The following is a 72,089-nucleotide window of genomic DNA, read 5'->3' on the forward strand; positions in this document are numbered from 1 at the left end:
ATTTCTGCCCGACCCAGCGATATGCGGTCCTCCAGCAATGGTTATTACATCCTCCCCATTGAATGAGGGAGGTCGCTCATCCTCCCTTGCGCGTGGGGCCGTATTCTGTTGGGTAGGCTGTGTAGGAGCTGCCCTCTGTCCAGCCAAAGATTAGGTCAGATTCCTGTTTCTAACATACTGCCCAAAGTATCCTCTCGAGATCAAACCTTCGATCTCTTCCTTCAGTTGTCTGCATTCATCGGTGGTATGACCGATTTCCCTATGGAATCTGCAAAATTTATTGGTATCCCTTTTAGACTTTTGATTTCGCATCCGATTAGGTCGTCTGAACGGGACCTGGTTCTCATTTGCGATAAAAAATTTCTCCCGAGTATTTGTAAGCTCGGTATAAAATGTGTAAATGGAGAAGTATTTATCTCCTTTTTTCTTTTTACCCTAATCTACCTCCAAGTTATTCCCTTCATTTTTCTTCCACTTTGAAGGGTTTTCTTCCGAAGGCCACGACGTTGAGGGTGCAGCCGGTCGAGGCTGAGTTGACGTTCGTCGTTGTAGTTATAGTGGGATGAGGAGTCAGTTTTAATACTGACCCTACCTCCTCTACATTAACGAATCTCCGAGCCTGGATATAGAACTTGGTTATTGTCCTCATGGGTTTCCTTTGCATGTTGTCCCAAAGGGGACTCCCTAGCAATACTCCAGCTCGTACTTCCATGAGATGACCACTGTCATCGACATTTCGAGCTCGTGCCACCCCTATGTTGAATCTCACCAGGTAGCTTTTTAATGACTCTCCCGGCTACTGTCTAACATTAGTCAACGCTAAGGCCTCGGGCTTGATACCCACCATGAACTTGAATTTCTTCTTGAATTCTTTAGACAGTTGTTCCCAAGACGAGATCGAGTGCCTTCAGAACTTGTCAAACTCGTTTTTCGCTGGTCCCATGAGTGTGGTTGGAAGGAGCATGCACCGAAGCTCGTTTCCAAAGTTGCTGGCATGCATTATTGTGTTAAACGTACCTAGGTGGCTATATGGGTCTGAAGTCCCATCAAAGGGTGCCACATGGGGTATCTTAAATCCCTAAGGAAATGGAGTGTTTGATATGTGTGGATCAAAAGGCTCGAGCTCCTCATCGGAGTCATAAACCTTGTCCTTATTTCTTTCTTCTTGAAGGAGCCTGAATTCTCTTTCAAGTTGGTTGATTCTTTCTTGGACCAAGTACACTAGAGGTTGAGCTTGCATTTGAGGTATTTAGTTATTGTTTGTGAAAACTTCAGTTCCTTGCCCCAGTACAAGGTTATACTGACTCCCCGTGTACTGGCTGTGTAGGCTCTTTTCGGTTATTTAAATGCATTCGTAAATCCGAGTTTGACGAGTTAGTCTGCCCCTGGTTTTGATTCAAATGATCTCTAAGATTAGGGTAATCATTCTCATAATTCCCAATATTCTTGGGCTCGGTGTTGTAAACACTCACCGACCAGCTGAGGTCCAAACTTCCACTTAGGAAGCTGACATTCCTCTCTGGTTGTTATTGTGTGGCTTGATTGTTATGAGGTGGGATTTTTGCTTGCCCCCTCGCCCAGTTGTTTGTGACCTTGACATATGACTTCTCGTTGGTTGGGATGCCTTATGCCCTTGGTGAGCCTCTCATGGGGCCTCTCGTTCACCCCTTTGTCCAGGTCGAGCCCTATGGCTTTTATCTTGACTCCCACTTCGAGAGGGTCTCTGGGGTGCCCGCTCCCCTGTCCGGTTCCCATTGGGAGCTGTCTGGGGTGCCTCTCGAGCTGGAGAGGGGTGTCTTATCGGTGAGGGTGGATGTCTTATTGGTAATGGAAGTGGCCTTCTGTTATTGGGTTTGGAAGGTCCGGAATTGGCTCGGACAGGCTCTGGGTTGTTCTTGACAGGTTCGGGGTTATCATTCTGAGCTATGGAAGGAGCTCGGTTACACTTACCATAAGATTTCCCCTAGCAGCATTTTGAGTATTTCCCCAGGACGACCATTGCCGATATTTTTCCTGGGCCTCGGTTGGGCTTGTTGGGTCCTTTGCTCAGCCATTCTAGTGACCGTACTCCCTCAGGGCCATCCTTTGATCCTTCGAGGCGGTGTCGGTACTTTAGCGGCTTGCCTAGCCAACTCCTCGTTTCGTTGTGTAGCTTCGGTCAACTGTTCGCGCAATCTGCGATTCTCCAATTCCGCAATTGGTATGTACTTTTCAAGGTTATAATACAGATCCTCGCCTGTAACGTCCCAAACTTCCTAATAAGGCTTAGGGCCTTGATTAGGGGGCCAGGATGGAAAATTATGGAATTATGTGATTATGTGATATTTATGTGCATCATTATGTGATTATGTGAGTTATATTATAATATGACTTGATATGCATGTTTAGGTGTATTAAATATGCATGTGGGCCCATTTCTGTTTAATTGGGCAATTTTCATAATTTGGCCCGTTTTGGGAATATTTGGCATATATGTGATATATGTATGCGTGAGACCATATTATTATGTGGGTACGTTTGGGTTACTCGACACAAGACGATCCTAGGAAGCAAGCTAGTGGTAAAGTCACAACGGGACCCATACTTGACTCGGAGTGAGTCAAGGGGTATTTTGGGTATTTAGCACATTACCAGGATATTGGGTAATGGGAATGATTATTTGATGATAAATTGGGAGTTAGTGAGATCAAGAGGGAATTTTGACTATATTACCCCGGGGGCGTTTTTGGGACCTAGAGCATTATGATTTGCTTGAGGTTACTTAAGCTTGAAGTAACCTATCCGAAATAAAAAGAACGTTCTCTCTCTCTCTCTCTCTCTCTCTCTCTCTTTCATGTTCCCTTTTTGACATCGTTCACATTTTTGAAGGAAACTCGAGTTTTAGGACTCGGATTCAAGTACAAGCTTATTAGCTGGAGGATTTAGTTGGGAAATGACTCAATTAGAGGTAATCCAAGCTTTAAGTTTTAAGTTTATGAGTTTTTAAGCCTTGATTGGATTTTTATGTTTTGATGAGTTTTTGGATGATTTGAGATTTGGGTTTACATGGTTTTGGGAAATTGGGATGTTTGGGAACTTTGATTTTGAGATTTGGATATGATTGGATAGGTTTTTGGAGGATTTTAAATGAGAAAAAACGAAGAAAATGGTTGGGTTCATGGTCAAGTCGCGACCTTGTTCTAGGAAGTTGTGACCTGAGTGAACCCAGAACCAGGAGGAGTCTGCCTGGGGGGCGCACTGCGACTCAAGAGGGCCAAGTCGTGGCCCGCACCTTGAAGCCCAGGCAGAGGGCTCTTTGTCAGGGAGGCAAGTCGTGACTCGCTTGTGTAGTTTTGCCCATATTTGGTTTTTAATCATGGGAACTTAACTCTAAGGGCTCAAGATCGATCCTACTACCCATTTTGGTAGGATTTGACGTCCCAGAGACTAGGACTTGGTTCAGAAGTATTTATTTACTTGTTTTTTATGAGATTTTATATTATGGTTGTGACTAGGTTGTCGTTAGGGGCCTGGAACAAGATCGTGCTTTAGGGTCGTTTATTGGTAACCTGTACTTGGACCAAAGGTAAGAAAACTACATCCAGTATGTGATGCATATGATACATGTGGTTATGGCATGGCATGAGTGTTGAGTATGGAATTGATCAGAGCTTGAGTCTCTGTAATTATGCATGATTATGATTATGCTTGTGATTATTGGTTAAGCATGCTGAATGCCTTATATCTGGATGTTTGAATGTGCATGATTATAATTATGCTGGTGATTGTTGATGAGGCATGTTGAGTGCTATATATATGGATATTGATTGCATTGCAAATGCTTGGCAGCATGACTTACTTGTGAATGGCACTGACTTATTAGTAAAAAACGACAATGGTGTTTAGTACTGGTCGTGAAGCCCTGACTTATCAATCATGATCGGCAATAGTACTGAGTGCTGGTCGTATGGAATTGACTTATGAGTCAAGAGCGACATTAGCGTTCTGACCGCAGGCCGAAATGATTAGATCTAATCAACATGAGCATGAAATGCTTGACCGACCTATTGGTCGAAGAAAACTAAGCGCTTGGCTAGCCTAAGGCTAGTTACTCAGAGTTAGGGCTAAAAGGCTCAGGTGACTGGAAAGTCACATGGCTTAGGGCGCAGGTCCCCAAAGAGACTTATTAGTCATCTATTTAGGGCGCAGGTCCCCAGATAGACTTATCAGTCATCTATTCAGGGTGCAGGTTCCCAGAGAGACTTATTAGTCATCTGTTCAGGGCGCAAGACACCAGAGAGACTTATTAGTCATCTGTTTAGGGCACAAGACACCAGAGAGACTTATTAGTCATCTATTCAAGGCGCAGGACCCCAGAGAGACTTATTAGTCATCTGTTCAGGGCGCATGACCCCAGAGAGACTTATTAGGGGTGCAAGACCCCAAATTGACTTGATAGTCTTCTACTCAGAGTGCAGGGCCCCATAATCATTTATTGGTACTTGTCTGCATGCATAAATAAGGTTATTACTGCTAGGAATGCTTATTATGATTTGGTGACATGTTATTATCAGCTTATGAACATGTGTTTGAGTTTTCTTACTGAGCCTCGGCTCACAGGTGCTATGTGGTGCAGGTAAAGGCAAAAGAAAGCTAGACCATCCTTGAGTTGGAGAGCTTAGGTGACGATGTGTACATATGCGGCTGCTTGACCACCACGGTTGGGGGTTTAAAGAGGAACTAGGATTAAATTCTATTTTGTCGCTTAGGTCGACTGGTTGTAAATCTTTTATTGTAATTAACCTTTAAAATGTATTTTGGGATCCCAATGTATACAGTCAACGTTTTAGTGAAACGTTGTATCTTTGACCAAAATTGTTAACCCTAACCCGTTAATCACACTTAGTTACACAATTATGGCCAAATGACTCGTTTAGCGAGTTTAGCATTATTTTAAAAAGTACACAGCGTAACGGTCTCTCGGTAGTAAGGCGTTACATCACCGAGTTTGAGTTTGAGCAGGTTGCCCCCTGGAGGCCGATGATGCACTCCCCTCATCAGGGCTCTGATCTACCATGGGATGCTTCCCAGGCCTCCGTGGGTAGTTCTTAGCCTGAGGAGTTTGCTCCTCGGGGGTTTGTGGCAATGGTAGCCCACCAGTTCCGGGGTTATTCGCGGCGACCATTGATGATATGTAGGAGGTTTTTGATTAAACAATACACTGATTTGCTTAATGTCTCAACGAAAGCACCAAACCGTTGACATCGTTTTTCATCAACTTAAATATGAAGAGCACTAAACAAGAATATATAAAAAGTAGAAGGATTCAAAGGTTTTTTACGTGGTTCATTAGTTAAAATCTGCCTAGTCCACGAGTCACTATATTATCACTACTCTCACAAGGCTTTGGATGAAAGCAATTTGGCAGAGTATTCTCTAGTACAATTTGTGCGTGAATACAATTGAAATACTCCAAGCTATTTATAGACCTGGTTGTGAGAATATATTCCTCTAATTTAAGGATGTTACAATCAATCAAATAAATTTGAAATAAATACTATAAATGCGTTAATTACATAGTATCTCATGACAATAAGGATTTAATATATGATAATAACAAATCCCTATGAAATAGGGATTTCCTAATAGTATTTCCGCGTGGCAAACGCGTCACTGAGCTCGATCGTTGTGCTATAACGTGCTTTCGAGACTGGCTAAGCTTCGAGCTCATCGTTCCAGTTATAACCTCTTCCTCATCTAATAATTTGGTCGATTACGTTCCTCGGAGAAGGTTGGTGCCTACGAGCCTGCAACTCAGGCTCGAATAACGTGACTCATGCTTGAATGCTAATAACAGATCTGGAACCACTTGACAATTCGTATAAGTGTATTGCTAACATTTGTAGATACGAGCTTAACTTTTTCGAGCCTACATTTCAAGGCTATTTATTTTATTCTCGAAATTTGGGTATAACAATGTTAATGCTTCCTAAATGTTGAGTTTATCATAGAAATATAGAAAATTCTCACTTAGGTTGAATTTTATAATCCGTAACTTAATTATAAGATATTTTTGACAACTTGCTATCTCAATATGGAGAAGAATTGTTAATCTTGCATTAGTGAATGGTAGCGTGGAAAGTTGATGAGATTGAAGTCCCTAATTTTTTTTTATTCTTGATTTAATTCTTGTGTTTATTTTTTATTTTTTTACTCTTGCATTTTACATTTGTTTATGTTTTTACTTTTAGATTTTACAAACCAGAAATTTCATTAGCCAAATAGAAACTAAAGATTAATTGTTTGGTAATCGATAATTCAGTCTTCCGTGGGATGATAATTAGATTTGCTGAATTTTATTATATATGAGATTACGTATACTTGAGTAGGTTAAAAATTCGTAACATCTATCTTCACAAACAAAGGTTCCGTAGGTAGAGATAGCCATGGACAACAATCCCAAAATCTACTGAAGTCAGAAACTCAAAACAAACCAAAAACAAAAACACATTCAAACCCAAAAACATTGAATACAATAAAATAATAAAAAAATAGAACCCAAAAAAACCTAGCTCAAGATTTGGAGTCGTGACCCAGCCAGATGTGCTCGAACTAGAGTCATCCCCAAGTCTTCGTCAATTTGTAGCCCTTGTTGCTAGAAACTCGACCCACCATTGATGACGACTTCAACGTTGATCTCCTTCGAATGACAACTTCAATACAAATTTTGACTATGGCGTGGAGTGAATGACAAAGAGGGGGTAAGGGTCACGGTGAAGGAGCAAGAGTGATGCCTCGCACCGGACCTCGTCAGCAAACCAAAGACCATTGCCGTCGTTGTCATTGTCCCCACCCGCCTAAGTTCCTACTCGCAACCGCAATCCAAATTCGAAGGCTGAAGCTCCATGCCGTTGTTGTCCAGATCTAACGCCTGAGTTCCTTCGCTAATTGAAGCTCCCCACCCACCCTATGATCCGATTAGATGAAGAAGAAGAAGAAGAAGAGAGAGAAGAACTAGATCTCAACTATAATTTGTTTTGTTTTAATTTCTTTTTGGGAATGTTTTGATATATTTTTCATTATTTAATTTAATCATTAATTTATAAAATCTACAAAGTATTTTGTTCATATTGAAAAATATTTGACCAAAATTCAACTCATAATATTATTTGTTTTATTATTTTATAAAAAACAAAGCATGAAGTGTGATTTAACAAAATAGAGAATCCCATTTTTATCTTTTGCATAAGAAAAAGATATGCAAAATGTTATTATTTACCCGTAAATTGATTTGGTGGCGCCGCCTAGACCTAGCTTTCCTACTAATGATATCGAACGGTTTTTTTCACTCGCTCACTTCAAAGTTCGAGTGGATAAAAGATCGAATGGAGAATCACTGTCTCCAAGCCATAGCCCATACTTCATAGCCACGCCTACTACTCAATGGCCATACAAGCCCTCTCCCATCATCTTTCTCGTCTCTCTTTCGCGCCATTTCTCTTTCCCTCCGCTCGGCTTGCGCTCAACCCTCCTCCTTATCATCACGTCGTTTTCTTTCGCCGGAATCTTCATCAGACTCGCCCCTTCTTGCGCTCCAATGGCTCCCGGAGTTTCACCGTTTTAGCTTCCAGCTCTCGAGGTATGAGTATGTATTTTTGATTCTTGCTTTGTAATCTCTGTGTGAGTTTTTTCGATCAAGTTGTGTGCGTTGTCCATTTGGGGAGCGTTTATTTGCTAACGGTATTGTTTCAAGAAACGAGCGTAAAGTGTATCTTGGAGCTCTTTCGTTGTGGTTTGGCATCTTCAAGGTGGTTTGGCTCTTTCGTTCTGCATTATGTTAATTATTGTTTTCCATTGAGAAATGGTAATGTGAAGGGTTGAATTTCAACTTACATTCTTTGAGTAACTGTTATATCATGTTGGGTATATTCGAGGTCATCTCAAGTTTTTTAATTGTGCACTTGTTTGTATTAGAAAAGTTAATCTAAATCGAAATGAATGGGGGTTTTAGATTTTCAAGTTGGGACTCTTAGGTTTTAGTTTAAAGACCATTTAAGATAAAATTTAAGAGTGCTTTCATGTATGTTTTTTTCTTATGAAACATAAAGATGAAATTTTTATTTGCATTGATAACCTTTTCGTTGCTGTAGTTAAGTAACATATTCCGAAAACCATGGTTGTTTTATCTTCTGTATTTGATGAACGTTTGTCATTGATAAGAAAGAATAAAATAAAAAGTCAGCATTTATTTTTGCGATGATGAGCCAAAAGCTCTGATTTAGTGCTAGCCTTATATTGGTAGGAAATTGTGCAGCTCTTTTGCAAGATTCCTTCTTTCTCGAATCCCTTCCGAGTTTATGAGTTCTATAAATTCATAGACTATATACATATCAGTGTCACATTTGTATGTTATTTTTTAATTTTTAAATATATTGTAGACTTCAGTGACAAGACGCATGATGAGAAATATGATGTTATTGTGGTTGGAGGAGGACATGCTGGTTGCGAAGCTGCCCTTGCATCTGCTCGTATGGGTGCAAAAACCCTTCTTCTCACATTAAACATTGATCGAATTGCATGGCAGGTTAGTAATATCTTTTTCATGTCTTCTAAGGGTCTAGTTTCCCATAATTAAGATATCATCTTACTGAGAACATTTCAATACAGCCTTGCAATCCAGCAGTAGGTGGACCTGCTAAATCGCAGCTTGTGCATGAAGTGGATGCGCTTGGTGGTGAGATTGGGAAGATTGCTGACAGGTAAAAAGATAAAGACCCCCTACGTGGTTATTCCTAAATTGCACAAGTCTCAAGGACATGTAATATTGTTGTTTCTTGTTATTCTTCTATTTTTGTCTAAGAAAGAGAATAGATTAGTAGAATGTGCTTATATGTGGAATTGTGAGGTTACTTTAGCTCCCATCGTGGGTTATGGAGTTGAAAGCATCATCCTTACTCTTTAGAACTGTATGAAAAATCAACAGGCGGCCTGTCAATGCACTTATATATTTTTTTCTTTTTATTTGCAATAGAGTTCAATGTTTGTTACATGTCATCGTGTGATGAAATGATCATCACCGAATTATTTAAAAAAACAGCTATTTTTTAGTTTCAGAAATATGAAGACTCAATCAGCTATTTCAGCTGCAATCTAGCTGACGTCGTAGAGTGAAAAGCCAAATATCATATTCTGTCAAGAGAGCAGACTAAATGATATAGGTGGTGTGGATATGGAAATTGTATAACCAAATGGCATAATTTCATCAAATGTTTTGGGAACCATTGAATCTAAGGATGGTAGAAGTTATGCTCTAATTTTTTTTTATCGTTTTTCCATAAATGGCCAGATCCTGCTTGAGTTCATGAAGGAAATAGATGGTCATCTAAATTCTTTCGCAGGGGGAGATCTGATGGCTGTCTGTGATTATAAATCTTAATTAGCCTTCATGCTTTGTGCTCTATTCTGCCTTAGGCTTCATTAAATATCATCCCAGTTATTGTGTCATTCAACTTTGGACCTATGACTACAAGTTTCTTTTGAATGCTGAATGCTAAATTCATTACATGTAAATTGCTGCATTATTAGTTTATACTATTTTTCTGTTGATGAGAAAGGAATTACTTGCATTTATCAAGATTTATTATTTTATTTGAACCTTGTTATTTGATTGGCGGAGAACATTTGATTTTCGTCTCTTTTTTGCACTAAATGTATAGTAATATTGCAATTATGTCTTAAACCATTATCATGTTTAGGTGCTATTTACAAAAGCGTGTTCTCAATGTCTCAAGAGGCCCTGCTGTTCGTGCTTTGCGTGCACAAACCGATAAACGAGAATATGCTATTGAAATGAAAAACATTGTGGACAGGCAAGTTTTTTACCTTTGTGCATAATATTTTTTGGTGCCATATTCTTGCTGAAGATGGCTTTTATGCTATGATTGTACACATGATTTTTCTTTATAGCAGTGAACAATCAGCTTCATGATAGTGGCTAATATGTCTCTAGTCACTAAGGGGTCATTTAGTACGAGGCTTTTACAATTTTCATATTATTAGGAAAGTTCAAAAAGGGTAATATGATAGTTTGGAAACTTGTATCATTGTGTTTGGTTTTGCTCGAGAATCTTATTTCTGATTCTTAAAAATACACTTTCTATGTTTGATTTCATACAGGAATATGTTAATTTTTAATATTTTCCTAAATTAATATAATTATTGTTGAAATATCATCAAAATAGGACTAATTATTAGGCAGAAATATTGTAATAAATTCGATATCATCACAGCTAAAGGATCTGAATTAATATCTTTTATTTTATTCGTATATTGCTTGATTCTATGACTAATTAGTTGACCTAGGTTGCTGTCAGATTTATTCTGATTTGTACAGCTTAAAAGCTGATTGTATAGATCAGTGTGGGTGTATAGATCGAAAGGTTTTGAGGGAGTTTATTTTTTGGACTTGTGTAGGGAGTGGGCGTTTTTGTGGTCGTAATTTCTTTTTGTTGTTACCACGGTATTCCTCCGCCATAAGTGAGGGTTCTTAAGGGTATTGAGTAGAGGTCTCTTTTGACCTCTGTCTCTTTTTCAGAAAAAAAAAAGATCGTATCTTTCATCCTATATATAGGATATTGTTTGTAAAGGAAAATATCGATATACATTTTTCTCCATGGTATCAGTGCATCTTTTCTGAGACCTCTCCTTTTCTCAGTTGTCTTCTTCCTGTCTATTGAAAATCGACCATGGCCACCTCAACTGATCCCAAGACCACTGACGACAATTCTGCTATCTCTGAAATTTCCAAAAACTCATCTGAACCTATTTCCCATCAATATGAACAACCTAATCTTCAAATCACGATTCATAAATTGAATGGTCAAAACTTCCTCCAATGGTCTCGATCTGTGCCCTTGTATCTCACTGGTCGTGGCCTTTTGGGCCATCTTACAGGTGACGTGTCTGCACCAGCCTCCACTGATCCCTCCACCAAATGGACCTCCGAAAATTCCCTAATCATCTCTTGGCTTGTCAACTCCATGGAAGCTGACATAGGCCGAACCTATTTGTTTCTCTCTACTGCGAAAGAAGTGTGGGTTTCTGTCAAAGAAACTTTTTCTGACCTTGAAAATTCGGCTCAAGTGTTTGAACTCAAATCCAAACTTCGGGACCAAAAACAACAAGCTCTTTCTGTAACTCAATATTATAGCATTTTGTATAATCTTTGGCAAGAAATTAACCTGTTTTAAGTTCCAGAGTGGAAGATGCATCTTTCTACAAGAAAATGCTTGATCGAGAGAGACTATTTGATTTTTTGCATGGCTTGAACCGGGACCTAGATGACGTTCGTGGTCGTCTCCTTGGAAATTCTCCTCTTCCCTCGGTTGGTGAAGCCTTTGCTAAGGTCCGTCGTGAGGAAAGGCGCAAAAGGGTAATGATGGGACCCCTTCAAACCACTGAAATAGATCATTTCGCCCTTGCTGCCCGACGACCCAATCCCAATACTGATTCTCATGGGCCACAACGTGATCGTCCCTGGTGTGATCATTGCAGTAAGACAGGCCATACAAAGGCAACTTGTTGGAAAATCCATGGTAAACCTGCGGATTGGAAGCCCCGAAACAGAAATAATGCTGCTGGAAACAATTCTGATGGGCGTGTTCTTACTGCTGCACAACCCTCGTCATTTCCTTTCACACCTGTCTAGATTGCTCAACTCCATCAGCTCCTTAACACTGCTTCCGCATCTAATCTAAAGGCTTCCTCTGCCCCAGGTACTTCCGCTGCACTTATTGTTCAAACCACCCCTTGGATTATTGACTCTGGCGTATCTGATCGTATGATTGGGCAATCACTTCAGTTTACCACTTACAATCCTTGCCCAAGTAACATTAAGATAAAAACAGCAGATGGTTCTGTTTCCACTGTGGCCGGTAAATGATTTGTTTTTCTTTCTCCTACTCTTACACTTAAAAATGTTCTCCATCAGTTTACCACTTACAATCCTTGCCCAGGTAACATTAAGATAAAAACAACAGATGGTTCTATTTCCACTGTGGCCTTGAAGGATCTGTTTTTCTTTCTCCTACTCTTACACTTAAAAATGTTCTCCATGTGCCAAATTTGTCTTACAATCTCCTTTCCATTAGCAAACTTACCCTTGATCATGGCTGTCTTGCTAAATTTTCACCCATGTGTTGTGATTTTCAGGGAATGTCCTCGGGGAAGACGATTGGGAGTGCGAGGGAATGTAGCGGGCTGTATTACTTTGAAGTTGATCCGCCACTTGCTCAAATTAATAAAAGTTTGCATTTTGGTTGTACTGTTTCTAGTGATTTTGATATTATAAGATGGCATTATCATCTAGGACATCCTAGTTTTCCCTATCTAAGACATTTGTTTTCTAGTATGTTTCGAAATAAAAATTTGAACATGTTTAAATGTGAAGTGTGTCAATTTGCAAAGCATACTCGTACTGTGTTTCGCTCTCGCCCTTATAAAGCATCTCAACCATTTACTCTTATTCATAGTGACATGTGGGGCCATCCCGTGTTACCAATCTTTCAAATACTCGTTGGTTCATCTCTTTCATATATGATCATACACGCTTAACTTGGGTATTTCTTTTAAAAGAAAAATCTGATGCTGCTGCCAATTTTAAAAATTTTCACTCCACGATTAAAAATCAATTTCAAGCTAATCTTCAAATCTTCCGCACAGATAATGACATTGAATATTTTAATTCCATCTTAAAAGATTATTTTCTCTCTAACGGCATAATCCACAAAAGTTCATGTGTCAGCACTCAGCAAAATGGGATAGCTGAGCGGAAATATTGACATTTATTAGAGATTGCTAGGGCTCTCATGTTTGCTACTTCAGTCCCCAAACATTTTTGGGGGGAAGCTGTTTTAACAGCGACTTATTTAATTAATAGAATGCCGTCTCGTGTCTTACAACATCAAACTCCAATCTCACTGCTTCTCAAAGCTTATCCTCAAACTCACTTAATATCTGAAATTTCAATCAAAACGTTTGGTTGTACCTCCTATGTTCATGTTGTAGGTCCGAATCATACCAAGCTTGATCCTCGTTCTCATGAGTGTTTCTTGGTTATTCTTCCACAAAATAAGGTTACAAATGTTATAATCCTATCACACGACGCATGCATGTCTCTTTAGATGTTACATTTCATGAAGAACACTCATTTTATTCCAACACTTCGCTTCAGGGAGGGACTGATAGGGATGCTCAATGTTAATAGTTGCGAATAAGAATAGTTTTTGTTTTTTAATATTTCATTTATTTAGTATTCTAATCGTTTCAGTTTTTTTTTAGGGCGATTAATTGTATTTTCCTTATATATACTCTCTATTTTAGGTTGTAATACACAGAAATAAAAAGTACATACTTTTCTCTCCCATTTTATAGAATAGAATAACACTTGAAAATGATTTTTTAGGGTTGAACCTCAAGAATACCATACCCTACATTTTTAGGGGAGGGCTGAAGAAAAATTGAAAAATAAATCCCAATTTCGAGCTTCTATTGCTCTAATACCATAAAGAAAATGGTTTGAGAGAAATTATTTTTTTATTTCTGTATTCTCTATCTTTTGCAACATAGAATTAGGCTATATATTAAAAAATAAATACAATAAATACGAATTCCTATAGACTAGGAAGCTGAAACAACAATTGGAAACATAAATTCCTTGATGTCAACTAATAACTAGCTTTATTTCCTACACCATTATCTGTGTGCAACACTTGAAGATTAGCATTGAACTGAATTTTGATCATAGAATGGAAGTTTCTAAATGTCACGACAGCATCAGATTTCTATTTAAGAAGAAAAATCCAGCTAACACGTGTGTGGTCCTCAATGAAAGTGATGAACTATCTAGTATGTGGCATTGGTTATTCTAGATGGTCCCCATATATCACTATGAATAAGAGTAAAGGATTGGGTTGATTTGGTACAGAACGAAAAACAGTGATAGACCCGAGGTCTGTTTCACTTATGCTAGGAGAGGTAAACGGGTCAATGGGCAAGCTTAAGTTGTTTGGCTATTTTGTATGTGAGGGTGGGTAGTATGGTCATTTCTGGATTGGTTAGAGGTGAGCTAATAGTGCCATAGGAGGAGAGAGAAGGCATGCTAGAATTGTGTTTCCTTTCTTGCATCAGGAGAGACCTAGGCTCTCGAATACCTGTGGAGCTTATACTGGTGTTTGGGTTCTTTGGTGAATTGAATAACAACTCCCTCATTCTCCAATTGTCTGTGTATTTTTTATTGTTCCATTGCTTCTAACCACTTGCAGGTAGTCGGGTCTTATCAAATAGCACGTGTATGTTTAGCAAACTGACAAATGTCACACTTAAAGGAGCTCACATTTTTATTTTGAAACAACTTAGGAAATAGATATTTTAAATAGGAAAAACTAGGGTGTCCTAGCCTATAATGCCACTGCATAATATCATTATTACGAGAAGCAATACAAGCATAAACAAAAATTTATTTACTTGAGCATTGAGGAATCAGATCAATGTAATACAACCCACTACATGTCTTTGCACTCCCATTCGTCTTCCCCAAGGACATCCCGAAAAGTACAACAGATTGGTGAGAAAGAGGCAAAACATTGCTAATCTCGAGTGACTATACTGACAGAGAGCATGTTACACGTTAGATTTAGGACATGAAGGACATCATAAAGAGTAAGAGGGGGATAAATATATAGACCCTTTACTAGCCACATAGGAGAGGGAACTATCAGCCATCTTAATTTTGAGTAACTGGACAAGGAGTGTGTGGTAAACTGATGGTACTGACCAGTCATGTGATCCGTGGCCCCTAAATCCACAATCTAGGCAGAGTTTTGAACATAGAAGGCAATGGGGGTACCTGGATGTTAAGAGGATGATGGAGTAGATGCAGTAGCATTCTTGGAGGTATTAAGCAACTGATGGAGTTGGGTGATCTGAGCTGGAGTGAATGGGAAAGGCTCAGATGGAGCGGTAATGGAGGGCTGGCCTTCCGAAGGGGCACGGGCAAAGGAGTAAGACTTCCAATTAGAAGAGTTTTTCGTGAGAGTGGCCATAAGGAAAGAGATGAGGCTAATAGAAAAAAAGGAGGCTTCGAAGTTTCTAGTTTAGAGGGAAATCTCTAATACCATGTGGAAAATTAGCCTTCGATAGTCTTTATTGATAAAGAATAAGGCCTTTAAATAGGCATTGGACAGTTATAAACAAATCTGGTATTTAGTACCAAATATTCTAGATTGATTACAGACATTCTAGAGTAAATCAATTAACCTAAAACTAAATAATATACGTATAGTAACTTTCTAAACTTTCTAATAGTTTCCTTATTGGAAAGATATTGAGTAAATGCTTAATATACAATATTTTCTACAATGTTGTACAACCTATATAATCTAGCCCTAGGTTGTAAACTATTATAAGAAAACTATCACAGAAATAAATTACAATTATTTCTACACATTTTTTATATGGTATCAAAGCTATAAGGCTCGGTCACGACCACCCTCTATTTTTTTTTCTCCATTTTTTCCGACTGTCAATCCTCAACTCTCATGCAACGTTCAAGGTGTTCCAGGTGAAGTCGTCTTCTAGTCGCACGTCCTGAACTAGCGGACCAGGTCCAATTGCGAACCAGTCCGGTGACGCTCTAGGCACTCTAGCGAACCAGTTCGACGATGTTCGAGGCACTCCGGCGAAGCTGTTTGGCACCTGCTCCAGACCAAAAATTCGTCCAAGCAAAGCTTCGTCTCACTTTCTTCGGTGTCTTCTCCTACCGCACCAGTTCGACCCCCGTCACTCCACTCTGGCGTCGTCTCCAGTCGCTTAGCCCCCGAAAGTTCTAAGAAGCTCTCGGCCTCCTCAAGTCTTGACTGCGCACTCTGTCAAGTCTCCTCAAGTCCCGAAGCTTTAAGATGACAAGTGAAGTGTCTTCTCAAAATAGTGGGCCTGCCCAAATCCAAGCTCAAACTCAGGCCCATCAGCCCATCATTGCTTCTATCAAATCTAGGCCCACAATCCCTAATCATCTTCCTTGAAAACTAAGTTTGTTCCTGACTCTTATAGTACCTCAACTGCACACTGGTAATTTTTCTTCTACTTTCCAAACCGATTCCGGCGCAATTGATTACATGATAGGTTTACCTCACTTATTTGATTCTTATTATCTGTGTTCCCCCAAATCTAGAGTCAAAATCATAGATGACTTACTCTCCTATTGTAGGAATTGACACCGTTACATTATCTGCTGATTTACATCTTAAAACAGGTCTTTATGTACCTTCCTTGAAATGATTTAATCTCTGTCCATAAGTTTACTGTTGATAATCGCTGCCTTGCTAAATATGTGTCAAATTCTTGTCACTTTCAGGATCTATCATTGGGAAGGACGATTGGCAGTGCTAAGATTCGCGACGAACTTTATTTCTTTGATAGACAGTTTCAAAGAAGAGAGCAACTTTCTCAACTTTGTTTGGATTCAAGTTCTATTTCTAATTCCTATGTTTCAAAATCTGATTCTGATTTAACTTCCTGTACAATTATGTTATGGCACTGTCGACTTGGGCATCCAAGTTTTCCATATTTAAAACAATTATTTCCATCTTAGTTTATTTATAAAAAAGTTGCTGATTTTCAATGTGACATCTGTCAATTTGCCAAACACATGCGGGTCTTCTTTCCTCCAAAAATGTATGCACCTTTCCGTCCTTTCTTTCTTATTCATAGTGACATTTGGGGTCCTTCAAAAGTTACTACTTCTCATGGTAAGCGTTGGTTCATTATATTCAATGATGATCACACACGGATCACTTGGGGTTTATCTGCTTAAACATAAGTCTGAAGCTAGTCAATTTTTTCAAAACTTTCATCATATGATCCAAACGCAGTTTCAAACTTCTATTCAAACACTTGGTACTGACGATGGTACTGAATATTTCAATACTACTCTTAGTCCCTTTCTTCATCATGGGATTATTTATCAAAGCTCCTGTTGATACACCACAACAAAATGGGGTGACTGAGCGGAAAAATCGTCACCTATTAGAAGTTGCCCGTGCTCTCATGTTTACCATGCATGTTCCAAAATATCTTTGGGGCGATGCTATACTCACTACTACATATCTAATCATTTGCCTTCCCAGTAGGTCTCTTCAGTTCAAGACACCATACTCTATTCTTTAGTCTCTCTATCCTCACATTTCCACAAATACTCTGCCAGTCAGTCTTTGAATGCGCCACCGTTGTCCACGTGCACTCCCAACACCGGAGTAAACTTGATCCTAGAGCCATAAAAACAATTTTCCTAGGATATTCTCCTGCACAGAAAGACTATCGTTGTTACTGTCCCTCACCAAGAAATTCTACATCTCCAGTGATGTCACCTTTTTTGAAAATTCTCCATACTTCATTCCCACCTCGCTTCAGGCGGAGCACTTCCATCACAAGCAAGAAGCTCAGTGGTCATTGGGTTTAGAATTGCCCCTAGACATGTCCTTTCCTCCAGATCCAAAGCACATTCCTGAACCAGAAAATCATCCATCCTCTCCTCCACCTTCTCTTCCTCAAGATCAAAATATGCATAAAGAAATTCGGGTGTATACCAAAAGAGAAGGAAATAAACAAGTAACGAATTCTCATCACAGTCAAGAGGCCGATTTAGTGATAGAACCACCTCTCCCAAAAGATTTAGGTACTCTACCCTCTAAACCTCCATCTGATTTAGATATTCATTCAGATCTAGATATTCCTTTTGCATTGAACAAGATCTTGCACTCTACACCCTATTTCACAATTTGTTTCCTATTCAAAATTGTCGTCACCATTTAAAACTTTTACCTCTAGTCTGTCAGATATTGTGATCCCCAAGAATATTGATGAAGCACTTGGTACTCAATGGAAAACAACAGTCGAAGAGATGAGAGCACTTGAACAGAATGAAACTTGGGAATTAGTGAAATTGCCTCCAGGAAGGAAGGTGATTGGGTGCAAATGGATTTTTATTGTCAAATACAATGCTAACGGATCTATTGAAAGGTACAAAGCTCGATTAGTTGCCAAGGGTTTTTCTCAAACCTACAAAATTGATTACACAGAAACTTTCGCCTTAGTTGCCAAACTCAACACTGTCAGAGATTTACTTTTGCTTGCGGTGAAACTTGATTGGGAGTTGCATCAGCTTGATGTGAAGAATGCATTCTTGAATGGTGATTTAGAAGAAGTGTATATGAGTTAGCACTGGGTTTTAAAAATCCTCCTGATACAACTAAAGTCTGCAAACTAAACAAATCTCTGTATGACTTGAAACAATCTCCTCAAGCATGGTTCAACCGTTTTTTGAAAGTAGTCAAGAAACTTGGGTATACGCAAGGTCAGACTGATCATACTATGTTTATTAAATACTCCGGGAAGGGAAAAATGTCGGTGTTAATTGTGTATGTTGATGACATAATTTTCACTGGTAACAACACCGAAGAAATGAATTCGATCAAAAAAATGTTGACAATAGAGTTCGAAGTCAAGAATATGTTAGGAACCCAAGAGTCAGCAAATAGACATTAAACATTAATAAGGTAGTGGGGATGGTGGGTTATCTTTTGTAATTAAGAATAATAAAGGGGTAAGTGGTTTGGGAAGTGTAAGAGCCCATATTGAGTATATTTAAATAGGGTTGTGGAGATGGAGAGTACATCCATTGTATGAATCTGAGATTAGGAGTAGTAACTCTTTGGGGAGAGTGGTGGTCTCTCGAATACAACTGGATTTATTAGCTATACTATGCTATTTATCTGGTCATTGTTCTTGTAGTGTTGTGTGTGAATCTATTTGGGACCTAACAGTGGTATCAGAGCATCGATCTTGGCCATGGCAGAACAAGTTTTGGAAGCTCGCAGTGGACAGCCAAAGACAAAGGAGGAATCATTTCAGACATGGAGCCAACAACTTGATAAAATCAATCTGAATATGACTCGAATTCCTGTTATATTGGATATGCTAGATTCTATTCATTCTAAACTCGATGGACTAGGTGTATCAAGACTTTTAGCGATGACGATGGGTAAAGCTCCTCACTGCAATAGTGGAGATGTTGAGATATTTCAGAACCAGCCCACTTTCAAAGAATGTGTCTCTGAATTTAACAAAAGTGGTGGTGGTGATGGAAAACCAATGAAGCAAGATTTTTCAAATGGTGAAGGTAAGCATGATTCACTATCCATAGTCATCCTTGACAACAAAAGAAAAACTCAGAGACTAGATGGGGAAGAAAAATCTGATGAAAAACAATACTCTGTCGGAATCAGCGACTGAATCACAATCTTTTGTCTTCATTCAAGTGAGTCGTGAGGAAACATTGGCATCGCAGGAGGCAGCGACAATAGTAGTTTTAGCTGCTGCTTGGTTCGCCGTGGGTGTGTTGGGGATTTCTTCCGACAAGGTCGACTTCGTTGTGCTAGCCGTCGTGAAGAGGAGATGTCATGGTTTGCAGTCTCCAGATTCTGCTGTTACGTCAGGGAAGGTTGCACGATACAGGCGCCATCTATTTGACAGAGGAAAAAAGATGACCCAAAATCTTGTGAAGAACCCAGCCAACAAAATTGAGCCTGAATTGTCCAAAAGAATATGGGGTCTCCAACAAAAGTATCACATATCATTCATAAAACCCATGAAAATGGATCTGTTGATATCTATAGTTCAACATAAAGAATTTGATCTCCAAACTGAACGAAGACTTGCTTGCAACAAAGTTAGTTTTCTTTTCCTCACCTTGAGGACAAGGTGAATTTTGGGCGGTTGGTATGTTAGGAACTCAAGAGTCAGCAAATAGACATTAAACATTAATAAGGTAGTGGGGATGGTGGGTTATATTTTGTAATCAAGAATAATAAAGGAGTAAGTGGTTTGGGAAGTGTAAGAGCCCCTATTGAGTATATTTAAATAGGGTTGTGGAGATGGAGAGTGCATCCATTGTATGAATTTGAGATTAGGAGTAGTAACTCTTTGGGGAGAGTGGTGGTCTCTTGAATACCACTGGATTTATTAGCTATACTATGCTATTTATCTGGTCATTGTTCTTGTAGTGTTCTATGTCTTGTGTGTGAATCTATTTGGGACCTAACAGAATCTCGGTACACTCAGGTATTTACTAAGGATGGAATTTGCTAGAAGCAATAAGGCTATTTCTGTGTCCAAATGAAAATATACTCTTGATCTTCTAAAAGAGACAGGTATGCTTGGAAGCAAGCCAAGCAAAACTCTAATTAAGCTCGGAGACAAAAAGAGGATGTTTGAAGGAAATCTAGTTGATAAAGGAAGGTATCAACATCTGGTAGGAAAGCTAACCTACCTCTCACACATCAGACTAGATATTGCCTTCTCCGTAAGTCTTGTCAGTCAATATATGCATGATCCGTGTCAAGGACATCTCAATGCAGTATATAGAATTCTGAGGTATCTTAAGCAAACCCCAGGGAAAGGTCTTTTCTTTCAAAAGACAACTGAAAAGAAAGTTGAAATGTTCACAGATGCAGACTAGGCTGGCTCAGTTGATGATAGAAAGTCTACACGTGGATATTACACAATGGTATGGGGGAATGTGGTAACATGGCGAAGTAAGAAGCAAACGGTGGTTGCTAGAAGCAGTACATAAGCATAATATAGAGCCATGACCCGTGGAGTGTGTGAAACAATATGGATCAAACACCTATTAGAGGAATTGAAGATTGAGTATAAAGAAAGCTCTTATTCGGTTTTAATGTGATAACCAGTCTACCATCAGTATCGCCCATAATTCTATACATCATGACAGAAACACGTTGAATTGGATCGTTACTTTATCAAGGAGAAGATTGATGGAGGAATTATCAACATTTAATGTCCAAACAGATCATCAGCTGATATTCTCACAAAATGGTTATTTGAACAGGTATTCGATTTCCTAGTAAATAAGCTTGGACTCATCAATATTTATAGTCTAGCTCGAGGGGGAGTGTTGACAGTTAGGGAAATCAAAGGGGTGTGATCTTTCATTTCCCTAATTTATTGGGATTGTTTAGTATTTTGTAATTAATGTTGTATAGCCTATATAATCTAGCCCTAGGTTGTAAACTATTATCAGAATACAATCACAGAAATAAAATACAATTTTTCTACACCAATTTTATACCCCCAAAAGCTTTAAAGGAGAAAATTCATTATAAACTCAGGCTATTAAGCAATAAACATGATTTTCTCTTAATTGTTGCTCTCTTCTTTTTCTTTGAATTTCTTTTAAGTTTGTTCGTAGCTCTTCATTCTCTTACTGCACTTTGAGTTTTCCGACCTAACCTCGTTGACGAGTTCTCACTGTCAACATATATATATAAATTTGTATTTATAATAAAAGCTTAAAAGAATACACCAAAATATGTTGGTTTAAGATTTTTATAAAAAACATAAAATTAATTTTGAAGTGTTTCACATTTTTGGGCATTTTGAAGAACCACCTATACAGGTAGGTTTCACTTGAACCTAGAATTAAGAAAAATTAAACCCTCCTAGTATTCACTTCCTGGGTTGGAAAAATTCAATCATGGTACCAAACATTCTCATTCGTGCATACCAAACAACCCATAGATGTGTGTTGCCAATGCTACCTGATTGATTTGACTCTGGTTTTCAAGCTATTGGTTGACCGTGCAATTAATGAGAAATTGGTGTATTATCTTTATAATTATATATTTCAACAATACTTATCTACATGCATGACTCACATATTCTGACCTTTGGTGAAAACCTCCCCTTTTAATCTATATTTGTTATTTATATTGTGGTTCTTGTTTAAGTTCTTTTGATACATTACTGTCAACTTCATATTTCAGCAGTTGTCCCTAATCGGCATTCACTGCATGTTAGTAATGCCCTAGAATTTGTCTCAAATACTAGCTAAGCAATAACTTCATCTTCCACAGAAACTTATCCTTTAAAATAAAATCTTCATATCATTGTAGCACCACTCTTACTTAAGACAACAACCATTTTTAGAGTCAGCAACATAGAAGAAAGTCATTGTGAAAGACTAAAGAGATAAAGGTTGAAAGCGAGCAATTTCTGAACTTTACTTTTGACATGTTGAGTAATATATCTATTGTAAACTTATGGGTTGAATTTTTTTAGCACAATTGCATTTCTTTGTTGGTGTATGCTTCTTTCTGTTTCTTGACCAATTTTGTCTGCATGCATTTTTCAGCACCCAAAACCTTTCCATTAGAGAAGCCATGGTAACAGATATATTATTGGGAAAGAATGACAATGTAGAAGGTGTACGCACATTTTTCGGCATGAACTTCTATGCTCCTGCTGTTGTCCTCACGACAGGAACTTTTATGAGTGGTAAGATTTGGGTTGGAAAAACTTCTATGCCTGCAGGAAGAGCTGGGGAGTCAGCTTCACACGGACTTACTGAAAGCTTACAACAATTTGGATTTGAAACTGATCGGTTGAAGACTGGAACTCCAGCACGTGTTGACATTCGTACTGTAAATTTTTCAGTATTAGAACCTCAGCATGGCGATGATGAGGTCCTTCCATTTAATCCCATGTGTAGGTTCTATAGATTTGGTTTTGCAATATGAAATTGAAATCATACCAGAAATCTGTCGTACTAATAAATTTTAACTGGCAGTTTAATATAACACTGTTTTACATTTTCCCAATTCCAAGTAGTATGTTCGTAGGTCAATGTGAATAATTTTGTGATTTTACATTGCTGTTGTATTGCTACCCAAATTACCCATTTTCTTCTGTCACACTCACAGGACATGTAGGCACTGGGATGTTAGATTAGTGGTTTCCTTTTTTCTTTGAATAAGTGCCTTAGTAGAATACTCATGAAGTACTTTAGATCAATGGCTTAGGACCATAAGGCAGAATCATCTCATTCTTATATCAGGTAGGATGGCAATAATTCTTAGAGTAGTGTGAAAATGGTGAGAAATCATCGTTCTTATTTCTGTGTATATTTCTTATGTATATTTTACAACCTAGGGCTGGTATTATATAGGCTATATACAGATCAAAGATTTTAATTACAGAATAAATAAAATCCCTATAAATCAGGGACTAATTGATCAATTCCTTAGGTTTTGAATTATCTATCTGTCAACACTCCCCCTCAAGCTGGACTATAGATATTGATGAGTCCAAGCTTGTTTACAAGAAAATCAAATACTCGTTCGGATAATCCCTTTGTGAGAAGATCAGCTAGCTATTGATCCATATGTACACATCTAATGTTGATAATTCCCCCATCAATCTTTTCTTAAATTAAGTGACGATCAACTTCCACGTGTTTAGTTCTGTCATGATGTATAGGGTTATGTGCAATGCTAATGGTAGACTGGTTATCACAGTAGAGATGAAAAAGGGCCTCATACTCAGTCTTCAATTCCTTTAATAGACGTTTGATGTATAGGGTTCTGTGCACTGCTTCTTGCAACCACTGATTGCTTTCTACTTCACCATGTTAACTGGACTTTTTATATCCAATGGACTTTCTATCATCAACTGAACCAGTCCAGTCTGCATATGTGAACACCTCAACCTTTCGTTCAATTGTTTTTTTGAAGAAAAGGTCTTTTCCTGGTGTTTGCTTGAGATACCTCAGAATTCTATATGCTACATTGAGATGTTCTTGACACGGATCATGCAATAGATTGACTAGACTTGCTGCAAATGAAATGTCGGGTCTAGTATGTGAGGTAGATGAGCTTTCCTACTAGCCGGTACCTTCCTTTGTCAACTGGACTTCCTTCAAACTTTTTATTTTTGTCTCTGAGCTCGATTGGAGTCTTGCTGGTCCTACTTTTGAGCATTCCTGTCTCCTTTAGAACGTCTAAAGTGTTTTTTCTTTGGGACACAGAAATACTTAGCAAATTCCATTTCCAGAAAATACTTGAGTGCACTGAGATCCTTGACTTTGAACTCCTTTGCCAATATTTCTTTGATCGAATTCATCTCTTCCGTGATTACCAGTGACAATAATGTCATCAACATACACAATTAGTATTGTCATTTTCCCAATTCCTGAGCGTTTAACAATGAGAGTGTGATCAGTCTGACTTTGTATGCATCCAACTCCTTGGACAACTTTCAATTGAACCATGCTCGAAGAGATTGTTTCAAGTCAGAGTGATTTGTTTAGCTTCCAGACATTGGTTGTATTGAGAGATTCTTCAAATCCTGGAGGCTAGCTCATATACACTTCTTCTAGTTCCCCATTAAAGAATGCATTCTTTACATCAAGTTGATGGAACTCCCTATCCAAGTTAGCTGCTAGAGAGAGTAGTACTCTGATAGTGTTGAGTCTAACAACTGGAGTAAATGTTTCAGTGTAGTCAATTCTGTAGGTTTGAGTAAAACCATTGGCAACTAATCAAGCTTTGTACCTCTCAATAGATCCATTGACATTGTATTTGACTGTGAACACCCATTTGCACCCTATTACCTTCTTGTCTGGTGGTAACTCCACTAATTTTCACGTTCCATCCTGTTTAAGTGCTCTTAGATCTTCAAGAACTGCTGTTTTCAATTGGGGAAAATCAAGTGCTTCTTCGATATTTCTTGGAATCACATCAAATAGACTAAAGGTAAACACATTAAATGGAGATGACAATTTTGAATAAGAAATGAATTTTGAAATGACTTGTTGGGTGCACGATCTAGTTCCTTTTCTCAATGCAATAGGAATATCAAGATCTGACTGAGTGTTTGATGGAAGAGTACTTGGATCTTTTGAGGGAAGTGGTTCTATCACCAAATTGAGATCTTGATAGTGTCGAGGATTCGTAACTTATTTATTTCTCTCCTGGTATACACCTGTATCTCTTTCTGGATGTTTTGGTCTTGAGGATGTCCTGGTTCAGTGATTTCTATTTAAGGAAAGGTTGTCTTTGGAGAGATTGGTAGATTTTTTTGTTTAGGAGGAGGGAAAGTCGTGATTTCTGATTCAGATGAAAATGGAGTGGAAGAAGAAAATGGAGTGGAAGAAGAAAATGGAGTGGTTAAGGGTAATTCTAACCCCCCACGACCACTGAGTTTCTTGTTGGTGATTGTTGTACTTGTACTCGCTGATGTGATGTGGGAGTGAAGTAAGGAGTATTTTCAAAAAAGGTGATGTTACATGAGATAAAGAATTTTTTGGTGAGGGGACACTAAAATCGATAGCCTTTTGGGGTAGGAGAGTAACCTAAAAACACTGTCTTAATGACTCGAGGATCAAGTTTACTCCGATGGTGGGAGTGAACGTGCACAAAGGCAGTGCAACCAAACACTTTTACTGGCAAAGTATTTGTGGTAAATTGAGGATATAGAGATTGAAGAACAAAATATGGTGTTTTGAACTGAAGGGGTCGACTGAGATGACGATAAATGAGATAAGTAGCGGTGAGGACAGCGTCGCTCCAAAGATATTTTGGGACATGCATAGTGAACATGAGAGCATGAGCTACTTCTAAGAGATGGCGATTTTTGCGTTCGACAACTCCATTTTGTTGCGGAGTATCAACATACGAGCTTTGATGAACAATCCCATTCTGGAAAAGATAGGGACTAATAGTGGTATTGAGATATTCAGTACCATTGTGGGTACAAAGTACTCTAATAGATGATTGGTACTGTGTTTGGATCATATGATGAAAGTTCTTAAAAACTTTCAGACTTATTTTTCAGAAGATATACCCATGTGATATGTCTGTGATCATCGATGAATGAAATAAACCATCGCTTACCATGAGAAGTATTGACCTTGGAGGGTCCCCATATGTCACTATGAATAAGAGAGAATGAGCCAGAAGTTGTATACATTTTTTGAGGAAGCGAAACATGTGTGCTTGGCAAATTGATAATATCACATTAGAAGTCAGCAATATTTTATTTGCAAAAAAAGATGGGAATAAATATTTTAAATATAAAAAATTTGGATGCCCAAGTCGACAATGCCATAACATAATTGTTTTTTCATTTGGGTTTGAAACAGAGTTTGAAACATATGATGAACAAGAATTAGAAGTAGAACTTGAAACCAAACGTAGTAGAGAAGAAGACTCTTTTATTGGATGTTGTCTTTCAAAGAAATAAAGTTTGTCACAAATCCTAGCATTTCCAATCATTCTCCCTGATTATAGATTCTGGAAGTGACAAGAATTTGATACAAATTTAGCAAAGCAATGATTATCAGCAATTAATTTGTTAACAGAGATTAAATTGCATTGCAAAGCAGGAACATAAAGTATTGTTTTAAGAATTAGATAAGCAAATAATTTAATGGTGCCAATTCCGACAATAGGAGAATGAGTGTCGTTTGCAATTGTGACACTAGATTTAGTGGAACAGGGACAATAAGTATCAAACAAACGAGGTAAATCTGTTATTTGATCATTGACGCCTAAATCGATTATCCACGGTGTTTGGGAAGTGGAAGAAAAATTACCAGAGTGTGCAACTGAGGCACCATGGGTCTCAAGACCAGAACTGGGTTTCATGGATTATTAACTCAGAAGAGTGTATTAATGTGCAAGTTGTTCCTTACTGAATAAAGGGGTAGCTGCACTATTCTGATCAGTGCTACTCAATTTGAGTTTGGTAGGCCTTCCTCTCATTTTGTCGACGTGGAATTCAGTTGTGTGGCAAGTGGATGGACCGTGATGCTGGCAGTGATCACAGAAAGGTCTGTCACCCTTACGATTAGGTCGCTGGTCAAGATTGGATCTGCCATGTGGTGGTAGGCTTGGAAACTAGAGCCGAACTTTCAATGGGCTATAGTTCAGGATTAGCGAGCATGACACGACGTCGTGCTTCTTCACGTCTGACCTCAGAGAATGCTTCTTCAGTGTCAAGAAATGGGGAACGACCAACCAGATGTCCAGTGACTTCATCAAGATTATTGTTTAACCCAGTAAGAAATTCAAAAACCTGTTCTTTCTCTAACTGCTACTGTTGGATTGTAGTGTATTTAGCACACAGCGGTGTGGTATCCAGATAAGATTGAGTTCCTGCCACAAGTCATTAAGTTCGAAAAATATTGGGTAACAACTTGATTACCTTGCTTGATTTCTTTGAACTTGGTACGGAGTTCGAAAGTTTGAGAAGCGTTACCGAGATCTGAATTCATTTTTCGAGCAGTGTCCCATACCTCCTTAGCAGTCTTAAAGAATAAATATCCGCGACTAATTTTTGAGCTCATTGAATTAATTAGCCACGCAGGAACAATAGAATTTTAAGCTTGTATGTAGGATCATTGGAAGGAGGTGTAGGGAGATCACCAGTAATACCCAAGTTTCCCACGACCACATATGACAAGCTTAATTGATTGGGCCCACTGTAGATAATTTTTTCCATCAAGCTTATTATGTGCTATGATATGAAGAGAGCTATTGTCAGGGTTATACAGAGAGCCCATAGAGCCACTGGGCTGAGTTTGGACTGAGTTGGAACTAGGGATAACTTCAGTGGGCTGAGTTGGGCTGAGTGAGACCCAGTAGTTTGAGAGGACCTATCTTCACTGTTGGACATCATTCCTCGTGGGACGTATAGCTGGGACTTGCAATTGATATGGAGACAGAGGGCTTGCGACTGGTGGAACGTCCGAGGAAACCGAGACTTGCGATTGAGCTTCGGAGGACTAGCTGAGAGGTTCCGTACTGAGGATGTCTACGTCGGACTCAAGCGAATGGCCGAGGAGTGGGTCGCCTGAATACCTTTCTGGACTGCTGAGAGAGGTGTGCCGGAGTCGAGAGAGGTACACCTGAAGCCGATGTAGGATGCGACTGGCACAAAAAAATGCCGAACTGAACAGAAGTGTCCGGAGATGGTGAAGGAGCCTTAAAGCTCTTATACCATGTGAAAATGGTGAGATATAATCGTTTTTATTTTTGTGTATATTTCTTATGTATATTTTACAACCTAGGACTGGCATTATATAGTCTATATACAGATCAAAGATTTTAATTACAGAATAAATAAAATCCCTATAAATCAGGAAACTAAAAGATCAAATCGTTAGGATTTGATTTTCCTATCTGTCAACAAGTAGTAATTACATTTTTTTTTTTTTTGAAAAAGAGAGATCAAAGAATGATCTCCTCTCAAATAGATTGAGAGCCCTCACTTATGGCGGAGGAAAACCGTACGAATACAAACAAACACAACAAACAAGAACCCTACCCACCAACCAAAAAGGCTAATGATGCCACAATCTATCCCATTCGCAACTAAGATCCAAAATGGACAAACCCTCAAAATCCTTAGATTTATACACCCAAGTTGCGACCAAGAACTTAATCTTCCCCCAAACCATGCCAGAAGAAATACAAATGTCCTAAAAAATCCTACTGTTGCGCTCAAGCCAAATAGCCCAAAAAGTTGCTAAAACTGTGCACTTCCACAAACGAGACATACGCTTGCCTCCTTCCAACTTATATTGGATCAACTGGGAACAAGTATAGGCATACACCAAGATATACCAAACTCCGCAAACACCTGGGACCACACCTTGCCAGCAAACTTGCACTTCAGGAACATATGATTTGCAGTCCCCCTCAGCCTTACAACAAGCGCACCAGCCAGAGGACAAACAATGGAAAGGTTTTATCCGTTGCAAAATATCGTGAACACTGATCGTATTCAAAAACAGGAACCATCCACAGACTTTATCCTTAGACGGGATACAACTCTTCTACAATGCCTTAGTCCAAACCTCCTTCGTCCCAAGATGAGGATAACTCAACCCTTGAAAAGTTGATTTACAAAAAAACATCTCGCTAACGTCTAAAGTCCAAATCTTCCTATCATTTAGAATCGAAAGTAGAGAAACGTCTTCCAATAGATGCAACAACCGTCAAGACTTGGGGCTTTAGACCATTCACATTCAAACACTGCCAGTCTTTATTCTTCCTCAGAGAAAGGCGACTCAATTAAGGAAGCCATAACTGACGAAATAGGTACCCAATAGTACAGCCACTCGCACAGCAAGCTGACCAATTGTCTGAACCAAGAGAGCCTGAGCATTGGTCAAGAGAAATTCCACATAAAGAATCAGGTATTTCTGTTACTACACCTTCTCTTATCTCTGAAAATAGTGACTTTATGTCTATCACAAACGAAGACATGGAGGACTTGCCTATAGCCAAAAGAAAAGGAGTTCGAAGTAGTACACAACATCCCATACATAAATTCATGTCATATGGAAAGCTGACGAAGCACTACAAAGCTTTTGCAACAGGTTTGGATAAGATTACCATTCCTAGAACCATTTATGAAGCACTGAGGTCCAAAGAATGGAAAGAGGTATGCAGAGATGGATGCATTGACGAAGAATGGTACATGGGAGCTTGTGACACGACCGAAGGATATCAAAACAGTAAGTTCTAAATGGGTGTTCTCTGTAAAATATCAAGCTGATGGGAGTATTGACCGCTTTAAGGTGCGACTAGTGGCACATGGCTTTACTCAAACATATGGTGTTGATTCTATGGAGACATTTGCTCCTGTTGCAAAGCTCAATACAGTAAGAGTTCTCTTGTCTCTTGCAGCTAATCTTGATTGGCCACTCTATCAACTAGATATTAAAAATGCCTTCTTAAATGGGAATCTTGAAGAGGAAGTTTACATGACTATACCACCAGGATTTAGTACTGAACTAAATGTTGGAAAAGTATGTAAACTAAAGAAGTCACTCTATGGGTTGAAGCAATCACCTATAGCTTGGTTCGATAGGCTTGGGAAGGTAGTAAAGAAATGTGGTTATAAGCAGGGGCAGGCAGATCACACCTTGATCTTCAAAAGGTCTAAACATGGACAGTTGGTCGTTCTAATCGTATATGTGGATGACATCATCTTGACTGGAAATGACAGCCACGAGTTACAAGCGATCAAGGAAGATTTAGCAAGAGAATTTGAAGTTAAAGATCTGGGCAAGTTACGATATTTCTTGGGTATGGAAGTGGCTAGAACGAGTAAAGGTATTTCAGTCTCACAAAGGAGATACACTCTAGATTTGCTAAAGGAAACCAGAATGCTTGGTAGTAAGCCTGCTGCTACACTCGTGGAAGTGAATCACAAGTTCAACCAAAATAAAGAATATGCTCCAGTAGACAAAGAACAATACCAAAGGTTAGTAGGAAGACTAATCTATCTCTCACACACTAGGCCAGATATAACCTTTGCAGTCAGAGTCATGTAAGTCAGTTTATGCATTTTCCCAACGAGGAACATCTGCTGGTAGTGAATAGAATCCTTCGATACTTGAAGATGACTCCTGGAAAAGGATTAGTTTTTGGTAAGGGGGAGAATAGAACAGTTGAGATTTTCATTGACGCTGATTGGGCTGGTTGCACTAAAGACAGGAGGTCCAGAATAGGTTATTGTTCGATGGTCTGGGGTAACTTGGTAACTTGGAGAAGTAAAAAACAGTGTTGTGGCTAGAAGTAGGGCAGAAACTGAACTAAGGGCGTTGGCACAAAGCACATGCGAGCTACTATGGATAAAAAGAGTACTGGCAGAGTTAGGAATGGAGACACAACTACCAATAAAGTTGTACAGTCACAATAAAGCTGCTATAAGCATGGCTCATAACCCCGTTCATCATGATCGAACGAAGCACATAGAGATTGATAGACATTTCATCAACGAGAAGACGAAGAATGGAATAATCTGTATTGTGTTTGTGCCTACTAAACAACAAACAGCTGATGTACTAACCAAAGGGCTGACTCAACAAAAGTTTGACGATTTTTTAAGCAAGTTGGGCATGATAAATATCTACGCACCAACTTGAGGGGGAGTGTTAAATATGATATGAGTATTACTTTTATTATTAGTTAGAATAGGTCTGCCAAGAAAAGTGGCTTAGTTGTAACAACCCTAAGTTTAAGGAATATTAACGTTAAAGACTTGTTGTATAATTATTTAAGGAGCTCTTCAATTTGTATTATTCAGTTTTTTAGAAAATAAAAATAAAAGACATTTTCTTTTTCTCTCACTGATTTCAGATATCCCAAAGCCAGATTCCGCTAATGCTGAATACAAGACCTGGAGAGCTGAAAATAATATGGGAATGTCATGGTTAATTAGTTCTATGACAACTGAAATAGGAGAAATTTTTTTGCCATACACCACGACAAAAAATAATTGGGATGCAGCACGTGAAACTTTCTCTAGTAGTGAGAACACAGTTTTTTCATGTGGAAAGCACACTCCAGGACCTTTGTCAAGGTGAGAATTCTGTTACGATTTATTACACAACTCTTACTCATTATTGGCAGCAACTGGACCTATTTGAGACACATGAATGGAAGTGCACATAAGATGGGGCATATTTCAAAAAGATTGTGGAGAAAAAATGGGTCTTTATATTTTTGAAAGGGTTGGACAAATCTCTTGATAAAGTAAGAGGCAGAATTCTTGGAACCAAGCCTCTCCCTAGTTTGCGAGAGGCCTTCTCAGAAGCTCGAAGAGAGGAGAGTCGAAAACGAGTTATGTTGGGACAACCTCAACCTGCCTTCACCCCTGAAATTCCAGCCTTTACAGCTGCCAAAGACAATCTGCCAGACTCAGGAGTGTTCCCTGCTCGCAGCAGTTTCCAAAATGACAATTGAGGCAGAGAAGGTCGCCCATGGTGCGACCATTGTCAACGACCTAGCCACTTTAAGGAAACTTGTTGGAAGTTACATGGGAAACCCGCTGATTGGAAGCCAAATCGAGATCGCGAAGCAAAAGGGAATGTTGTCTTATCTAAAACACTTCCACCTGCCCCCTTCATCAAGGAACAATTAGAACTTCTCCAGCAACTCCTACAGTGCGGCACTTCATGCAGCCAAATCCTCATCCTCTTGGATTGTTGACTCAGGCGCAACTGATCATATGACAGGTGACATATTACTTTTTACAACTTACTACTTCTTGTAGCAGCCCTCAAATAGTGTGTATTGTGAATGGTACACACGCCAAAGTGGATGGCACTAGAACCATCTGTCTCTCAAATAATCTCCCTCTCCAATCTGTATTATTTGTGCTTGAATTTGATTGCAATCTTATCTCTGTTAGTCAATTGAACCGAGATCTAAATTGTGCAACTAAATTTCTCTCCAAATCATGTGTTTTTGAGGACTTGAGCTCGGGGAGGATGATTGGCAATGCTGATTTTCGTGCAGGCTTCTATGTTCTAGATGTCAACCACCCTTCAAACTGTATTGTCAGTTATCAATCTCAAAATAGTCATAGTCTCATGTCTGCTAGTCAATTTAATTAGGAAAGTGAGGTCATGATGTGGCACTTTCGTCTAGGTCATCCAAACTTTTATGCATTTGCAACGTTTGTTTCCATCCTTATTTATTGTAAAATATGGTGAATGAATTGTGTTTTATTCAATAGGATAGTATGTATTTATATACAAAATTAGGGAGACTAAATAGGAAACTAACTAAATACAATTAACTCTAATTTCTACAACTAATATACAACTAATATATTCTAACACTCCCCCTCAAGCTGGAGCATAAATGTTAATCATGCCCAACTTGTTACAAAGATAATCAACCCGCACCCCATTCAAAGCCTTTGTAAAAACATCTCCTAATTGTTCTCCAGTCTTCACATATTCTGTGGAGATCAGTCCTTGTTGAATTTTCTCACGAACAAAATGATAATCAATCTCAATGTGCTTAGTTCGCTCGTGGAACACAGGATTTGAGGCAATATGAAGAGCAGCTTGATTATCACACCACAATTTTGCTGGAACTGAAGTCTTAAACCCGAATTCAGTCAAAAGCTGATAAATCCATACTATCTCACACACAGACTGTGCCATAGCTCTATATTCTGATTCTGCACTGGATCTAGACACAACATTTTGCTTCTTACTCTTCCAAGAGATTAGATTGCCCCCAACAAAGATACAATAACCTGAAGTGGATCGTCTATCTACCTTGGAGCTTGCCCAATCTGCATCAGAGAAACACTCAATCTGGGTGTGTCCATGATCCTTGTAAACAATACCTCGTCCTGGTGCTCCTTTCAAGTAACACAAAATTTGCTCTAATGTTGTCCAATGATGAATTGTTGGAGAAAACATAAACTGACTAACAACACTAACGGAGAATGCAATATCTGGACGAGTCACAGTTAGATAATTCAACTTTCTAACCAATCTGCGATATTTCTCAGGATCTTCAAATGGTTCCCCATCATGTGTAAGATGCACAACTGGATTCATTGGAGTACTACAAGGTTTTGCTCCCAATTTTCCTGTCTCAATTAACAAATCAAGTACATACTTTCTTTGAGACAGAAAAATACCTTGTTTACTTCGAGTAACTTCAACTCCCAAGAAATACTTGAGCACCCCTAAATCCTTCGTGTGAAACTGGGTATGAATGAAAGATTTAAGGGATGAGATGCCTCCAGTATCATTTCCAGTAATAACGATGTCATCCACATACACAACTAACAAAATGATACCAGCAGTTGATCTTTTATAGAACACAGAATGATCTGACTTACTTTTCAACAAACCAAATTTCTCAACAGCCTGACTAAATTTACCAAACCAAGCACGAGGACTTTGTTTCAACCCATATAAAGATTTGCGAAGACGACAAACTCGCCCTAACTCCCCCTGAGCAACAAACCCAGGAGGTTGCTCCATATACACTTCCTCAAGATCCCCATGAAGAAAAGCATTTTTAATATCAAGCTGATGCAAAGGCCAATGATGAGTAGCTGCCATGGAAATGAACAGTCGAACAGATGTGAGTTTAGCAACAGGAGAAAAAGTATCACAATAGTCCACTCCATAGGTTTGAGCATAACCCTTGGCAACAAGACGGGCTTTTAAGCAAGCAATTGTTCTATCTGGATTGACTTTAACCGTGTTGACGCGGTTCTTCGGCAACAGGTAATTAAGAGAAGAAGAGAAAGAGATTAGTACTAAAAGTAGAACCGTCACAGATATGAAATCTTTGGGAAAGAACTAGGTGACTCAAGACACGTTTTTAAGTGGTTCGAAGGTTAAAATCCTTCTACTCCACTAGTCAATATTATTGATATTCTCTGGGTATTTGGTTTACAAAGTATATAGTTCTTTGAAGACTATTTTTTCCAACCCCTATCAACTCCCAGGGTCTCCTTATTTATAGGAGAAGACACCTGGAAGTTGGTAGGGAGGTCATCCCGTGACCTTACCATTTGTCATATCAAATCTGTGACATTCATGATTAATTTCTAAACCTGGCACACAAGTGTGGTCTAATTAGCATGGAAGGAGATAATGGGCCGCACGGCCCAACCCGTCCATGGGTGTCTGAATACGCACGTTCCTGCTGCGTGTCCGAGAAGTCAGGGGGATATCAGGCACGTGATGGCAGGAATATGCACGTTTATCTTGCGTGTTGACTTCCCATAGGGTCAGAGCTTCCTGAGAAGCTCGTGACCTGAGCAGTTCGCAACCCGAGCTGCTCCGCCCGTGGCCTTCGGATGACACTCTCAGCTCCTATGCAACAAATGTGAGCTGGAAACAGGACCCCCTCGAGCTGATAAGGGTCCGTCTTGGAAATAGGACCTCCGGCCTGCGGGAGCCTCGGGCTAAACCTGATTAGTCCGAGGCTCGTCCTGCTAAACAGCCCGTGGGAAAACCAGGGCGTACAAACTGTAAACACCCATTTGCACCCTATGGCCCGTTTGCTTGAAGGTAAATTAACTAAGTCCCAAGTACCATTCGCAACTAAAGCATTCATCTCTTCTATCATTGCAACAAGCCAACCAGGATGAGACATGGCTTCACGAACAGTTTTAGGAATAGTGATAGAATCAAGAGAAGCAATAAGAGAGCAAGAAGAAGATGACAGATGATTATAAGAAACAAAAGAAGAAATAGGATATGTACATTGACGTTTACCTTTACGTAGTGCAATGGGAAGATCATCGTTGAGTTCCGAATCTGATGACAAAGATGCAGGTGCAGGATGTGAAACAGGAGGTGGAGGAGGTGGACGCCTGGAGTACACTATAATAGAAGGCTTAGGAGGTGGTGGAGGTGGTATAGGTGTAGGCATTGCGGGAGCTATGACCGAGGCAGGTGAAGGAACAAGAGACTCGTCAGAACATGTATCAGGCACAGAGGATGTGACAGAATATATCAACAAATCATCATCCTCCCCATGACGAGTAGGAGTAGGTTGAAGATGAAAAATAAGGTGTATTTTCCACAAAAGTCACATCAATAGACACAAGATATTTGTTAAGATCAGGACAATAACACCTATACCCTTTCTGAAGACGAAAATAACCAAGAAAATACACTTTAATGACTTAGGATCTAATTTGGTGACATGTGGACGGACATCTCGAGCAAAACAAATACTGCCAAATACCTGAGGAGCAACTGGAAACAATGACTTACCGGGAAAAAGAATTTTAAATGGGATCTCACCATTAATTACTGAGGATGGCATGCGATTAATAAGAAAGCAAGCTGTGGAAACTGCATCGGCCCAAAAAGGTTTAGGAACTTTCATTTGAAACAAGAGGGCACGTGCAGTTTTAAGAAGATGTCTATTTTTACGTTTTGCTACACTATTTTGGGGTGCAGTATCAACGCAAGAAGTTTCATGAAGCATGCCATTAGAGATCATATAAGATTGAAATTGAGCAGATGTGTATTCCTTGGCATTATTACTTCGCAAAGTATGAACATGCACATTAAATTGATTTTGAATCTCAGCACAAAAAGCACAAAATATAGAAAACAACTCAGAACGATTTTTCATTAAATATAACCAAGTTACACGAGAATAATCATCCACAAAAGTAACAAAATACCTGAATCCAGGTTTAGACAAAATAGGAGAAGGACCCCATACATCAGAATGAACTAACTCAAAAGGAACACTAGCACATTTATTGACTCTAGGACTCAAACTAACACGATGATGCTTGGCAACCTAACATGACTCACAATCTAATGAAGACACCTTACTATATTGGGGACAAAGCTTCTTGAGCAAAGGAATGGATGGATGGCCCAAACGACAATGAGCCTCAAAAGCGGAAGCGACACTCGGACAAGCAATAGGAGTTGAGGACAGTGGATCAAGAACATACAGGCCGCCAGATTCATGTCCTTTACCAATAATCTTCTTCGTCATAAGATCCTGAAATAAACAATGATCTGGAAAGAAAGAGATGCAACAATTCAAATTACGAGTGAGTTGACTAACAGAAAGCAAATTAAAGGATAAATTTGGTAAATGTAAGACTGATGACAAAGTAAGCAAAGGTGTAGGAGTAACAGTGCCAAATCCAATAACAGAAGATGGTGATCCATCAGCTAAAGTAACAGAAGAAGTGGGACAATAAGACTGAAGAGTGGAAAAGAGACTAGAATTACCTGTCATGTGATCTGTGGCACCAGAATCAATGACCCATTTCGAGGATGTGGAAAGAAGGCATGCATTAGATTTACCTGAATCAGCAATTGCAGTGATAGAAGGAGATGAAGACTGGAGTGATTCTTGGTACCTTGAGAACTTGGCAAATTCATCCGCAGAAATAATGACCGATCTGTCAGGTGCATCACTAGTGCTTGCAACATTAGTATAGTGTTTTTGCTGATTTTTAAACTGTAGCTTCTTACACTCGAACTTGGTATGGCCTGGTTTCTTACAATAGTTGCACATAATGCTCCCGGATTCCGGTGTTCGATTGTCAGGCCTTTGGGAATTGCCTCCTTTGGATCCACTTGGAGTAGAGTTTCTCCATGGTGCATGATTATTATGACCAACCAAAGCACTATTAAGAGAAACAGATGGAGTAGTTTCTTTACGAAGAACACGGCTAAAGACATCTTGTAAAGAGGAGACATTAGACCCAGAAAGAACCTGTGACTTTGCAGAGTCAAAGTCAGATGAGAGTCCTGCTAGAAAGCTCATAATAGCCATCTGCTCTCGCTGGCGCTGTTGAACCTTCACATCAGGACTAAATGGCAACAACACATTAAGCTCTTCGTATGTCCTCTTAAATGTCATAAAGTAGTTCATAAGAGACTGATCTTGTTTCTCCGCGCGATAAAAGGCTTTGCAAACATCATACATACGCGATAGATTGCCTTTTCCAGAATACAAAAAATCCAAGTAATCCATTAGTTCTTTAACCAATTCACAATGATTAATTAAACTAATTACCTCATTATCAATAGAATTTCGAATTTGAAGAAACAAGCGAGCATCCTCACGTAGCCACACTTTTCGTGAATCGTCTTTTTCTTTGGGAGGATCATCAGTCAAGTGATCATCTTTGTCAATACTCTTTAGATAAATCGAATCGTCTTACTCCATTCCAAATAATTCAACCCAATCAATTTATGGTCCGTGATTTTAGACATCACGGGAACCACATCAGAAATAACTAGTGGTTTTGGATCTGATTTCACCTCTGCCATAACCTCAAAAACAAATATCGAAAGAGACAAAACAAAATCGAACAACGAAGAACAAGTAAAGAACACCCAAATACGAAGAAGTGAGAAATACCAAACTACAACCTGAGACAGATGCGAGTAGGCTCAAGAGGAGCCGAGAAACGAACCGGAGATGATTCGCCGTCGAAATCCCCATCACATGCGCCTCCTTGCGCCGGCGCGTGGGGTAGGTGGCAGAAGGAACAAGCGGCACGTGACCCATGCGATGAATCATGCGATCGGACTTTGGGGTTTGGCAGATCGGCGGCTGGGCAATCTTTCTAAGTGGGCTGTGAGAACAAATAATCACTCTAAAGATGGTTTCCGAAAAAGAACCCTAATTGAAAAATCCCAATTTGTGATGAAAAAAAAACCCTAATTTGTAATGAACCCTAATTTCGAATTTCGAATTCCCAATTCCAAAACCTGGCTATGATACCATGTAAAATATGGTGAATGAATTGTGTTTTATTCAATAGAATAGTATGTATTTATATACAAAATAAGGGAGACTAAATAGGAAACTAACTAAATACAATTAACTCTAATTTCTACAACTAATATATTCTAACATTTATCAATAAACATCCCAATTTATTTCATTGTGAAGTTTGTCAATTAGCTAAGCATACTAGGAACACTTATTCACCACGATCTTACAAACCCAGTCACCCATTCTCTTTAATTTACGGGGATATTTGGGGACCATTCCGTATTCCTAGTATGACTGGTGCTAGATAGTTTTTACTGTTGGTAGATGATCATACACAACTACTTATGAAAGAAAAATCAGAAACCAAACACATCTTCCAACAATTCCATGTCATGGTCAAAACCCAATTTAGAGCAGAAATTCAAATCCTTAAAACTGGTAATGCCAAAGACTTCTTTAATTCAAGTCTTGGTCCATATTTCTGATTTCACGGTGTTGTTTAACAAGGTTCATGTGTTGACACACCACAACAAAATGGCGTGACAGAAAGGAAAAACTGTCATGTACTTGAGGTTGCCCGATCTCTACTATTTCAAACCAATCTTCCTAAAGATTTTTAGGGCGAGGATATTCTAACCGCAACATACCTCATCAATCATATGCCTTCTCGTGTCCTCAAATTTCGCTCACCGTTACAAATATTTCAAAATTAATACCCTACCTCACTTCTCGTGTCCCAGATCCCCTTTAAACTTTTTGGTTGCACTGCTTTGTTCATATTCATTCTCAATTCCGTGGTAAATTTGATGATCGTGCACTAAAATGCATATTTCTTGGGTATTCCGCCAATCAGAAAGGCTACAAATGTTTCTCTCCCATTACTCGAAAATTTTATAACACCATGGATGTTACTTTCTTTGAGCAAAGCTCCTTCTACTCCCATTCTGCAATTCAGGGGTAGAACACAAGTGAATCACAGAATTGGGTTTGGTCTTCATTTCTTGAACCATCACTTTACTCTATCTTCTCCATCTAACACTCCAATCCTGATTCCAGCTTCAAGTCCATGATCAGATTTCCTCCAACATGCATCCCCTTCCTCACCAGAAAAATTCATCCTTGCCTCCTAATGATGCCATAAAAGTTTATGGTAGAAGGAACAATTCTAATCTGCCTGTAACCAAACCAGCAAAGTCAAGAGCCTCTCCTAAGCCAAGTCGAGCCTGAAGAACTACAAGAAGAATCAAATTTTGGTTCTCAGTTAAATTCAGATTATGATCCAAAGTTGGACCTCCCTATTGCACAAAGAAAAGGTGTTCGATCATGCACTCAACATCCCATTCACAATCAAATCTCTTATGCAAATTTATCACCAACATTTCGGGCTTTTGTGACATCCCTAGATAGAATCACAATTCCCAAATCGGTGTATGAGGCTCTACAGGTTCCAGAATGGTGCAAGGCTACACTTGAAGAGTATATGGCACTTGAAAAGAATGGTACTTGGGTATTAATAGAACTTCCTCATGAGAAGAAAACAGTAGGCTGTAAATGGATATTCTCAGTCAAATAGAAAGCAGATGGGGGTATAGAAAGATACAAAACTCAGCTAGTGGCAAAAGGGTTCACTCAATCATATGGGATTGATTATCGGGAAACCTTTGCTACTGTGGCAAAGCTTAATTCAGTTCGTAACTTGTTGACCATTATAGCAATAGCGATTGGCCACTATTCCAACTTGATGTCAAGAATTCTTTCTTGAATGGAGATCTAATTGAGGAAGTCTATATGAATGTACCCTGTGGCTTTGAGACAACGGGGACACAAGGAAAAGTCTACAAGTTGCGAAAGGCATTATATGGACTTAAACAGTCTCCCAGAGCGTGGTTTGATAAATTCACCAAGGTTCTTAAACAGGATGGATACTCCCAGACACAGGCAGATGATACCCTATTTGTGAAACATTTCCCTAATGGGAGAATCACAGTCTTAATAGTCTACGTTGACGACATAATACTCAAGAGTCAATTGTCCTAGGAATTCGAGATCAAAGACTTGGGGTTTCTAAAATATTTCCTTGGAATGGAAGTTGCACGAAGCAAACTGAGAATCTCAGTTTCTCAACGCAAATATGTTCTAGATCTCTTGTGTGAAACCGGCATGATTGGGTGCAAACTTGTTGAAACTCCTATGGATCCTGTAACTTTCTGAATAATCGTTATATTATTCATGAAAGAATATTGCCTATAAATAGGCAGATTGCAACTAAAGAATTAAAGACAAAGTTGTACATTTAACCTAGGTCAACTAATCACCTAAAAACTAGGAATATACAATAAAGATGGAAATAAAAAAATTCGGTTACCCTAAAAGGGTGGATACCCAATAAATACAAGATATTTACATAATTCTACAGATCCTAATACTAAAATGATGCCTCGAACAGATGAGTTGGCAGCCGATAAGGGACAGTACCAACACATGGTGGGTAAGCTGATATATCTAACTCATACACGTCCAGATATAAGTTTTGCTATTAGCATTGTGAGTTAGTTTATGAGCAACCCATCAATGGATCACTTGGAGGCAGATTACTGCATCCTAAGATACTTGAAGAAGGATCCTGGGAAAGGACTTATGTTCAAGGAAACAATAAATCGAACCTTGGAGGTTTATACAGATGCTGATTGGGCTGGATCCCCTTGTGACCGAAAATCCACTTCAGGATATTGTTCATTTGTTTGGGGGAATCTAGTGACATGGCGTACCAAGAAGCAAGCTGTGGTAGCTCGGAGTAGTGCTGAGGCAGAGCTTCGTGCTTTAGCCTCAGACATTTGTGAAGGAATTTGGTTGCAACGGCTGATGAACGATCTAAGGATTGAAATATCAGACTCCATCAAGATCATGTGTGACAATCATTCTACATATGCAATTGCCAAAAATCCAGTCCACCATGATCGGACTAAGCATGTGAAGATTGATAGACACTTCATTAATGAGAAAATTGAAAGCAAGACTATCACACTCAACTATGTTCCTTCTGGACAACAAGCAGCAGACATTCTAACTAAAACATTGTTTCGCTCCAATCTCACCAAACTAAGTACTATACTTGGAATGGAGAACATATATCGCCTAGCTTGAGGGGGAGTGTAGAATATCAACCTAGGCTTTTGTACAACGTGTATATAGCTGTATATTTGATTCTTAGGAATTAGTTTCCTATTTTAGTGATTTGTATATCAGACAGTTGTGGGTATTATCTAGAGCCTGATTTTTAGGAGATATTCTAGGAAATTTTATATCTCACTTTTCTATATATATACTTGTATATTTTTTGCGATTGGAATAAGAGATAAAGTTTATCACCAATTTCAGAAAACTACAGTTATACTTAACAAAGATCTACAAAATGACATAATAGAAACTTGATAATGTAACATGATAGTCAGAGATCCAAGTTTCATTAAGGGAATCAGAGTAAGCAAATCCAGAAATGTTTCCCTGGTATTTACATTCAAGAAAAACTTAAATAAATGAAAACTACTACTAACTTTTTTTTTACCAGTATCGCTGTGCTTTAGCTGATTCTCAATGCTAGAGTACAACTTGCTTTCTAGTATTTCTGTTGCATTCATTTTCAAGCAATGCTATTGCCAGCCTCTACTTATTTTGAGCGTATTAAATTTAAGGAGAAATTGTAGATTTTATCTTTACTCGTGATTATTGAAGTTCATGATTCTGTTTTGATGGTGGAGTTTAAATGTAAGTTTGTGTTTTACAGGTTGGTTGGTTTAGTTTTGATCCTGAGTTCCATATTGAAAGGGAACAGATGTGCTGCTATCTCACACGTACCACAAAGATTACACACCAGTTAATTAATGATAACTTGCATCAAACTCCCACTTATGGAGGATGGGTTGAAGCTAAGGGCCCTAGATATTGCCCCTCGATTGAAGATAAGGTATACTTGGTGTAATCTATGTTTCTGAAACTGGTTATATTGTTTTAGAAAAACTAGTTAAAACAAAGCCTTAAATGAACAAATTTGGAAAATGGAGTTTCACCAGGAGGTTATTCTTCCTAATACAATGATATAGATGCATAAACTGATTCTTCACAAATTTATTTTACTTAATTTTTTTTTCTTTTGCTTTAGATTGTTCGATTTAAGGATAAGGAGTCACATCAAATATTTCTTGAACCAGAGGGTCGAAATGTGCCGGAGCTCTATGTGCAGGTGCAGTGTAAATTACTGGTTTTTCTTAATGTTCACTGTCTTTTCTTATTTCCTATACCATACAAGTACTAAAATCCAGAGCTTTGTTGCTGTTGTTTTTCTTAATGTTCTCTCTCTTTTCTTTTTTCCTGCACTATACAAGTATTAAATCCAGTTCTTTGTTGTTGCTTGTGCTATGTAGGTGGTTTATATGTACTTATAAGTCCTGTTAATATATTATTTAACCTTTTGGTTTCATTTGATATATTTCACCTTATGTGTTTGTTTTTTGTAAGGATTAGACAAGACTGTTAAACGAAGAAAACAATACATAAATAAGAAAACAGGGCATATTCTTATTTACAACAATAAATTTCACTCACAACCAAATGCGCCTTTGTCGCAAACCAGAAGAAGAAAATATATATATATATTTATGCATATAAATGTATATATTTACATGTACTCTTTAACACTGAAAGGACGTAATGCTACCCAAGCGTTTACTCTTTCTCATAACAGCTCCATATCCTTCTCTGCATCTTCATATATTTGCTAGTTATTCCTGATCATAACATTCATAAGATTGTCAAGACAGCAACATTATAGAGATTCCCAGTTCTTCTATTTGTTTAGATATAAAGAAAGGATGCTTTTTTGAGCATTTAAGCATGTAAACTGATAACCAAAAGGTGTCAAATTTCTACATCCAGAAAATAGTGTCCTACTAAGTGAATAGCTAGAATATTTGTTCCCCATAACACATCTTGTGTGTGTTGTTTCAATGCCATATCTGGGATTTTATATTTTGCCTCTACTACAGGGCTTTTCTACCGGTTTACCAGAAAGACTACAATTACCACTCTTGAGAACTTTGCCTGGACTCGAAAACTGTTCAATGCTTAGACCCGCATATGCAGTAGAGTATGATTACTTGCCTGCTCACCAATGCACTAGGTCTCTCATGACAAAGAAATTTGATGGGCTTTTCTTCTCTGGTCAAATAAACGGTACCACAGGCTACGAAGAAGCTGCTGCACAAGTAAATATCTTAAGTACTTCCTCTAAATTGTTGAAAATGAAATATAAATATAGTTTAAATTTATAGTGAGCACTTGCGACAAAAGTGTATCCAATGATTTGATGACCTATTTCTTTTTATTTACTGTAATTAAAAGAATTTATGCTATTTGGCACAAGCGTTATATTTCCTCACCTTTTCTTTCTTTCTTTTCTTTAGGGTATTCTATCTGGTATTAATGCGGCCAGACATTCAGATGGTAAGCCACTCATTGTTCTTGAAAGGGAAAGCAGTTACATAGGAACATTGATTGATGATCTGGTCACTAAGGATCTCCGAGAACCTTACCGAATGTTAACAAGGTAACAACCTATATTTCTCCTAATGTATAAATGAATATGAATATGGCAGTTTTCCTGAAAATGTTCTCATGAATGTTTGTGGCGCCATCCTTTTCAAAATCTTGAACTGTAGTTTGTCAACTTGAGAGAGAGTGAGAAGAAGGTATGGCTTCACAGTCAATAGAATAAAATACAAAGAAATAGGTGGATCATGTTCATGTTAATCTCAAAGAGAAAAAACATGAAACCTGAAAACAGCAACATTACAGTATAAATTAGTTGCAATAAAATCTAGTTACAAAATATCACAATTACAATCTGTCTCAACTCTAAACTCACATCAGATAGCCTTACATGTGTAATATGACACTTGTCATTAAGATTGGAATTTTGTTTTAATTTTAGATATTACAATAAATGGAACGAGTTTGTAAATTAGTTATCAGTGGTGGTAATGTCTTGAATGTTGTGTATGTGTACCTTTATTACAACTTCGAAGCTTTGCTTAAGCCTGAGGACCATCCTCATCCAATTTACGTAAATTGAGTTAACAATTCCTTAACAATAACAAAATGTCTTATTTCACTTAAACTGGGACCATATTTGGAAGATATTTATTTGATAAGCTACCTAGGATGTTTTTGAATCCCTACTTGGGTGTCTATGGCTCTATGATCATTATTCTGAGCACTTTTCTTTTTGGTGTTAAGTTTTGTCATGATAACAAGACAATCCTATTAAGTCCAACGAAGTCTGTCATAGGATGCCAAGTCAATCAAAACTAAGCACGCCAATCTTCAGGCTAAGGACCCTGTCAAGCAATGCATGGATGCTTTAAGCTAATATCTTTTAAATCATTAAAGAGATTTTTTTTTGGTGCTGAAAAATCATTTAAGAGTTGGTTACTTATTTGTGTTCAATTTCTAATCTATAAAAGGCCCCAATCTACTAATGATTTGTTTGACTTAATATGAAATTATAAACTATACAGTTTTCTCTCTCTAAAATTCTTCTACTCTATAATTTTCTCTATTGCTTTCTTCTTTCTGCTATTTTCTTCCTTGTTTCTACGACAAAGTTTTCAAGATCTTTCTGTTAGATTTTCTTTCATAATTATTATTTAATAGGTAGTTGTTAGAATATATTAGCTGTAAATTAGCTAGAAATTAGGGTCAATTGTAATTATTTTAGTTTTCTAATTTCTCCCTACTTTCCTAGTTTAGTTTCTCTAATGTTGTATAAATACAAGTTATTTACATGAATAAAAAACACAATTCATTCACCATTTTGTTCATGGTACCAGAACAAATTTGATTAGGGTTCGAATATTGAGATTCAAAATTAGGGATTGTGTTTTTGGGTTTGGTTCTTCTTTGTTTTAGGGTTCCTTTTTCGGAAACCCTATTTGGAGTGCGTCTTAGTTCTCACCGTCCACATAGACAGATTGCCCAGCCACCGATCGTCAAAACCCCGGATTCCGGCCGTCAGAATCGCCGCGCGTGGTCCCTACGTGCCGCCACTTACCACTGCGTTCATCCCCACGCGCCGGCGTGTGTAGGCGCGTCCGACCGTGTTTTCGGCAACGGTCAGCTTCCGCTCCTTTTTCGGCCCTACTCTGTCCTTCTTGCATCTGTCTCCGGTGGTTCTTCTCAGTTGGTGGTTTGATACTTTTGACTTATTCGTGTTTGGGTGTTCTTTCTTTGCTGTTTGCTTTCTACCTTTTCCTTTTCAATTTTTGCTTTCGAGATTATGGCAGAGACAAAATCAGATTCAAAATCAGCGGTTGTATTTGATGTGGTTCCCGTGATGTCTAAAATCACGGACCATAAATTGACTGGTTCAAATTATTTGGAATGGAGTAAGACGGTTCGACTTTATCTAAGAAGTATTGACAATGATTGTTTGAGTGATGATCCTCCAAAAGAAGAAGATGATTCGAGAAAGATGTGGCTACGGGGAGGATACTCGCTTGTTTCTCCAAATTCGGAATTCTATTGACAATGAGGTAATTAGCTTGATTAATCATTGTGAATTGGTTAAAGAACTAATTGATTACTTTGAGTTTTTGTATTGTGGAAAAGACAATCTATCTCGTATGTATGATATTTGCTAAGCATTTTACCGTGCGGAGAAACAAGATCAGTCTCTTATGAATTATTTTATGGCATTTAAGGAAATATACAAAGAGCTTAATGTGTTGCTGTCATTTAATCCTGATGTGAAAGTTCAACAGCACCAAGAAAAGAAAATGGCTATCTTGAGCTTTCTAGCAGGACTCTCATCTGAATTTGACTCTGCAAAGTCACAGGTTCTTTCTGGTTCTGATGTCTCCTCTTTACAAAATGTCTTTACTCGTGTTCTTCGCACAGAAACTACTTCTTCTGTTCCTCTTAATAGTGCTTTGGTGAGTCGTAATAATTATGCACCGTGGAAAACCTCTACTCCAAGTGGATACAGGGGAGGCAATTCACAAGGACCTGACAATCGAACACCGGATTCCGGAAGCATTATGTGCCACTATTGTAAGAAATTAGGCCACACCAAGTTTGAGGGTAGGAAGTTACAGTTCAAAAATCAGCAAAAACACTCTGCTAATATTGCAAGCACTAGTGATGCATCTAACAAATCGGACCTTATTTCTGCTAATGAATTTGCCAAGTTCTCTAGGTACTAGGAATCATGGAAGTCATCATCTCCTTCTATGCCTTAGAAGAGATGAATGTCTTAGATGCGAATGGTACTTGGGACTTGGTTGATTTACCTTCAGGAAAACGGGACATAGAGTGTGAATGGGTATTCACAGTGAAAGTCATTCCAGAAACAATTGCTCGATCAAAGGCCCGTCTTGTTGCTAAAGGTTATACTCAATCCTATGGAGTGGACTATTGTGATACTTTTTCTCCTGTTGCTAAACTTACAACTATTCAACTGTTTATTTCCATGGCCACTACTCATCATTGGCCTTTGCATCAGCTCGATATCAAAAATTATTTTTTCATGGAGATCTTCAGGAAGAGGTTTATATGGAGCAACCTCCTGGGTTTGTTGCTCAGGTGGAGTTGGGGCGAGTCTGTCGTCTTCAAAATTTTTTATACAGTTTGAAACAAAATCCTCGTGCTTGGTTTGGTAAATTTAGTCAGGCTGTTGAGGAATTCAGTATGTTGAAAAGTAAGTCAGACCATTCTGTGTTCTATAAAAGATCAATTGTCGGTATCATTTTATTAGTTGTGTATGTGGATGACATTGTTATTACTGGAAATGATACTAGAGGAATCTGATCACTTAAATCTTTCATTCATATCCAATTTCACACGAAGGATTTGGGGGTGCTCAAGTATTTCTTGGTAGTTGAAGTCACTTGGAGTAAATAAGACATTTTTCTATCTCAAAGGAAGTATGTACTTGATTTGTTAACTGAGACGGGAAAATTGGGAGCAAAACCTTGTAGTACTCCAATGAATCCTGTTGTGCACCTTACGAGTGATGGGGAACCATTTGAAGACCCTGAGAAATATTGCAAGTTGGTTGGAAAGTTGAATTATTGTAACGCCTTGGATAGCCAAGACCGTTACACTGTGTGTTTATAAAGGTGCAAGACTTGCTAATCAAGTCGTTTATTTAGAAACGTGTTACCGAAACTATAATTGAGCTAGGGTTAAAAGATTTTGGATACAAAAGTCATGTTTCATATAATTTAACATTTTGTACATGGGATCCCAAAGGAAATAGAATTTAAAAGACAGTTTACAAAATTCCAGGTTATAAACATGTACTGGCCACTCTTAGGGCAAAATTGACATTTAGGCTTCTCCCGTCCTGTATCACTCATCGGCCGTGGTGGCCGATCAGCTGACTATGTACATTCAGCCCCCGAAGCTCTCCAACTCAGGACTGGTCCACCTTGCTCTTGCCTTTACCTGCACCACGAAGCACCTGTGAGCTGAGGCCCAGCAAGAAACCATAATACAGTGTATAAACAATAAACAACAATCAGATATACAACAGGTCATACAACTCACATAAATAGTGGCATCAATCTTCAAACCAATAATCAATTATTCAGATAACAAACTCATCACAATCATTAATTAAACAACATTACACATATCACACCAAAATACAGGGTCGGCGCCCTTAGGCCGCACCCTCTGATTATCCCATTGACTTCGGTTCGCTTAGGCCGAGCTCAGTGATTATATATTTAACCTCAGCTACCAGTGGCCGAGCCGCGTCCTGTGCGCAAATATTAATTCCGACACTCTTAGGCCGTTTATCACATGTCCCATGGCATAATACCATCTCATGACATCACGTATAAATATAGGGAGCTCTTAGTCCCAACACTAATACATAACCAGGTGCAATTTCTTACCTTTGATTCCGTTAGCTTTGATTAATGCGATCGACCTTCAAGCACGATCTCGTCCGAGCCCTAGCGTACACCTAGTCACAACCATAAATTAGAACTATCACTAAACTTCAATTCCAAAACCTAACCTCGAGACTAATCCCGAGCCCTTGGGAAGCCCTAATTCCACCAAATGGGGTGGTGAAATCAAACCCCGAGCCCCCAGGCAAAAACCCTAAGAAATAACCCAAAAATCCATTAGCGCTACAGCACCACATAGTAGGTGCTATAGCGCTACAAGCAGAGCCAAAAGCCCCCAGAAAACCCAAGCCTAGCGTTGTAGCGCCCTAAGGCTAGTGCTACAGCGCTAGTCACAGAACCTTCAGCACTCTGATTTTCTTCCTTCGATTTTCCTCGAGCCAAACCTCTATAGAACCCTTCCAAACCTCAACCATACACCAATTTTAGCCTACCATAATCTACATCTCACCCCACATAACCCAACAACCTAAAACTTAGCCACATGCTCCATCAAACAAAGAAATCAAGAATTGTGCTCAAGAACTCATAAACTCATCAGCAGAAACCAGAACTAACCTAGCAACTTAGATGATCAAGCTCAGAATTTTCTTGCCTTTGATGGGGAATTTGACCCTAGGTTGCCCTTAGTATCCTTCCAGCCTTAAGTTCCTCAATTCATCAAGCTTAATTCTCTTAGCTTCCATCCAAAACTCAAGTTTAGAAATCCATTCCAACAAAACTCAGAAACTCAAGAACAATCTTTAAACTTTACCTTAATTGAGTGACTAACTCCTGCTGAATCCTCAAGCTTTATCAGGGACTCTAGCCCCAAGCTCCAGCCCAAGCTTTCCTGAGTTAAAGCTTCAAAATTCCTAAATAAATGGTGAAGAATAGCCTAAACCGAGAGAGAGAGAAAGAGGTTAGCTTAAGTGTTCTGTTTTCTTTTTTCTTCCTTTTTCCTTCAGCTTCCACTATGTTATACAAATCCCACTAAGTGGTAAAAGGCAGATTAATACCTATCTCTTTTTAAACCAAATGACCATTTTGCCCTCCCACTTATATCCTAAGCCTTTAATCCTTCGAAGGGCATTTTGGTCATTTGTTCCCAATTTCCGCTAATTCCTCGAGTGTCCCTAATAATTACTGCTTGCATCCCGACACCTAACTAATCACCAATTATATTCCTCAATATCAAATAGCCTCCAATATATTTCCTAAATTCCTAGAAATACCCCCAGACTCCCCCGAGCCGGTTATAAATCTCCACCGTGATTTTTTCGCTAAACTACTTACCAGGATCACCTCGAGTCACAAGCTACAAATATATCCACAATAATGTGGTCTCAACGATTTATCACAAATATTTACATTTATGCCATCAGCGGGCCAAAATTACAATATGCCCTTATAACCTAATGATGGCCTACATGCATACTAATACTCATAATCATGCATCTCATATATCCAAATAATTATATAAGCATGCTTATCACATAATCATGCATTTAATCATTTAAATCACACATAATCCAGTTATGCCCTCCCGGCACACTAATCAAGGCTCTTAAGCCTTATTAATAATTTTTGGTCGTTACAATTATCTTATTGTGACTTGTCCAAACATTGCATTCTCAGTTAGTGTTGTCAGTCAGTTTATGTCATCTCCAACAATTCATCATTGGGCAGCGTTGGAGCAAATTTTGTGTAACTTGAAAGGAGCACCAGGACGAGGTATTGTTTACACGGATCATGGGCACACTCAGATTGAGTGTTTCTCAGATGCAGATTGGGTAGGTTCCAAGGTAGATAGAAGATCCACTTCGGGTTATTGTGTCTTTGTTGGGGGCAATTTGGTCTCTTGGAAGAGTAAGAAGCAAAATGTTGTGACTAGATCTAGTGCAGAATCAGAATAGGGCTATGACACAATCTGTGTGTGAGATAACGTGGATATATCAGCTTTTGACTGAAGTAGGATTTAAGACTTTGGTACCAACAAAATTGTGGTGTGATAATCAAATTGCTCTTCATATTACCTCAAATCCCGTGTTTCATGAGCGAACTAAGCACATTGAGATTGGTTGTCATTTTGTTCGTGAGAAAATTCAACAAGGCTTGATGGGGGAGTGTCAGAATATATTAGCTGTAAATTAGCTAGAAATTAGGGTCAATTGTAATTATTTTAGTTTCCTAATTTCTCTCCTACTTTCCTAGTTTAGTTTCTCTAATGTTGTGTAAATACATGTTATTTACATGAATAAAATAAATACACAATTCATCCACCATTTTGTACAGTAGTTAATGCTCCTTATTGAAACCATTTATCTACAGCTCAAATATACAATATTAATAGTTTTTTAGAAAGGACATGCTTTTCTAAGATAATTGATGTGGTAGGAGAGGTAGTTGGACCGTATTTATTCTTCACATTCTTTTTCTTAGAAGCATATTAATGATATATGCCTTCTTTAGTTCTTGATCTTGAATGAATCTCTCTACAATTCTTTCATTTCTTTGTGTTTTTTTTTTCCTTGTAGCCGCTCAGAACATCGGTTGCTTCTTAGATCCGATAATGCTGATTGCCGTCTCACGCCTTTGGGCCGAGAAATTGGGTTAATAGATGATAGACGCTGGAAACTGTACCAGGACAAACAAGCTCGAATTTCAGAGGAGAAGAAGCGGTTGAAAAGTGTTAGAATTTCAGGTTAATTAGCTTTACTCTTTTCTTTGAGATTGCAGTTAAACTCTAGAAAAAAATTAAATAAGAAAAATAGCTAGAGTTTCTTGAAAATATGAATGATGAAATAATTTTGTTACATCCCCTAAATTGTTTGCTTGAACCTATCACATACGATAGGAGGTTAGAACTTAGCATACAGAGAGTTAAGATTGAAGTGGATTGAATTCTTAACCAGAAGCCTATATACTGATGTGCATGTCTATACTGATACTGATCCATATCAAAAGTATGAAGTTTTAAAAAAATTCATCTTAGCTATAAGTTTCCCTTTTACTCGTAGGGGGAGAATTAGCAGCTGAAATCACTCGTCTATCAAATCAGCCTGTGAAGGACCATTCAACACTGGAGAGTCTTCTCAAGAAACCGCACATAGAATATAAGGTATTTGATAAGCATGGTTTTGGGAATGAAATGTTGTCAAGAGCAGAGAAAGAATGTGTTGAGGTTGATATCAAGTATGAGGGCTTCATTATACGTCAGCAGAACCAACTTCAACAGGTAAGCAAGCATCACTAAACTCTTCATGCCTTTACAAACATTTTGCAAGTCATCTGCCATTTTTTCACTTACGGTTTTCAGTGTTATTATTTACATTTTTCTTTCTTCAAACTATCTTGTGCTTGCTTCAATATAGATGGTCCATCTACAACATAAACTGATTCCAGACGGTTTGGATTACCATGCAATGACAACTTTGTCCCTTGAATCACGTGAGAAGTTATCCAAGGTGAGTAGATAGCCCATATAAAGTTTTATTTATGCTGCTCCTGACAGCATGCCTGTCTCCGAGAGACCTATCTCCAATATCTTAATTCAATTTAATAGACCGCAAAACACTATGTAGCTTCCTTATAAGTTAAATGTATTTCTTTTGTCTTTTGTGCTATATACATAGTGTGAGAGTTTTAATATAACATCACTACCATACAAATTGTCATAGAAACTCTGAATATAGGAATATTGTCTAGAAACCAGAAAGACATTTGTAATCTAAGAATGGTTGGGCACAGTGGTTTTAGAATATGATTTTGTTCCTTTTTAATTTGGAACCAATATCTTTCTTTCAGGTTAGGCCACAGACCATAGGTCAAGCAAGCAGAGTTGGCGGGGTGAGCCCTGCTGACATTACTGCTCTTCTTATCATCCTTGAAAGCAATCGGAGGAATGCCCAAGAGCAGAGGAGACACAAGATGCTGACTGCAATGAAGATAGCTCCAGATCAAGATATGCCGGAAGTTCCGTTGACTGAGACAATTAACTCATAATATATGTTGCTACAAAAATGCTAGTTGCTCTAATTGTCAGACTCAATCAAGAATGTCACCAAAATGCATTATGGAACAAATCAATGGTTTCAAAGTCTTCCCTTATAATCTCAGAGAACTTTGGTGGCCAAAACTCATGAGAGATGGTCGAGCCACGAGTGTCTAAGAGCTCATTCATCTCAAATTTCAGCTGCGGTGTTAACTCATTGATCCTTGTCCAACATCAAGGAATGAAGATTCAAGTTGAAACTCGTTGATCAGGAAGTGGAGTGTTTAATGTTGTGTTTCTAAGTTAAATTAAAGGTCATATAATGATCAATAATTTTGACCCCATTTAGCAATTAGTTGTATTTAAATATTTATTAAGTGCAGTTCAAAAAAAAAATATTGCGAAAAAAATTTGTAATTGAGGTTTATACCGTTTGTGTATATAGAAGCGCACACGCAACTCAACCACCAACGCATGCATTTAGAGCTAGTGGCGACTGAAGTTATACCAGACCACTCTTGGTGATCTCATTGCTTTACTATCATTCTCATTCATTTTCATAAGTTTCAAATAACGTGGTGTAATGCAATGCAAGAATCAACTAACACATTAGGGTTTGAGGTGGTTTGGTTGTAATTGGTCTAATTTTTGGATGTAATTGGTCTAATTTTTGGAGGCAAAGAAAAAAGTTTGTCCAATGGATTAACTTGGGAATTTTCTTTAGAATAGAAAAAAAGTTATTTGTAATACTTAATGTTTTAAACTTATCACAAATAAATACTTAATTTTTTATTTTTACGGAAAAAATACTTAATATTCCATATATGTTGAAGATAAATATTTAATTTTTTTTCTTTGCAGTAAAAATACCTAAAGTTGTTAAAATATTGCTATTATTAGTACTTACTTTGTCGAAGTTGTTGACTGTTAACTTACTAGATATGTATCATTTTGTAATTATATTTTTGTCCTAAAAGTATATATTTTTTAAAATTTGAATTAATTTAAAATGCTTTTTAATTTAATTTTTTTTTTTAAAAAAATATTGTGAAATTGACCGATAACAGATAGATATATGTCTATTAATCAATATGTTTCACAACTCTAACAATCAATGTTTCACAACTCTAACAGATGTAATGTTTTAACTATAGATATTTTTGCTGTAAAGAAAAAATAAAAAATATTAGATATTTATTTTTAATCATTGAGTATTTTTGTAGAAAAAAATAAAATATTAGTATTTTGCTGTAAAAAGTGTGAAAAAACATGGTATTTGTACCGTAAGTACCCCGTACAAAATAGAACAAATCACTTTTGTCATTGCAATGTTAATGAGCTCCATTTCAACCATCGGCATATCATATATATATATATATATATTCAACTGTATATTTAAAGTTTAGTACCCAAATTCAATATGTTTTTAAGAAAATATTGACTTCATTTATAAGTTATTATGATCCTTGGGCATGGCTAATTTGGTAAGCACCGATAAGTAAAAATAAAATATAAAAAGAAAAATAGGCAAATGGACAAAATAAAAGCAATCCCTTGAGAGATACCCTCGCCCTCTCGTGGTCTTATTGTACCAATTACGAAGTTGAATCCCTTGAGGTTCGTTGTGGGTTTGTGACAAGAACCATTTCGTCTTCCGTAAACAACTCTTGAAAACGTCCACTAATTAATCTCAACCCAAAAAACAATATCCAATCTCTTTCTATCTGAATCATCATCCATGCAAAAGAAACACCTGCAACGTAAAGCTCTTTGCATGGATAATATCCTTTTCCAAACACATCTAATTTATTCCTCTACAATCCAAATAACATCCCTCCAATGAAGAAAATGGATGATGATTTGGTATTATTATCAATTCCATTTCTTCTCTTGGTTTTACTTTTTTAATAATATATCTTCGTCTTTTCAGATACGTATCTATATATAATATAAACACAAACAAAGCAACCTCATCAAATGCCTGTTCGAGATCCAAGAGCTGGACGAGCGTTCGTATGGGTGATCTCATGGTTTTTATTCCTCACCATAGCCGCGGGCGGCGGCTGCCTTATAATGTACATGATCTTACCGGAAACAAACACCACTTCATGGCTTCCAGTAGTCGGAATTACCTTGGTTTGTCTCCCTTGGTTCTTTTGGCTGTCTACTTTCTTGTACCGAGTCCTTTCCCGGGTTTTCGGGTTCAGGATTGGCATCGGCGGCAACAACAACAGCAACAATCACACCAACAATGTCATACTCGAGGAGGAAGAGGCTGCCGTGACGGCGGCTACTTCGGCGTCTTCTTGTCATTCTGACCAGATAACAGAGTCTCCAGGTGGCGGACATGGCGGGGAAAGACGGGTGCAATTCGAAGCAACATTGACGGTACATGAGAATGATATTGAAAAGGATGATATTGCAGATCACGACAGAAGTAAGGACAGCATCGTTTCGAAGTCTTCGTCGTGTTCTTCGTCGAGCAACTCGAGCGTCTTGTCTCATGAGAGTGAACTACCTTTGGCCTCATCAATGGGATCTTGATTAAGTAAATGATTTTGTTTTTCTTCTTTTTGTTAAAAGTAATTAACAATTTTTGGGTTGATGTTATTCATTTATATACGTACTATAGTATATATTTTTTTGGTAGAGACCTCAATTATATACGTAAAGTCTATTGAGAGCTTTTGTATACCTTGCTAGCTAGAGACATTATTATTATTATTATTAGAATGAGAAGAGAAGAGAATAGATCTTACGTACGTATACGTACAAAACTTAATTAATTTTTCCCATGTTTTCTTAAAATTTGGGCTCATGCATGCATGGTTAGAACAATATCAATAGTTTCAATGTATCAATTCGATCCGTTATAATAATTGTTTTGGGTATTTTGGGCAGATGGGATCCCGATATCTGATTCCGAAAGAAGACAATTGATAATAGTCATCATCGGTTTAATAACTTTTTTTATGATCTTTTGGAACTCTATAAATATGTCTGTATATATTTATTGTTAGAAAATATGTGTTCTTAACAATATTTTAGGTGGCAGTTTTGAGGACATGATTTTTGTCAAGATATTCTAATTTGTTTCTCATTCGAGACTACATAAAAATAAACCATTGATATACTCAAAATAATTTTGGGTGAAATAGAAATTATCACCTAAAGTTGGTAACATCAGAATAGTCGGATTTATGGTAGTCCTACATTGAAAAAATGGTATCTCACAAATAATTACGGAGCCAGAGTTTCATTGCAATGGAGGTGAAAACATAATTAAAGAAATTAAAAAAAACATTAACTATTAATTATTAATTATTAAAAATTACAATTGTCCTCGACAAGATTTTATATTTTGAAAGTGTTTCATAATAATCTCATTACTAATACCATTGAATATTTCCTTTTCAATGTATATTCGACTATGTAGTCAATTCTTCATCACAAGATTCATAGCAGAAAATACTCCCTCAATAGTAGCAGTAGCAATTGGTAGAGTTAATGTGAATGTAACAAGTCTATAAACTAATAGATGCACATTTTTTTTCCTGTCTCGACCATTTTTTTATGCAAGATCACCAATGCTTTTGAATCCAATAAGCTCTCGCTCGAATGCATATATCAAGAATATAAAGTCTCAAATTGTTCATCAAGTATCATGAGTTCTATGTTTGAAAAATCTTCTAGATAATACATAGCAAAGTGAATAATTTTTTTTTTTTTTTTTCAAACAAAGAATGAATAAGTTGGAGACAAACATGCTACACAAAGAAGCAAGTCAGTATTAACCTTATTGAAGCAATCATTTAATTTTTGAAGTTGCATATCAATAACGTTGTAAAATAACTCCACATCAAATGATGTAAATTTGTAATTTCTTGAGACTTGTGCCTTGATCGTCCATGACTTGTAAAATTTTCATTCATGTTTGGAACAAGTTTATTTATTTTTCCACGATAATAAGAGAGTTGTCCAAGAAATGGTCCGCACCCACAATCTCTCATTGTCTACAGTTGTTGTTTTCCATTTTTCACTAAATTCATAGCATTTATAATATCTTGATGTCTTTGTAATGCAATTGACAATTCATTTGAAATTCCTAATACTGATCTCATCAAATGTATAGTAAACACAAAGTCGAACGACAACCTCGATTCCAATAAATTGTTTGATTCGACCTTTTATTCTGAATTTCACTACAAGAAAAAGATTCTACAACGACGACATCTATTGAAACGACTCTAAAGTTGTCGATGTATGTAGGCAAAATCCACGAAAATTTATTTTTTCTTAATTTATTTAAAAATAAGCTACAACGACGACATGTCGTCGCTGTAGGGTCGTCAAACAACACACGATCTGGCCCTCCAAATTCATGATACCCTACAGCGACGAGACATGTTTTCGCTGTAGAGTAAAAAATAGCACACGAGGGGATTCGTGTACTATTCACTATCCTACAGCGATGACATGTCGTCGTTGTAGGGTCTCACCGTTTGAGTAAAATGGTGCGTTTGATATCAGCGACGACTTTCATATACTCTATAGCGACAACATGACATCGCTATAGAGTGTCGATATAACCTCCAACCTGAGCCTTCTTCCTCATTTCTGCAAAAAAATTCTTGGAGGACAGCGACGGAAAACCATCCCTCACCACCATCTGAGGTCTTCCAGGCTAATTTGTGGCCATTTCTTCCTTGTTTTGGTAATCTAAACCTATTTTCTTTGTTTTTTATGGTTTAAATTGTATTTTTTTTATTAATATATGTGTGTATTTTTTATTTGTTATAAATGAGTTTATGAAATTTTTTGTGGGTTGTTTTTTTTTTTTTACACATTACTTGTGCCTAGTCGGAGCCTTGAGTTTGGATTATTGGTGTTGGATAACACTTTAGTCACTTTTGGGTATTGTTTTTAAGTTTTTTATTATTGATTAATTGTTAAATTAAGTTTTTGATTGTGTAATGGTTATTTTATAGAGTGTTGAATTATTGTATTTTTTTAGGTTTTATTTGTTAATTTAGTTATAATTGTATTTTTTAGGGATATATTTTAAATATATTTATTAATTTGATTTAATTAAATATTATGTTATAAAAAAATACATATGATAGGTTTAGATATTAGATGATATAATTTTATTTATTAATATATGTATGTTTATTTTTTCATGTGTATATGAATGTATGTATAAAAAATGTGAATATGTTTATATGATTTAATGTGGATGTGAATATTAGAATTTAAATAATAATTAGATTATTATGTTAGATAAATATAATTACATGTTTATAATATGATTTATGTTGTTGATATGAGATATAAATCTTTGAAATCAATTATATGTATGTTCTGGGACTGGTTTTGTAGTTTTTATTCAGGTTTTAAATTTTGGGATAGGTTAGATTATAACTGTTACCCTGCCGAAATTTTAGTAGTTTTAGAAATATTAAACATTACAATTTAATTTTTAATTAATTTTAAAACAATTAATTATAAAAATAATAAAGTGTAAATTATAATAAAAATTATACAAATATAAAACTTTATTAATATTTTTTTATAAAATAAGTAGAAATTAAAATAGTAATCTTTAATGGTAAATTAATAAATATAATATATTTATAAAATACAATAATATATATAGATAGAATAAGTAATTAAGTTAACTTTACTCTAATTTAAAATTAAAATAATAAAACTTTATTGGTAATTTAAAAAAAATGAAAATTATAAAAAGTATTTGATCATTATTAAATAATTTAATAATAAGTATAATTAAATAGTATTTGTTTATATAATGAATCTTTATAATGCATTCATAAGTAACAATAATATATGTTCATAAAATTTGATAAGATGTTCATAAAATTTGATAAGATATTCATAAAAAATAATAATTTATTCATCATAAGATTCAATAAGATATCATAAATTACTTAAAACAAATTATTGTTTTGGTGATACAAAATTTATTACCAAATAAAGGTAGTTTTTATGATTATCACATTGTGATAATTTTTTCCACTTGAATCAGTTATGACGATTGACAAGAGTTGGATAACCAATAGGCGTCATAACTCTGATGAGTTTTGGAATGATCTTCAAGCATTTATACAAATGATCAAGAATCATGTGAATGCTTCAGGAGAAGTCAGGTGCCCATGCGTTCAGTGTGTCCATATGCTGAATCAGAAACTAGATGTGGTGGAGGCTCACATACACAGATATGGGTTTGCAAAGATACGTAAAGTGGACCTACCACGGTGAAGTTGATATGTCTCTAGTAGTGGACGACGGGGCTCCAGTGACTGATGAGATGATTGACATCATCAATGATGTTATTGGTGAACAAGACACTAACGAAGAAGACATAAATGAAGGGATTTAAGATGGTGGTGGCAATAGAGCGGAGAATCAATTTGATGGCCTTAATCGAGAGGTTAAAGCTGAGTTATACCCTTGTTGTACATGGTTGTCTTCCTTGAACTTCTTGGCGAAGATGATGCACATGAAGGTTATGAATAAATGGACAAATAGTTCATTTGATGAGCTTTTGAAGTTTATGAAATTTGCATTCCCGAAGGAGAATAAGATTCCGACTTCATTATATGAGTCTAATAAGAAAAAAATGAGGAAGTTAGGGTTAGGTTATCAATCAATCCATGCTTGCAAGTACGACTGTTGTTTGTTCTGGAAGGAGAATTCCCAAAAACAGAGTTGTCTTGTATGTGGTGAGAGTCGATGGGTTGACAAAGACACAAAGGGGAAAAAAGTCGCCCACAAAGTGTTGCGGTACTTCCCTTTGACTCCTAGGCTGAAGCGTCTTTATGGTTTAAGGCATACAGAAAATGATATGACCTGGCATAGTACGGGATAGTCGAAAGAAGATGGTGTGATGCACCATCCTGTTGATGGGGGTGCTTGGAAACAAATTGATTCCAGATATCTTGATTTTTCCAAAGAACCCAGAAACGTTCGATTGGGTTTGGCTGCTAATGTTTTTAATCCATTTGGTAACATGAGTTATCTTACAGCATGTGACCAGTAATAGTCTGCACGTACAATATGCCTCCTTGGTTGTGCATGAAAGAGTCATCATTCATGCTGACATTATTGATTCCCAGTCCGAAATCACCTGGGAAGGACATGGATGTCTTTTTGAGGCCTGTGGTAGATGAATTGAAGGAGTTGTGGGATGAAGGAGTTCAAACCAGAGATGCTGCAATGAACAGTGTATTCAGAATGTGTGCAACACTATTATGGACTATCAATGATTTTCCAGCTCGTAGTAGTTTGTCTGGTTGGAGTGGCCAAGGATATATGGCATGTCCTTCATGCAACGAAGACACTCCTTCATGTCGGGTAATTGGGAAGAAGGCTTATGTTGGTCATAGAAGATTCTTGTCTTCTACGCATAAGTGGAGAAAGAGTCACTTGTTTGATGGAAATTATGAAAAAGGACGTCCTCCAAGAATATTCAGTAGTCAAGACATACTCGAATAATTAACACATGTTCCAGATCGTTTGCCGGGTAAACATGCCAGTTTCAGGGGTGTGAAAAGAAAGCAAGACCCAAAAGAGCTTAATTGGAGTAAAAATAGTAGTTTCTTTGAACTTGAGTACTGGTCCGAACATGAACTAAAGCACAATTTAGATGTGATGCATGTAGCGAAAAATGTTTGCGACAGTTTACTCGGTACTTTTCTTATGAATGAGAAATCTAAAGACACCACCAATGCACGAGTAGACTTGAAGAATTGGGGTATCCGAGAAGAGTTGCACCTTAAGGAAGACGGTACGAAGTTGATCAAACCACATCCTATGTACTATTTCACACTAGATGATAGACAGTTTTTTTGTCAGTTCGTAAAAGGAGTTAGACTTCCTGATGGCTTCGGTTCCAATTTCTCTAAGAAAGTAACTGACAATGATGGAAACATTGTTGGGTTGAAATCTCATGATTGTCACATTCTTATGCAACGTCTGTTCTAGGTAGGAGTTCGAGGCTGCTTGGATAAGTCTATTTCGAAGACAATCATTGAGCTTTGCAATTTCTTTAAGCAAATTTGTGCTCGTACATTGGTTGTTAAGGACATGGAGAATGCAGAAGATCAAGTGATACAAATTTTGTGCAAGTTACAGTTAATTTTTCCTCCAGCCTTTTTTGACATAATGATTAATTTAATTCTTCATTTACCGTAAGAAGTTATCCTCGAAGGACCAATTTACATGAGGTGGATGTATCCGTTTGAGCGATATATGAAGAAGTTGAAAAATTATGTCTGGAATAAGGCGCGCCCTGAAGGTTCTATAGCAGAGGGTTATGTTGCCGATGAAGCTTTGACTTTTTGTTCGCAATATCTTCAGGGCGTACAGACTAAATTTAATCGTCCAGAAAGAAATGCAGATATTGTTATTCCTAAAAGACAGTTGTCAGTTTTTGAATCACAATGTCGTCCAAGTAGCAAAAAGAAAATCATATCCCTTGACTATCTTCATCGGAAAGAAGCGGAGTGGTTTGTACTCAACAATTGCCCTGAAATCCAACCATATATGGAGTAAGTAGCTCAACACATATATGAATTCATTAAATTTAATTCATGGCAAATTGTTATCCTACCTTAATCCTTATGCTATACAGTGAATGCCTTCGAGAAAATTCAAACATAAATCTTTAACAAGATTTCCCTATCTGGTTTAAATTGAAGGTAAATTATCGAAATTGTAGAATTCTTATGAAATTCGTATCGATTAATACTCATCTCATTGTGTTTCTTTTTTTGTGTCATACTCTATAGATGGGTCGTTTGCGGCAAGTACAGTCAACTGAGTGTCCAAATGGGTCCAATCAGAATGCATACTCCTACACGGCTTGCATTGTTAACAGTGTGAAGTTTTTGGTCCATAGTCGTGACGAAAGATGTACCACTCAAAATAGTGGAGTTTTGTTGCCAGGAACTGATGGTTTCACTTTCTATGGCCAACTTGAGGAGATTGTAGAGTTATGTTATTCCCATGGTTATTCGGTAGCATTGTTTCGATGCAAATGGTTCAACACCGATACAAGCAAGGGTCGAAATGTGACTGAGAATAACATAACTAATATCATGATTAATTCTGAATGGTATAAGAATGATTAGTTTATTCTCGCCACTTAAGCAAGACAAGTTTTCTACTTGGAAGATCCTTCAAGAAACAAAAATTGGAAGGTATTAGAAGAAGTCAATCATCGAAAGATCTGGGATCATCCAAGTATCGATGATGATAACGAGGTTGATTTTGTTCATGATAGCACTTCATCAAATTTTGTACTCACTATGGAATTAGGAGAGTTGGAGATTATGCATTTGGATCGACCTAGTCACACCAGCATAATTGGGGAAACCTCTCGATCTGTTCTGGATGTGGATGATGATTTCATCAATGACGATGATGATGACGAAATTAGTGAAGATGATTTAGAAAGTACAGATGATGATGTAGGAATCAACATCGATGAGGAATAATATTTTCTTATGCATATTCATATTTGTATGTTTAATGTGTATGTTTTAATTTGAAGACTTTTCAATAAATATATGACTTTTCTCAACAATGTTTGTTTTTCAATAGTTTCAATTGCATTACCGAAATTATTTAAGTTATGTAATTAACCTCCAAATATAACTGAATTTAAGTTAATAATTATTTAAACTGCAAAGATATGTATGCTACTGTTGCTCGTTCTCATGGCAGTGATGGAGCGGATCCTCCTCCTCCTCCTCCAGATCCCACACGAGTTCCTACTTCCTGTGAGACAGGTAATATACTATAATTAGTCTATCTTTTATCAATAAATGACAAATTGTTATTATTTTATTCAATTTAATTGTATTTTTTTAATTAACATATGCAGCGGCTGCCGCAAAAAGAAGAGGTTGGTCTCGGTCCAAAATTTTGTACCAGCTCGTCAACGACAATAAACGTCTGTTGACTCTACAATTTGATTTGAATGAGGGAACCTACAAAGCAGTTGGTGATATTGGGACGTTGTTCACGAGACTTATTGGCAACCTTATTGGTCACCATGCCCCATTATATTATGACTCGTGTCAGAGTGTTCCGGATGAGCACAAGATTTGATTGATGCAAAAACTTGAGGTAAATTTATCTACTTATTCACGTGTCATGTTTTTTTTATAATTTAAAAAATCTCACCATTTTTTTTAAGGAGTTTTTCATTCTTCCCAAAGCTCTCCCTGAGTTGCGATTGATAGAGACCGGTATTGAGTGAGAGTTTCAGGATCGCTACAAGGATAGAAAATGTCGCAAGAAAAGACACTTCGATGAACATGGAGGGTATGATGATATCGAGACAGCCAGAAAGAATCCACCGGAGGACATTGACAATGAAAGTTGGCTGACCTTTTCACCACTCCACAGTTCATGGCACGCTCAAAGGCAAATGCTGCAAACAGAGCAAAACAGAAGTATCCAAGTCTCCACGGATCAACTTCTTATGCTTCTGCTCGATTTAAGAAGGTAAATAAAAATATATAGATAATTTGAAATATTTTAAGTTATCTTAATAATAGTTTCAATATTTAACTGAGATTTTGTTAAATTTTGTTTTCTAAAGATGAATCTTCAGACCAAGGAACTGCCCAGCATTATCGATACCTTCCATGACATGCACAATCATCCGACACGAGGATGGGTGAACACGAATGCTAAGGATGCATATGTAAGTAACTTTCTAAGTTTTGTATATGTATATTATTCAATTATATTATGTACTAATTGTCTTGTTTCTAAACTGCAGGATGCCTTGAGCAAGAAGTCCAAACACAATCCCAATCTCATTCTCAATCTAAATCTGAACCAGGAAGTGCCAATGTCAATGAGACACAAGTCGTCTCAAAGGTACTTGGTCAACGTCGTGGCCACAACTGAGGTATTGGACGGAAGTTGAAGGGCACTAGTACATTTGCCTCAAGCGCCGCCAGATCCCTTCACAATCAGAGGCATCACTGTTTCCGTCCACCATAGTTGGCCCTCCGACGATACCACCTGAGGCTTTCCAGTCCATAATGTCAAGCCTTTATGACCTAGAACAACAACTTCCAGCAAATTCAACAATATTTGCAAATAACAAATCCGAGCATCCAACCTCCACAATTTCAGCCTGTCAACTTGGACATGAACATGATATAGTCCATGATGGCAAGCTTTCAACCACAACAGCCACAACCACCACAGCCACCACAACAACCCGACGATAATGACTTTGGAATTGATTTTGAAGACATTTAGTTTTATTAAATTACTATTTTTAAATTATTAATATTTTGTGTTTTTTTATTTATTTTGGAGACAATACTACTTATGTTTTGTTATGTTACATTTGAAGACTATGGATATTAATTGTTAAATTGGTTTTATTATTTAATTAATAAATTGGTTTTATGATTTAATTAAATAAGTTAGTTTTATTTTTTTATTTAATTAATATTTTATTAAATAAAATTTAATAAATATAATTAATTAAATATATATTTTTTAAAATTGTATACCTACAGCGACGACATGTTGTCGCCGTAGGGTCAACGTTGAATATAAAAATCTAAGTTTAAGTGACACTACAACGAGGCCATGTTGTCCCTGAAGGCATATAAACCCACGCACTATTCAGCGACGACATGTCGTCGCTGTATATGGAGCGGTCGACTAATCTACAACGACGACAGGTCGTCGCTATAGAAGTTTTTTTAAATTCAAATTTTCAAATCTTGCACCACCAACAGCGACGACATGTCATCACAATACCCCAGTCCAACCAAAAAAAAGAATTTCCTACTGCGATCGACATGTCGTTACTATAGTAAAACACTACTGCGACGACTGTGTTTTGTCATCACCATAGATTGCTACACATATGGACCTACATCGACGCTATTTTTGCGATGACATGTCATCGCCGTATACCTACAGCGACGACTTTATGATATACAGCGACGACAAAAGTCGTCGCTGTAGAGCCTTTTTCTTGTAGTGTTTGTCCCATCATCTAAAATTATGTCAAGAACTTCAATTGTAAATGATAACATATTAATTAAGCTTAGTAAAGTTTTATAGTGTAAACTCGAACGTGTATCATGAGAACATTTAATAGTAGTTTCTTGATTTAGGCCTCGCCCACTTAAAATCTCACCACTGTTGAGTTCTTCTAAAACATTAACAAATTTCTTTTCACGAAGAATATCGCAACATTTAGATGAAGCTGCAACAACGTTACCACTCTACCAATCAAATTAAATAAGGATACAACTTGAATGTGTTTCTTTGATATAGCCACAAGGGCAAGTTGGAGTTGATGAGCAAAACAATGAACATAAAAAACATATGGATTTTCTTTTAAAATTAGTGCTTTAAGACCATCAAACTCTCCTTGCATATCGCTAGCCCCATCATAACCTTGTCCACGCAACTAGATATACATAATCTATTTCTAGAAAATAATTTTGGGCAAAATTTTCGTGCTTTTATTGAGAGCTGAACTCAAGATCTCCTACAATCAATTATTCATTATCAACAATACCTCCCAAGAAGAACCAAGGCCGACAGACGGGCCACACCTCTAAGGGCCCACAAGATCTCCACCTCCTCTCTAAGGAGGAAGAGAGTGAGGAGTTGGACGTCGATACCTTGCGAGTAGCATTGGGAATGTTGCAAGATTAGTTAGCTACCATGAAAGCTAACCAAGAGAATGTGGATGAAACAATAATCCTATAACAAGGGGAGATCAACAGGCAATGACGAGAGTTGGATGCCAAGCATGCAGAAATGGTTCGTCGACAAAGAGATGTCACCATTGCTTTGGAAGCAACAATGCAATTGGCTTAGGGATATCGACCTTCACAGGACCCACAATGTCCTGAGAAGTGCGAGAGGAGGGACAACCGCCAAAGCAGAAGAGAGATGAGTAACGTCTTCGAAGCCCAAAATGCCCGGTGACTGATGAACAGGTTCTACCTGAAAAGAGAAACAGAAAACCCCCCACCAGGAAACAAAAGACAACCCAACACAAGCTCTACGTTCAAAGGACCCCACGGCATAAGGATGCCCCAGGACCTAGCGACCAACACAGACCACAAAGGCCACCACCTGTTTATCGAGACGACCATAGTCGTAGAGAAAGAGATAGCAGTTATAGTCGATCAAGAAAAAATCAGTCTCGATACAGAGATGGGCACGACCATAACAAAGGAGACTCAGAATATTACCGAGCCCAAAGAAGAGAAGTTGATCGTCATGATGAACAAAGGCAAGAACAGCATGTGCCTACCCAAAAACAATTGACTAGAGAGTCAAAATGCTAGGGGCGACCAAGAAGTGCAAATGTGTTCGATCGTTTGGGAATAGAGGACCAGAGGCACAAAGATGATGACCTACAGAATGTACTGAATAATCGAAGAGAAATACATGATGAACACATTCCAGCATCCGTCCATACTTCCTTAATTCCAATAGTGGTACATGCACAAATAGATACGTTAAACCAAGTTATCAAGCAACTAGTAGGGAACAAAACGTCTTATATAGAATATGATCATAGGAAAGGCACGCCATTTATCAGCAGAATTTCCCATGCAGAGGTCCTGAGAAAGTTCAAGATGCCTATCCTGCTTAGCTACACGGGAAAAGAAGACCTTGTATCTCACGTAAATAAGTTTGAGAGACAGATGGATATAAAAAAAATATCTGACGATGCTTGATGCAAGATATTTCCTACAACCTTGTTTGATGTTGCTCAAGAATGGTACTTTAAATTCCAGCCATCCACGATCACATCATGGGAGATGTTCGTCAAGGAATTTTATGGGAAATTTTATGTTGCTCTTATACACCCAACAGAGGCCAATTAGTTGGTCGGTATAAGGCAAAAAGATGATGAACCTTTGAAAGGGTATATCCAAAGGTTCATGAGAGCAGTTGCTCGAGCCAAGTCTGTTGTTGATGGCCATAATAGCCGGAGTAAAAAGGCAATCTCCTCTATGGAGTAGCCTACAAAAGAATGTACTCAAAACTACCTAAGAGTTCTTAGATCGAGCATATAAATATATCAAGCTAGAAGATGCCATAGCCAATGAAGGAAAAGCAAATGAATTAATAGCAGATAAAAAGGGATAACAAACTAGGGATGGTAGTAATTCTAGTAAGCATAATAATGGTAGAAGAAATAATGGTGGCAAAAATGGAGGAAAACGAGCAAACAATGACCCTATTAATGATGATAACAAATGCTCAAAATCCACTAAATATGAGTCAAGGATCACCAACTACATAGTCTTAGTCGAAACTCGAGCAGCCTAGTCAGGCTACTATGCCATACAAGTGACCCGCTCCTATATGAAAATATATTATAAGGAGAGATACAACAAGTTTTGTCGCTTTCACAATGACTGTGGCCGTGATACAAATGAATGTAATCAACTGAAGGATGAGATCGATTTCTTGATCCAACAAGGACACCTAAGGCGATACGTCCGAGCAAAGGTTGACTCCCAACAAATGGCTACTGGGAGGTAACGAACAGATGCGAGGACGTCAACATTCACCCCCATTACAACCTGCCTCAGTTGCAGGCACCTTGCTCACAATTTGTGGGGGACCACACTTGGCTGGTGTCAGTGGCAAAGCACGAGAAAGATATGCCAAAATGCTACATCATGAGCAAGACACAAAAATGCTAGCAGTTGAGGAGTGAACTCTTAAGAAAGCTCAGTAATAAGGAGACTTAATAACCTTCTCCGAGTAGGATTCAAAGCATGTTAGGCTCTCACATTCAGATCCACTGGTCGTGGACGTTCAAATAGCCAACGTGATGGTGAAAATGGTACTGAATGATACAGGAGGCTCGGTCAACATTCTCTGCAAGTCATCCATGGAAAGAATGAAGTTGTTAGTACAGGACTTGGAACCATGTAATCATACAATTTATGGTTTCACAAAAGAAGGGCTTACACCAGCAGGGTCGATCAGACTCCTAGTCACCACAGGAACAACACCTGGGAATCGGACAATATTGGCTACATTCATTGTAGTCAATTTCCCGTCAGCTTATAATGTTGTTATTGGAAGACCCATATTGGTAGATCTCCAAGTAGTCATGTCAATATGGTATCTCGCCATGAAGTTCCCAACAGATTCAGGAATAAGATATGTTTTTAAAAATCAGAGGGAAGTTCGAGAGTGTTACAACTCCTCCATTACAAAAGCAAAGAAAGGAGGAGAGAACACCAACATGATTTTTTCGAGCAGCCCTAGTGTAGATGAAGGAAAGTTGCAAGTATTCAACTATGCCAATGAACTACATGCCCAATCAGGTGATCAAGTCACCAAATAGGGTGTTGCCCAAAGTGAGGAAGAGGAGATAGATCCTCGCTTTGGGGTATTTGATTGAAGAAGTAGGATATGTGGAGGATCCCAAGGAAATCCAGTTAGAGGAAGAAAATTCAACTAGGATTTTCAAGGTCGATAAAAACTTAGAAAATAGTGTATGGGAAGAACTAGTGAGGTTTTTTAGAAAAAACCAGGATGTCTTTGCTTGGTCTCACAAGGACATGGTCAGAATTTGTAACGTCCTCCTAATCCAGGATCGTTACACTGTGTACTTTAAATAGTATCAGACTTGCTAATCAAGTCATTTAGTCATAAACGTGTAACTAAGGTTAATGTCAAGGGTTAGAGTTAAAAATTTTGGTCAAAGGAATTGTTGACTTTTCATTCAAAAGATTTATACATACATGGGATCCCGAAATATTACAAACAGATGCTTAAAAGGGGGTATATACAAGTCAAAAGTACAATCAACCGGCCTAAGTGACAAAATCAGGGATACGACCCTAGTTCCTCTGTGATATCCTCGGCCGTGGTGGATGAGCAGCCGCATATGTACACGCCGCCACCGAAACTCTCCAACTCTTGGCTGGTCCAGCTTTCCTTTTCCCTTACCTGCACCACATAGCACCCGCGAGTCAAGGCTCAGCAAGAAAATTTAAACATGTGCATGAACAATAAATACAGATTCTAAATACTTATCTATCATGCCCAACAGTAATAACCTACTCATGCATGCATACAATTACAAATAAATGATCATTGGATCGTACTGGGGGCTGCTGCCCTGAATAGTTGACCATAGAGTCAATCTGGGGCCCTATGCCCTAGCTACGTGACCATAGAGTCATCTGGGGCCCTTGCCCTTAGCTCTGAGCAACTAGCCATAGAGCTAGCCAAGCGCTTTGTTTTACAACGACCATAGGGTCGACCAACGTAATAATACACTCCTGATTGGGCCTCAGCCTTTTGACCAGCTCGCAACGTGCTATTGCCGCCCTTGACTAAAAAGTCAAGGCTTTAATCAGACAGTCGGATACATATACAGATACAGATACATATACAGATACATATAAGCATAATCCAGACAATACAAGTATGCATACATATAATTCATGGTATCTTAACCAATCAATCAAAAACACAGTAATGTTGACCCTCGATTTGGTCAACTGACACAGAGTCAAATGCTTGATGTGATGTAAAGTGTTGAAATAGATCTAATGGAAAAAACAATAAACGACACACAAAGTTATAGTGGTTCGGCCCCAAGAACTGGTAATGACCTACGTCCACTTAAGCTATTATTGATATCAGTTCTCAAAGGAGTGATCAAAGAACTAGGGTTCTCTGAGTTTCACAGACCTGAGAGAGATGAATAATACAATCGTAAGATAATCGCTCTAATTCTCTTGTAAAGCGTAAACTTAAATCAGCCCAAAGTCCCTTCCTTGAGCTATTTCTCTTTATTTATAGGCTCAAGGAGGATTACACGAATTAGTTATAAATATTCTTTCCTAAATAATCGAATCATCATGGATCATGGGATAAAATCTCGGATATGATCACAATTGTACAAAATTATCTCTAAATATATGGAGTATACGACTAGGCGGGTCGTATATAAGCTTCAAATGTTTCGTTAGGGGAATCTCACTGGTCGATGGTCGAACAACCTTCTGCCAGGTGTCAGCCATGTGTTAAAAACGTCTGCCACGTCACTCGTGCCTGTTTTTTGGATTACATTTGCCCCCCAAGTTTATTTATTACGACCAGTAATAGGTGAACTTTAAGGAAAATGACTCTTCGATTACCTCACCAAATCTATCAGAGTAGTTCGTGCCTTCTTGGAAAAAGTGACCTACCCCTGTCTAATCATGGCTTTTCAGTTCCCAAGCAATCCATTGATGGCTATCACTCTTCCCCATGCTTTGAAAAGAGGAAACTGATGATTACCTCTTTTTTCATGCCACAGAAAAAATATATATAGCCTCCCCAGAGCTTCTTTTTTCTTTTTACGCAAGCTATTTCTCTATCAAGAAACCCTAAATCAGAACCTTCATTTTTCTCTGAAGATCACCTTTCGACATTCCAAGAACCGCCATCCGTTCGCTCGCCTACGCTCAGAATTTCTCCAAACCTCCATACTCTTTGCTCCGGTAAGTTTCAGAACTTTTCAACTCCTTATTTTTATTGTGCATGTCGCTGTGAGTTGGCTTTTTCTCATTTCTCCTCAACCAAGTCTAGGGACTCCATCAACAGTTGGCTATTTTGGTCTTGGTCATATGTGATTCTTCGATGTGAGGGCGAATCTAACTTGGCTGGCAACATAGCCTCATACCCGTATGCTAAGGAAAACGGGGTATGACCTGTTGCTGTTCGATGAGAAGTTCTATACGACCAGAGTACTTTAGGCAGCGTTCTGTCCATGCTCCTTTAGCTTCCTCGAGCCTTTTCTTTAGGGTATTCTTTAGTGTCTTATTTACCACTTCTACTTGCCCATTTTCTTGTGGATGCGTAACTGAAGAAAAGCTCTTGATGATTCCACGCCTCTCGCAGAAGTCTGTGAATAGGTCGCTGTCGAACTGGGTGCCATTGTCTGAGACAATCTTCCGAGGCAATCCATATCAGCAAACAATGTTCTTGATGACAAAGTCAAGAACTTTCTTTGTCGTTATGGTAGCAAGTGGCTCAGCTTCGGCCCATTTGGTGAAGTAGTCGACTGCTACAATTGCGTATTTTACTCCACCTTTTCCTGTTGGCAATGACCCGATTAAATCGATACCCCATACTGCGAAGGGCCATGGACTTTGCATCTGCTTCAACTCATTAGGAGCTGTGCGCGGGATCTTGGAAAACCTCTGACACTTATCACACTTTCGCACAAACTCCATTGAGTCTTCGTTCATAGTCGGCCAGAAATAACCCTGCCTCAGAATCTTCTTCGATAAGCTCTGCCCCCCAGCATGATCTCCACAGAAGCCTTCATGTACCTCCTTCATCAGCTCTTTAGCCTTTTCTGGTGTAATACATCTGAGCAGTGGCATGGAGTATCCTCTTCGGTATAGAACACCATCGACCAGTATGTACCTAGCAGCTTGTCTCTGAAGAGTCCTGGCTTTGTTTCTATCTGCTAGTAGTACACCACTCGTGAGATACTCCAAGTATGGTGCCATCCATGTATCTTCTAACCGTACCTCCATACTGGCTTCATCTGCTTGTATGCTCGGCTCGCGTAGCCGCTCCACTGGCACTATATTTAAAGTGTCAGTGTCTTTCACACTTACGAGTTTGGCTAAGGCACCTGCATTTGAATTCTGATCTCAGGGTATTTGCTGGAGGGTATATTTCTCAAATTGCGCCAACAGATCTTTGGTTTTGTTCAGATAGGCCACCATTTTCAGACCTCGTGCTTGATACTCCCCCAAGACCTGATTCACTACCAGCTGTGAATCACTGTAAATATCCAGCACCTTTATGCTAATGTCTTTGGCCAACCTTAGCCCAGCGAGCAGGGCTTCATACTCGGCTTCGTTGTTTGAAGCGGTGAAATCGAACCTAATCGCGCAGTGAAATTGATGCCCTTCTGGCGTTATCAATATCACTCCTGCTCCTGCGTGAGATTCGTTGGACGATCCATCTGTGAATAACTTCCACGAAGGAGCTTCAACTTGGGGCTCAGGCGCACTAGGTTGTTCGCACTGCTCGTTGTCTGGGAGTTCAGTAAATTCGACGATGAAGTCAGCCAAGACTTGTCCTTTTACTGCTGCTCGCGGTGAATATGCTATATCGAACTACCCGAGTTCGACTGCCCATTTCAACAGACGTCCAGCAGCCTCTAGTTTTTGTAGAACTTGCCGAAGGGGCTGGTCAGTTAAGACTATGATGGGATGGGCTTGGAAGTAAGGACGTAACTTCCTTGAGGCCAAAATTAGGCAATAGGCTAATCTTTTGATTGGAGGATACCTCAATTCGGCCCCGATTAACCTCTTGCTTACATAATACACTACCTTTTGTACGCCTTCTTCTTCTCTTACTAGCACCGCACTAGCAGCATATTCGGTGATCGCCAGGTAAATGAACAAAGTTTCTCCATCTATCGGCTTTGATAAGACAGGAGGCTGTGCCATGTGGGCTTTTAAGGCCTGGAAAGCCTGCTCGCAGTCTCCAGTCCACTCGAACTTCTTGTTGCCTCTAAGTAGATTAAAGAATGGGACACACTTATCCGTCGATTTTGAAATGAATCTACTGAGTGCGGCAATCCTTCCAGTCAAACTTTGCACATCTTTGATTTTCACTGGCGATTTCATATCGATCAGGGCTTTGATCTTTTTGGGGTTGGCTTCGATTCCCCTCGAATTGACAATGAACCCCAAAAATTTCCCTGATCCTACTCCGAAGGAACACTTGAGAGGATTTAGCTTCATTTTTGATACTTATTCAAAACATTGAAACACTCCTGTAAATCCTTCACATGTCCTTCTGCCTTTTTCGACTTTACCAGCATGTCATCCACGTATACCTCCATGTTTACTCTGATCAACTCCTTAAACATGTGGTTAACTAGTCGCTGGTAAGTCGCACCAGCGTTTTTCAGTCCGAAGGGCATTACTTTATAACAGTATAACCTTGTATCGGTCTGAAAGCTAGTGTGATCCTCGTCAGATGGATGCATACTGATCTGATTGTATCCGGAGTATGCATCCATGAAAGAAAGGATCTCATGTCCTGCAGTTGCATCGACCAGCTGGTCGATCCTTAGGAGTGGGAAGCAATCCTTTGGATAGGCTTTATTAAGGTCTGTGAAATCCACACAGGTTCGCC

General features: G+C 38.1%; 3 protein-coding genes across 3 annotated transcripts; all 3 read left to right on the forward strand.

Moving 5' to 3' along the window:
- Positions 1–7,316: 7,316 nt before the first annotated feature.
- Positions 7,317–52,624, forward strand: LOC133801539 (uncharacterized). The gene is made up of 13 exons (XM_062239778.1): positions 7,317–7,618; positions 8,418–8,563; positions 8,647–8,738; positions 9,735–9,848; positions 22,244–22,574; positions 41,719–41,898; positions 42,094–42,174; positions 42,977–43,195; positions 43,394–43,536; positions 50,419–50,585; positions 50,902–51,119; positions 51,256–51,348; positions 51,689–52,624. The coding sequence occupies exons 1-13, from the start codon at positions 7,423–7,425 to the stop codon at positions 51,884–51,886; spliced, it is 2,178 nt and encodes a 725-aa protein (XP_062095762.1). The 5' UTR covers positions 7,317–7,422; the 3' UTR covers positions 51,887–52,624.
- Positions 52,625–53,852: 1,228 nt separating this feature from the next.
- On the forward strand, positions 53,853–54,419 carry LOC133825562 (uncharacterized). The gene has a single exon (XM_062258489.1). It carries the CDS (start codon positions 53,853–53,855, stop codon positions 54,417–54,419), a length of 567 nt encoding a protein of 188 aa, XP_062114473.1.
- A 12,340-nt stretch (positions 54,420–66,759) lies between these two features.
- Positions 66,760–67,272, forward strand: LOC133825568 (uncharacterized). Its single transcript, XM_062258494.1, has one exon. The coding sequence runs from the start codon at positions 66,760–66,762 to the stop codon at positions 67,270–67,272; it is 513 nt and encodes a 170-aa protein (XP_062114478.1).
- Positions 67,273–72,089: the final 4,817 nt, after the last annotated feature.

The sequence above is a fragment of the Humulus lupulus genome, chromosome 1, assembly GCF_963169125.1.
Source record: "Humulus lupulus chromosome 1, drHumLupu1.1, whole genome shotgun sequence".
NCBI lineage: Eukaryota > Viridiplantae > Streptophyta > Magnoliopsida > Rosales > Cannabaceae > Humulus > Humulus lupulus.

Coding starts and splice junctions, on each gene's coding strand:
- LOC133801539 (XM_062239778.1), top strand. CDS start 7,423: ATGGCCATACAAGCCCTCTCCCATCATCTTTCTCGTCTCTCTTTCGCG. Junction 22,575..41,718: donor CTCAGCATGGCGATGATGAG/GTCCTTCCATTT, acceptor TGTGTTTTACAG/GTTGGTTGGTTTAGTTTTGA. Junction 42,175..42,976: donor TGCCGGAGCTCTATGTGCAG/GTGCAGTGTAAA, acceptor CCTCTACTACAG/GGCTTTTCTACCGGTTTACC.
- LOC133825562 (XM_062258489.1), top strand. CDS start 53,853: ATGCCTGTTCGAGATCCAAGAGCTGGACGAGCGTTCGTATGGGTGATC.
- LOC133825568 (XM_062258494.1), top strand. CDS start 66,760: ATGGTACTGAATGATACAGGAGGCTCGGTCAACATTCTCTGCAAGTCA.